Here is a 72,089-nt window from a genome sequence, read left to right on the forward strand (position 1 = left end):
AGTCATAATAAATTATACAAAGTAAATGCATGAAACCAGCTTATTAGATTGGCTTTGATTGGATAGTGTTAAGTTATATGAAATTGATTAGTATCAATTCTAGTCTAGTAGAATAAGAATAATACAAAAAAAAAAAGGCTATATAGCTAGTAGTGCTACATGTGTGGAAAATGACTTGTATAGAGAAGTTGAATTTGAAATGGAACCTGTGCTGGGTGCCAACTTGGTTGACTTGATAAATTTTGTTCTATAATTATGCTCCCTTTAGACAAAGACCTCCAATTACAGAATCCAACAATATAATAAGTAATTAATTTTTAGCCAAAAAACCAGTTGAGAAAAGGAATATTAACTTGGTTTTGCATATTAAACATAATAGTATTTGTATATAGTATGTGTGTCTTCCCGACCACCACCACACATTTCCAAGTTGTATTATTCCCTAATGTTTATGCTCTTAAAAATTGTACGTATCTAAACTTTAACTTTGGAATGAGAAAAGAGAAATAAATAAGAGATGGATGATATGCATTGTGTCAGTTTGTAAGGTCTCAATTGGCTCCGGCAGAGTTCAAAAGATATGTCTGGATTCTCCCACTCATCTCTCTTTTCAATGCTAAAACTCTCTCTCTCTCTTCTATTTTGTATTTTGTTTGACTGTCTCTATACTCAATATTCTCTATCAGAAATAATCAGAGAGAGAGAGAGAGAAGGGATTGGAATGATTTCTTCTGTATAGAGCCTCAAAATAAAATACAAGTTTGTCACATGATAATATGAGATATAGCATAATATATCATATCATGTCATGTCATCTCTAATACTATTCCTTCCTAATATGTCTAGAGAGACTCTAGTAAGTAAGAAATAGTGTGTCTGTCATATTCTCTTTCACTCACTAAATTGAAAATTTTGATAAATTTGATTATATGCAGAAAGCTTAACACTGTGTAGAGGAGACTTTGTTGTGTATAGTTGATGAAAAAATCTCATGACTCATTTGATGGACAGGACAACTTTTGTAGCATTATTTTCTCTCTCTCTCTCTCTGTACAGAAAAGAAGAATATGTGTGTTTTTAAAGAGGAGGTGGGGTCATGACTAAAATAGACGTAGAAATTAGTATCAAAAAGGGTATATTATTATAGGGACGTAATTGTTTATTGAAAAAAAAACATAAACAAAAACGCCAACTTTATTTAAATAGACTTTTGATAATTAATTACAGCGATTTGCCAAGAAAAAAGAGCAACCTTACATCCCCTTTTATGGGCTCTATAAATTCTCCCAAGTTTTGATTCCTTTCTCTCCTCAACACACTCTCTCTCTCTCTCAAATACCCTTACCAAACATTGACTCTTGACTCTTGAGGGCCTCAAAGTTGAAACCTTTTCAAACCCAACTTATTCCAAGCTCCGTTAATGGCGATCTTGGCTATACTTGCAGCTGTTCTAGCTCTTTCATCATGGCCTTTGGTACCAACAAATGCAAACGTAGAAGGTAACACCAACAACAAAAACTTCTAGTCTGGTCTGGTCTGGTTTGATTACTACTATATAAATTTTCAAACTTTGAATGAAATAATTACTTGTATATATTTGATGTGAAGGTACAGAAGCTTTTGTAACTTTATATATATATGTATATAACGTGTGTGTGTGTGTATTAATATTATGTGTGGTATTGTGATTGAATGAACAGGAGATGCTCTCTACGCGTTGAGAAGGGCTGTGAAAGACCCAAATAATGTCTTAGAGAGTTGGGATCCGACCTTGGTGGATCCCTGTACTTGGTTCCATGTCACTTGTGATAATGATGGCCGGGTTACACGACTGTAATTCATCTCATCTCATCTCATCTCATTTCTCTTTTCTTTTTTCTTTTGGTTCTTACTACACTACTTCTGTCATAATCTTTGTTTTAATTACTTTGCCTTTAGCTGTTTGTGTGGTGTATTTTAATGCAATAATGTCAGCATAAATATTATGTACCACTACAGAATTAAACTAAGTATTTAAATTGGGTACTTGAAATAGATCAAGAGAGAAGAAAAAATATATATCATTTATATGTAGTGACTCTTATATATGAACATTATTTTGCTGACCCTTTTTCTTTTGATGTGAGTTTAGTAATTAATTATTGATTATTAGTTGGGGGTGATGTTATTGATTATGTTTTACAATATATGTGCAGAGACCTTGGAAATGCAAATATATCTGGTAGTCTGGTGGGAGAGTTGGGTAAGCTCGAGCGTCTTCAGTATCTGTAAGTAAAATTACTATCAACAGAATCTTTGGCAGTGATATATAATTAATTCTGTCACTTGAAACTTGGATTTTACTAATTTATGCCTAAGACATCATTACAATATATAGCTAGTTAGCTTGGCAACTAGTGACACTTTTATTACTAGGTCCATAAAATAAATATATATATTTTACAAAAACACACATGCATATTATTATTATTATTATTATTAGAAGAAGAAGAAGAAGAAGAAGAAGATTTATGATGAAAGTCACCAACCCCACCAACCATAACCATAGAACAATCAATTGTTTTGGCTTGGAGTATTAAATAGATATAGTTGCTCTAGTAGTGCATTTAATAACCCCATAACGAATGGTTTGTTCTTTCTTGTTGTGTTAACAGGGAATTGTACATGAATGCCCTGATGGGTCCTATTCCAAAGGAACTTGGAGGATTGAAGAGCCTTGTTAGCTTGGATCTTTACCACAACAACCTTTCTGGCTCTATCCCATCCTCCCTTTCCAACCTCTCAAATCTCAAATTTTTGTAAGTATATATATATATATATGTCATCCAACTGGGACTAACATGTGTTCAATGTTATATGTGTTTTGTTTGTTCTTTTGGGTATAAATTATAAAATAACATTAAACCCATGTACGATATTCACTTTCACTCATTTTGAAAGAAAAAAAGAGTTAATTTAGTGGGAAGAACAGTAGTAAATATAATAGATATGGGCTTACGTGAAACTTGATGCAGGCGATTGAATGGGAACAGATTGAGTGGAAAGATTCCCAGACAACTTACTAAGCTTGGAAACCTTAAGATCCTGTATGTCAATCTATCATCTACATACCTATGCACTTCAATTCTTAAATAATAATTATATGTACTTAGCCTAATCAATCATTATATTTTATCTAACCGGCCTGTGCAGTGACGTGTCAAATAATGATTTGTGTGGTACATTTCCAACCCAGGGCTCGTTCGCCAAGTTCTCAGAGGAAAGGTACGTCAAATCAAAATCATTAATATTTTAAAGAGGAATATATATACAAAAATTTTGTTATTGGCTTACCTTACGTCTTACTTACGGGTAGGACTCTCAACTTACAACCATGATCAGTTTTTGGTGCAATTCTTGTTATGACTGTGTATATTTTTCAGAAAATTTCAAATAGTTTAAAATACCGAAAATTAGGTTCAAACATGTTGCACACATGATTAATTTTTTTTATGCGCGTGAAAAACAATATGTTTGAACCTAGTTTTCGGTACCGTAAACTATTCAAAATTTTCTGAAAATTTGCAGGATGCTCTAAATAGCTACAATATACACGGTCATAAAAAAAAATCGCGTCGAAAACTATTCACAGGTCCAGAAACACTGAAAGCCCTACCGGTAGGGCTTAAAGTGAAGCCCCTATAGAAAAATTATCCTATATATCTATATGTAATTATTAATGTGCAAAGTAAATATATATATATATAATTTACTAAATAATATTTTTTTAAAATACATATGATTTGTTTGATATTTTTCTAACCTGGCTCTTTGTTAAAATTGTTTGAATGTAGTTTCAAAAATAATCCAAGACTCGAAGGACCGGAGCTGATGGGTTTTGTGAGATATGACATTGGAGGAAGCTGTAATTGATGTGTAAATGTAACAAAAGCAGCAACAAATTGTTGCTATGCTAATTATTGCATCCTTCTAAAACTAAAAGTTACTTTTTGAAGCAAGGCTTTATGTTTTTACTCTCATATATAAAGTAAAAAAAAAAAAGTTACCAGGCAAATCAAGACAATTATCCTATCCCAAAAAGAAAAAAAAAATGAAAACAGCCAACTAGGTAATTAAGTAAGAAAAGTGATGATTGTGGAGGTCTCTCATTGTTTGAGTTGAGATTAAATGTCAATCACTTTTGATAGTGAAAGTGGGTGTGCTACTTTAATGATTGTTTCAAATTACTTACAGTAATCAAAGAACCTAATACTCAAAGAACTCAATTATTAATTGACCATGAAACACTTGTAATCTTTCAAGAAGATTTATTGTAGAACTGAAATTAATCAAACAGAGTTTACAAATACAACTTACAACCAGCAATACAGAATATAGATTGACTGTACAATCAAATCAATCTATGTACACCAATTAGTAACCAATTACGATCTATAGCAAAAACTTGACAGAGATCCTTCTTCGAACTCCCTTCAAAGAATTGACTGAACTCCCTTCAGTGAAAGTCTGTTCCAAGCTTTAGCTGCTCTTCTTCAAAAGCCCAAGTAGATCACTAGCTTCTTCTCCACACTTATCTCTGCACCACAAAGAAAAGTCCAAGAAACAAGATCTACAATCTAGGGTTTTTTTTCTCAAAGAGTTAGTTGTTCTGTTTAGCATAATGATCTATATATAGAAGGAACAGAAACAAGTGACAAGGGCTTGTCACGTGGACTGCCAGCTGGAAAAGACCATTATTATTTTAACTAATAACTAACCTGTCAAAACAGTGATAACCCCTTTATACAGTTGAGATAAAACAGATCGAAAGCTAGACAAGACAACATGCATAATTTTTGACAACAAACAGCAAGAGCTAAAACTTGACATTAACAATCTCCCCCTTTGGCAAAAATTATGATTAGTGCAGAATAGAGTCAGTAAAACAGCCACTAAACATAAACCAAAAACAAAACACATATTACACCACCAACTTCTCAAAAAAAAAACAGCCAAACCCTTCAAAGACAAATACCCAATAGCATTCAAAAGTCTGCACAGAAAAAAAACTAAACTACAACTGAAAACTATTAAAACACAATGTATTCAAAAGTCTGCACAGAAAAACTAAACAACAACTGAACACTATTAAAACATCTCCCCCTCAGTGATCAGAATTGTAGCCCATTTTACTGAGACTCAGGTCTATCTGGAGACTCCCCCTGGACAGATGCACCAGGAACACTGGACTCCCCCTGAGATGAAGCTCGAATTTGAGCCAACTGAGCCAAGACCCTCCTCTCAAATTGCAAAGTGCGCTGTCTATCCTTCTTGTAAGAAGTCACAAACTCATTGAAACTTGCCCGAAACTGATGCATATAGTCAAACAGCATAAACCTCCAGCCAGAAGTTGGAAAACCAGGCAGTACAGGGTCAGAGGCTGGATCAGTGGAAGGAAAAACCTGAGGAACTTTTAAACTTCGAAGAGTGCTGTCAATTGCAGGAACTGATAGAAAAACCTCTTGAGCAGTGAACTCTGGAGAAATGGAGAGAGCCAGTCGATGAAGTAGACATGGAAAAGGTAAAAAAGACCTTGTGCCACGAGCCACAGCCTCATTATAAATCCGATCAAATATGATGGTAGACAAGTCAATAGACACTCCAGTGCCAACAACAAACAAAAATCGAGCCAGAGAAGTACCCACAGTAGACTTGTGAGTATTAGGCAACCAGTTTGAGAGAGCAACCCGAAAAAGAAGCCTATAATATGATGAAAGGGCAGTAGCAGGAATGGCACCCTTATTATCAGGCCATTTAAACTCAGGAGAACCGGTTAACTCAGCAGCAACCAAGTGTAAATCAGGGGAATAGTCAGAGCAAAAAACAAGAGATTTAACCACAGGCAAATTCAGAACTTTAGCAATAGTAGATGGAGAAAAACGAAACCACTTGCCCCGACAAAACACTTTAAACTGATTGGGATTAGAAGATTCCAAAATATGTTTGTCAATATTAGAATAAATTTCCCGAACAAGATTCTGAGATGGCATGAGTAGATTAGAGACAGAATTAATCCAACCCCTAGAAAGCATGGACTCTTTAAAGCGAGGAAAATCATCTAAAACGACATTTGATTCCACATTTAACAGTCGAAACGACATACTATCTTTATACTTCTGAAACTTCCTAGTGTTGAAAAAGAACATTAATGGGGGAAGGTCAGAACTACCACTAGGTGGAGCAGACGCAGGAGGAGCAGGAGACTTGGGAAACGATGCTTTTTTCTTTTTAATCACAGGAGAAGATTGAGGTTGTTTAGAACCCAAAGAAGACCCAGATTTTTTAGGATGGACCGAAGGAGAAGGAGAATGAGATGTAGAGGGCTGGGAAAGCTTTTTCCGAGGAAGAAGCAACTCAGGACCTAAAGACCTCTTTTTGGTAGAACCTTTGGACGGCGAGGATTGAGAAGGGATAGATGGGGAAGGAGAGGAAGACACACCGACAGGGGTTGACGACTGGGAACGGGTGACACGCCTAGACGGAAGGGATTTAGATGAGGGTTTACGAGCAACAGACTTAATGTTTCGACGCACTGATTTAACAGACCCAATAGCAGATTTAACACGCACAGCCTCTGATGAAACAAGAGGAATATTAGGGAGAATAGAGTCGGATGATTTACCTGAAGAGGGATCAATCGCAACAGCCATATTTGAGCCGTCAGCAGGGACGAGCACAGACGGAGGAGACTGAGAGACAGGCGAAGAAGCTAACCGGGACCGAACTGGAATAGCAAGAACCTTTCTAGGAGAGCCCACAATTTTAGAAGCCATGGAATGAGCAACAGCAAAAGATGAAACTAAAAAAAAACGATGAATAAGATGCCTGGAAGAATAGTATGTATTTATAGTGCCACAAAACCCTAAATCAATAAAAATAAATCACTGAGCAACAAACTAATAAAAAGGCTCGGCCGAAAAACAAGAAAGAGAAGATGAGTAGACCCAAACCAATTGTGATATATCAAGATGATTATGAGATATGACAGACAGAACAAAAAAAATAATCAGACCAGAGGAGAAAAAAAACAGAGAACTCTTTAACCAAATGACTAGAACAAAACAACACTCATAACATAAAAATTTCAACAGGATGCTGAACCAGAATTTTTCATGAGTGTGTGAAAAAGTGTCCTCATGCGAGTCAAAACGACTCACTCCCTCAAAAACTCTCAAAATGTTTTTATTTTTTTTATGATTTTTTTTTTTGAATTTTTTTATTTTTTATTTTTTATTTTTAAAAAAAACAACCAGCTATGGCTTTCACTCTTGACCAGGGATGTAGCCGTCTTCTCTAAGGCAGAAAATACTCAAGAACAAGGAGCAAACTACTCAAGAGTAAATCTTAAGAGAAAGCTCTTCCCATTGCACCTGACAAGGTAGCCTTTTTAGCTGAGAAAAATAAATGGTTCAGATGAACAACCAATCCTGGAAACAGAAATGAAATAAGAGTGTTCTAGATAAAGAAACTCAAATAGAGCAAAATCTAATGCATTTACGTAAATGAACAAAGGTCTGAGAATTTAAAGCTTTGGTGAACAAGTCAGCATATTGAGCTTCAGAAGACACATGAGATATCACAACTGATTTTGATTCTACCAAATCTCGAATAAAATGATACCGAATGTCAATATGTTTAGTCCTAGAATGCTGCACAGGATTTTTTGAAATATTAATGGCACTAGTATTATCACAATACATGAGTAAAGTGTTTTGAGGGTAACCATAATCAGCAAGCATCTTATTCATCCAGAGTAATTGAGTGCAACAGCTGCCTGCTGCAATATATTCGGCTTCAGCAGTGGAAAGAGAAATAGAGTTTTGTTTCTTGCTGTGCCAAGATACTAGGTTGTTTCCCAGATAAAAACACCCTCCAGAAGTACTCTTTCGATCATCTAAGTTTCCAGCCCAATCTGAGTCACTATATCCTACTAATGACATATTGGAGTCTGTTGTGTACCATAGACCAAAGTCAACTGTACCAGCTACATATTTCATTATTCTCTTAACAGCTGTAAGATGAGACTCAGTGGGAGTGGACTGATATCTAGCACACAAACCAACACTAAAACAAATGTCAGGTCTACTAGCGGTCAAATAGAGTAGACTCCCTATCATACTGCGAAAAAGTGTTGGATCTACAGGTTTTCCTGACATGTCTTTAGTAAGCTTAGAGGTTGTGTCTATAGGAGTTCTAGCATGCTTAGAATGATCTAGACCAAATTTTTGTAACATGTTAAGAGTATATTTCGACTGGGAAATAAAGATTCCAGTGGATAACTGTTTGATTTGTAATCCTAGGAAAAATGAAAGATCACCTATCATGCTCATCTCAAATTCGGACTGCATTAACTCAACAAAATGATTGATAGCACCAGGGCAAGTAGATCCGAAAATGATATCATCTACATAAATTTGAGCTACGAATATACCTGGATGCAAATGTCTGATAAACAGAGTTTGATCTGCATTTCCCCTGACAAAACCATTGCTGAGAAGAAAAGAGGTTAACCTATCATACCAAGCTCTGGGTGCCTGTTTCAGCCCATATAATGCCTTTTTTAATTTGTAGACATGATCTGGTAAATGAGGATCAGTAAACCCCACTGGTTGTTCCACAAAAACTTCTTCTTGAAGAATCTTATTCAAAAAGGCACTTTTAACATCCATTTGATGGAGCTTCATTTTGAGGTGACATGCAATGGCCAGAAGCATACGAATAGATTCAAGACGAGCTACAGGAGCAAATGTTTCGTCAAAATCAAGACCCTCCACCTGATTATATCCTTGAGCTACTAGACGAGCCTTATTTCTAGTAATATTTCCAAACTCATCTGATTTGTTTTTAAAGATCCACTTGGTCCCCACAATATTGGACTCAGCAGGTCGAGGAACTAGCTCCCAGACATCATTTCTCTTGAATTGTTCAAGTTCTTCCTGCATAGCACTTATCCAATGTTCATCTAGCAAGGCTTCCTTGGCAGATTTTGGTTCTAACAAGGATAGATAACATGAGTGACTAATTTCACTTGCTGCTTTTCGCCTAGTCACCATGCGGTCAGATGGATTACCAATAATGACTGATGGAGGATGAGCTTTTGGAATCCATGAAGGAGGACCATTTTTATACAACTGAGCATGAGATGGGATCACTGTATCTGAATTAGTAGACTTTTGAGGATCAAAACTGGGAGGAGATTCATCTCCAATATTGCTAGATTGATCAGACGAAGATGTTCCAGCTGACTGGGAAGGGGAAGCAATTTCTTCAGTAATAGGTACAGTGGGAACAACTGGTGGAACAGATAGGACAGGTGGGTCATCATCTTCACTAGATGCAACTTTATCCTCAGATTCATCAAATACCACATTTACAGATTCCATGACGGTATGAGTGCGCTTGTTGAAAATGCGATAGGCTCTACTGTTTACTGCATACCCCAGAAATATTCCTTCATCACTCTTTGGTTCAAATTTGGCCAGATGATCTCTGTCATTCAGAATAAAGCACTTACATCCAAAGATATGAAGATGAGCTAGATTTGGAGTCTTACCCTTCCAAATTTCATAGGCAGTCTGAGTTGTCCCTGTTCTGAGATGAACTCGGTTGCTAATATAACAAGCGGTATTTACTGCCTCTGCCCAAAAACGAGTGGCAATCTTCTTCCCACAGAGCATTACCCGAGCCATCTCTTGAAGAGTTCTATTTTTTCTTTCAACCACACAGTTTTGTTGAGGAGTTTTAGGAGCGGAGAACTCATGAGCAATACCAAGATGATCACAAAATTCAGCAAAAAGACTATTCTCAAATTCCTTCCCATGGTCACTTCGTACCCTGTAAACTTTCATAACCTTTTGGAGTTTTTCATTTTGAAGTTTAAGGACAAGAGCAGAAAAAACTCTAAATGTATCAGACTTTTCTCGGATAAAATTTACCCATGAGTATCTGGAATAGTCATCTACACACACCATCACATATCTTTTCCCACTAATGCTCTCTGTTTGCATTGGTCTCATCAAGTCCACATGTAATAGTTCTAAAACTCTTGAAGTCTGCAGAAACTTCACTGTAGGATGAGAGACCCTTGTTTGTTTGCCCAATTGACAAGGTGCACAAACCTTTTCTCGACTGACTTTACACTCTGGAACTCCCCTAACTGCCTTGAGCTTGATCAATTTCCGCAGGTCTCGGTAGTTTAGATGACCCATTCTATGATGCCACAATTCTGATTTTTCGAGAATAGTTCTATTACACAGAACTTCACTGTCTAGCTTATAGCAGTTGTCAATTGATCTTTTGCCTGTTAAGACCATTCTTCCATCTGACGAAACAACAGGACAACAGCTGTTAGAAAAATTCACCAAATAACCTGAATCACACAGCTGACTTATACTGATCAAGTTTGCTTTCAGCCCCTCAACGTACAGAACATCCTTTAAAGATGGAAGATTCTTCAAAAGAAGTTCCCATTTTCCTTGAATAGCACCTTTTTTTCCATCACCAAATGTAACAGCTCCTTCTATCTTATCTTGATAGTTGATCAATAGGTGCCGGTTTCCAGTCATGTGTCGAGAACAACCACTATCAAAATACCACTGGTCATCCTTAAATGCAGACAGAGATATATGAGCCACACAAGCTTTTGTATCCTCAGAACTTGTGTTAGGACAGATGTCAAAGGGAACATGAACAATCTTCTCTGAGGACCTCAATCCCTCCTTTCTCTCAACTAACTTTTGGAGATAGTTCTGTAACTTGAAACACTTTGGGCGTATATGACCTCGTTTGTTGCAGAAGTGACAGACTGGAACAAATCTCCCACTAGTGAATTTTATTTGCAAACTTGGCCTGCTCCAGGATTCATCTTCTTGAGTCTGAAGATTTGTAGATAAACTTGCATTTGACTGACGGCTTTTGGAAGAAGAGGGATCATCAATCAGTATCTCCTTTCCGCATTTGTTTAAAAACCTTACCTTGGTTCGAAACCCCTCTGCTCCTAATTCATCACGAGGTTTTTTAACTTTCAAAGCTTCAAAACGTAAGGCCTGCAACTGCACATTCTTATCGTCAATCTCCCTTAGTAATCTTTTGACTTTTCCCTCAAGATTTTTATTACTCAGAATTAATTCTTGATTTCTTCCTTCAACCTGCTTTACCTTCATGATCATAGTCACCCATTGATCATACATTTGTTCATAAGCAGATTGTTGATCCAGACTTTCCACATCAGATTCTCCAGACTCATCATTCTCACTTTCATCCTTACAATTTGATGAGGCCATAAAAGCAACCACGCATTTATCTTGATCTGACTGTTCACTGCAAGATTCTTCTTTCTCTTCATCACTGTCACTCCACGTTACTGCCATAGCCTTTTTCTTCATTAGAGTATTGGCACATTCAGCTTGAATGTGACCAAACCCATCACATTCACGACAACGAATTTCTCTATTTTTCCTTTCCTGTGAAGTCACAGATCTTTGATTAAAGGGCATAATCTTTTTGGGACCATTTTCTTTTCCACCAAGATTTCCTCTCCTCATATTTCTTTTCAAGAACTTGGCGTAGTTTTTCGTAAGAAATGCCACTTTATCTTCAGTCAGGCCATCTAGCATATCACCTTTCTCTACCTCCTCTTTGTGTATGAAAGCAAGACTGTTGCTGCCCTTATCCTTCTCTTTTTCATGTTTCTCTTTTCCCCATCGTTTTAAAGTCATCTCATAGTTTTGTAAAGGACCTATCAGCTCATCCAGATCCAGTTCTTCAACTTCATGTACCTCTTCAATAGATGTAACTTTAACTTTAAAAGCTCTTGGTAAGACAGCTAGAACCTTTCTGACAAGTTTCGTGTTTGAGTAGGTCTTTCTAAGGGCATATGACTCATTTGAAATGTCACATAATTTGGCATGAAATTCTGCAACAGTCTCTCCCTCCTCCATATTTAAGTTTTCAAACTGAGTAGCTAGAGCCCTTAATCTTGCTTTCTTAACCGCTTGAGTCCCTTCATTCTTTGTCTTCAGTTTTTCCCAAGCCTCTTTAGCAATTTCACAGTTGGCTATGACTTTCATCTGATTTGTAGAGACTGCATTGAAGATAGCATGAAGAGCTTTGGAGTTGAAATTAGCCTTCTCAATCTCAGTTTCAGACCATTCACTCATCGGTTTAACAATTTCTACCCGATTTTCAGTAATACTCGGAGCTTTCCATCCATCCACCACTGCCATCCAGACTCTTTCGTCCACAGCTCGCAGAAAAGCCCTCATCTTGGTTTTCCAATAGGGATAATTTGACCCTTCCAACATCGGAGGTCTTGAAGTAGATCCCCCTTCTCTGAACATATCCATTTCGTCCTGCACACAAGATAAGCAGATACAACACGAAAAAGAACAGACAGAATAAGAATTTCCCAGAAAATAGATTCACAGAAAAATCACTAAAGCAAAGAAACCCAAAGTAAAAATATCAAACAGATAGAGATCGATCTTTAGTAACCTGGCTCTGATACCAATTTGAAAGTGGGTGTGCTACTTTAATGATTGTTTCAAATTACTTACAGTAATCAAAGAACCTAATACTCAAAGAACTCAATTATTAATTGACCATGAAACACTTGTAATCTTTCAAGAAGATTTATTATAGAACTGAAATTAATCAAACAGAGTTTACAAATACAACTTACAACCAGCAATACAGAATATAGATTGACTGTACAATCAAATCAATCTATGTACATCAATTAGTAACCAATTACGATCTATAGCAAAAACTTGACAGAGATCCTTCTTCGAACTCCCTTCAAAGAATCGACTGAACTCCCTTCAGTGAAAGTCTGTTCCAAGCTTTAGCTGCTCCTCTTCAAAAGCCCAAGTAGATCACTAGCTTCTTCTCCACACTTATCTCTGCACCACAAAGAAAAGTCCAAGAAACAAGATCTACAATCTAGGGTTTTTTTCTCAAAGAGTTAGTTGTTCTGTTTAGCATAATGATCTATATATAGAAGGAACAGAAACAAGTGACAAGGGCTTGTCACGTGGACTGCCAGCTGGAAAAGACCATTATTATTTTAACTAATAACTAACCTGTCAAAACAGTGATAACCCCTTTATACAGTTGAGATAAAACAGATCGAAAGCTAGACAAGACAACATGCATAATTTTTGACAACAAACAGCAAGAGCTAAAACTTGACATTAACATATAACATTTACATAACACTACTAGGATGGTTGTTTGAGCTTTGTGTAATGTTTTATTTAGAAAATAAAACCAATTTAGAGATCTTTTCACAAATTTCTAGTCTCTTTGCTCATATTTTCCTTCCATAAGTTTTCTACCCAAGAAACTTATATATTATCTGTTGTAGTAGACCATGTCTATTTCAAAGGACACTCAAATTGTTGCACCCCATTATAAGAAATATCAAAATATTTAAGAGTAATGATATATGCACTCAAACATTATACATAGAAACGTGACATTATTTTTTAAAATAGTGAGTCTTAGTTTTGATAAACGTGATTAGCTAGTCTAAATTTTCACATCACTGTATGTAACATTTTAAGTGTATATTTTGGGTGCACATATCATTGCTTAAAATTTAAATTATTACTAGAAAAAAAAATATTATTGAATATGAGTGTGTTTAGGGGAGTTCATCCAATCCGTTCCAACATTTTTGCCTCTAACCAACTCAATCAAATATTGGATTGGATTTATTTTATAGTAAGTTTTTCTATCTCCTAAATTTTAATATTAAAACGATTAACAAATAAAAAAGTATACAAAAAAAAAACTAACGATAATTAGTAATAATACTATATTAAGACCTTAAAATTACCACATTAAATTCTTAATATGATAAATTTACAATTGAAATATTAAGTCTACAACACAACCATTATAATTTAATACTAATAAGTCTCAAATCAATAATTAAAATACTAATATAGCATGAAAACAACAATAATATATGCAAAGTGCTAACATAGCATCAAAACAACAACAATAATAACATCTACTAAATGAGAACCAATATAAACTAATATAATTAAATATATTTATATTTAATATAATATATAGATATTTTTTTTTTAATAAAGGCTGGATTTGATCGATTTCTAATTGGATTTTAAGATGATCAACTAACAACCGATTAAATCCAATTAACATCCAACTTTTCAAACCCAATTATTCTAATTGTAATTGGATATTCATTTTTTTGTAATTTGATTGATTTGGATTGGTTCGGAGTAATTAGATTGGTTTGAATCCTGAGCCCCTAGTGTTTACAGAGTTCACTTTCTTAATGAATCTTGAATGTGTTTACAAATTAAATCTGTCACATAATAGTTGATTGACATGAATATAAAGAATACAAAAAATTCATCTCAAAAAAAAAAAGTGACACATGATTCTTTTGATCAGTAGTGGGGGTCCTAAGATCTATCATCTTCTTCCGTTTTAGCAGGAACTGACCATTTTTGTACCCCGCTTGTTGGCTTTCTCTGCCTGCAAATTTAAATTGTGTTAATATTAATCTGTTTAGAATGAAAATATATATGCAATTAATACGTACTAATAGATATATAAAGTTTGCATATGAATCATATATGTATACATACTTCCTTTTCCCAATCAGTCCGCATAGTTATAATGGCCAAAATCAGTGTTTGGATAGCAGTCCCACCCAAGATCATTCCACCCCATATACCCTGCTTGTTAGAGTAAAAGAGTTCAAAGTAACATTATTTATTTTATGGTTGTGAATTAATGATTATCGATCGATCCCATAATTAGTAAAGTGATATTAACATAATTAAAGTATAAAAAGAATGGTACCATGACACCCATTTTTTAAGGGCCATCCCATTAAAATCCCAAGAGGAAGACCAATTCCATAGTAGCAACCAACGTTTATATATGCCACCCATGCCTGCCATCCGCACCCTACCGCTACCCCTGACGTGACAGTTTCTTTTAACTAATCACATTCATTTGGATCCACTCTTTTTTTTAAAAAAAGTTTTACACAAATTAGTATAATGTTTTTGTACATAATTTTGGTACACATCATTATTGATACACAAAACAATTTAATCACACACACCCAACAAATAAAATATGTAAAAAACGATTCACCCCGATATTGAATGTATTTGACATTGACTGTGGTAGAGCATTACCAATATCAATTACTGAATGAGGTATAATAGTTGTTAGTGTCATACATGGAAAGTGTGTGAGCACATTCAATAATATATAAGAGCATGAGTTACTCTACTCATCACCAATTGGCTTTGGTTTTGAGATGGAACCTCATGTTACTTAGACCTTTCACCCCTATGCTTCTACAATTACTATCCACATCTATTGTCTAAACTATATCCCATTATACATTGTTACAATAGCTACATATGTAAAGTAGAGTTCAAAGTCTTGTAAATGTCACTTCCATAAATAATGTATAATAGCTAAGGTATTGAATTAAGCTAAGCTAAACAAATATCTTTCTTCACATTGTTTATCCTTAAAACTTATTTAATTATTTCTTTTCATTCTTCTCTTTGCTTTCTCTCTTGTATTTTTTATTTAAATAAATAAATAATATATAAAAATATAATATTTAAATTTTGTAAAGAAAAAATATAGAAAAGCCGAATACAGTGTAACGTAAAAGTTTAAGGTAAAATTAAAAAAATATATTAGCAATAGATTTTCAAGAATATGGTAGATAAGCGTTGTGAGTGCCTTTAGAATAATTTGTATAAAATTATTATGTGTAATGATTATTACAAAATTATTTTGTCAAAATATCCAACAAAATGTGATAATAAAATACCAGATAAAAGTAAGTTAGATATTGATTTTTCGGTCTATAATATATTTCCAATCATCACGAAGTTTTATCAAACTGAAGGGATGTCACTCCCTTCGGTTTTCCTCAATGTGCACTTTCTAGTTATTTCTCCTTTCTTTGTCTCTAATTTTATATATTATATGAATTTTTAAATATTTATTTATATGTTCTTTTTTTTAGATAGGTTATTATTTTAAGCAGGATGTGTGGCTCTCATATTGGACTCTAAAGGTTGCAAAAAAATTGTGGTCTTGGCATAATTATAGGAATTCTCTTATGAAATACTATCCTCATCACATGTTTAAGCTGGATGTTCAATTTGCAAGAGTATCAATTGTTATGATTGGTTAAATACAAAAAGATAATTGTTAAAATACAAGCAAGATATAAACACGTAGTGAAGATGTAAAATTTGAATTTCAATTTCAATTGTAAGCACTTTAAATTGTGTGTTTTGGGTCCAAAGTGATGTATGAAGATATCTAAGGGCCCACAAAAAGTTTGATAGCATTTGGAGCTTTTTTTTTTTTGACCTTTGGAGAGGTACAAAACCAGAGAGGGTGGCAATACGTCGTCACCCAAGTGGCGTAGCATCGCCTAATGCTTAGGGTTTCAAAAAACCCTAACAGATGATGCATCACCTACATGCAAGCGACACGTCGTCTACTAGAGTCCGTACAAGTTACGTAAACTGCTCTAAATGACGTGTTTTACAAGTTTAATCCTATTGGTTTAATCTAATGACGGTGTTGTTAAGTTTTATGCCCTTATAAAACTATGGCGGACATGTAACGCGATTTTATATTGTCAATAAAAGAAGTAAAAATCATTTAGTTTGATAGTCGTGTTGATTGCTTGTTTTATTACATGGTTATTGGAATAATACAAATATTTATAAAATCTCGAACATATCAATAATTACAATTATAGTGACTAGGTCACATTGAATTATAATTGTAATTATATGTTCAAAAGAACGAGTCTTAAGATTAAGTCAGTGCACTACATTTTCACTGATTTGGTAATCTACGATATGATCTACTTACACATTTGGGGTGTGATGTCTTATCCAAGGCATTGATCAAGTAGATAAGATCGGATGTATTTTGTTACATTGGATTGGAACGATATTGATTATTGATAAGATAAGTAAGTATCGTTATTATCTAATCTAATCATATCACAATGTTGACCATAGGTTAATTTAATCTTAATTCTGAGTGATTAATATCCTGCTAATTGTACTATTCAAGTCTTTTGATTTGTTCGTTACCAGCTTACCCTACGGACTAGCTCATACTTATAAATTGGAGATTTGATAGTATAATTGAGTGGGAGTATTTGTCATAGACATGAAATCTATTACTTCTGTTTAAGAAGTGAAACGATGATTTCCTTATAGCTTAGTTCAAGTGTTAAATGATAGAGTACTCATTTCTGTAATTAAGTTTACGGAAATATCATTTATAAAAAACTTAGTGGGAGTTAAGAATAAAATACCAATGAAGGGTCACACGGTAATTTGCACCTATCTCATTAGTAGATCATCTATAGAGTATTGAATGACGGTTATGGTTATAACAATGGATAACGAATTTATATTTGGTGTAAAGTGTTCTATGAATTCAAGAGAGCAATTCCTAGTCTATAGTGGAGTCACGGAGAATTAATAAGATAATGAGATTATTTGTTATAAATAAACTCACGGTAAATTATTGGAGCTTGAGTTCATGGATCCATGGTGCCCATTTCATCTCTTATAAAAATGAACCTAGTAGTCACCCGTCTCATTCACTCCTAATATTTTATACCTAGCCGCCCACTCTCTCTTAGTTTTCTCTCTAGGAAGTCTCTTCTTATGTGTTGAGACTTGCCCACACAAATACTAGGTTGTTTTAGAGGAAGACGGTGGTATTGTTTCAAAGCGGTTTGGATTCCTTGCAATACCTAGCTTTCATCAAGGACAAAAGGTTACGGAATCCAAATGGTGTATTCATTGTTCCGCTACGCATCTTGTAAGTACACTAATGGTTTTATTATTGTATTTACGTGTCTCTGTAATATTCACTTGCTTGTATGATTTTATGCTTTCTACTATGTATATTGTTTTTAATATATATATATATATAAGAAGCATGCATATAGACTTATATAAATGAGATCCTACTAGTGCCTACTCTATATAAGGGTCAAAATAGAGTTTTGAAAGACTTGATCAATTTCTCCAATCTCTCTCTACCCTCTCTCTCTGTGTGTGTGTGTGTGTGTGTGTGTGTGTGTGTGTGTAGCTCCAAGAATCTCAAGTTTTCTCAAAGTACTCATAAAGAAAGTGCTTGACTTTGTGAGCCCTTGTTCAATCTCAATCCTCATTTCCTCCTAGAAAAGGCCTCAAATATCAATGGTAGCTAAGAAATAGAGTATTAGGACGAGTTTAAGAAACGTGTATAATCCTTGGATTTGTGGTTTTGCTTTGTTCTAAGGATTTGCTCAAAGTAGTGGTTCTACAAGGGTTTTGAAGGTTCATCAAAGTTGAAGAAGATCATTCACCAACTTGGGTTTGCATAATCTTTCTTGATCTTTATTTAGTCTCAGTTAATCCATTTGTTGTGTAGATTCTAAATTTTGAGGTGATGTTATTTCACTCTCCCCCAACATTCTAATACTCTATAATTTGAGATAACATATCTTGGAAGAATCTAACTCTTTTTCAGCATTGAAATTCATGACTCGAGATTTTGTAAGATTGGATAGGTTTAAAGGGACTAACTTTGTTTGTTGGCAAGACAAGATTAGATTCTTGTTCACTATTTTGAAGGTTTTCTACATCTTGGACAAAGACCTAAAAGTCTTGGGAAAGCCCAAGGAAGATGATACTCAAGAAGTTTTCAAAGAAAGGAAAAAGCGCGAAGAAGAAGAATTGATATGTAGGGGTCACATCATCAATGCTCTTTCACATAGGCTCTATGATCTCTACACCAACACCAAGACCGTCAAGGAGATTTGGGAGGCCTTGGAAAATAAATACAGAGCGGAAGAAGAACGTACAAAGAAATTTCTTATTACTCAATTTATGGAATTCATGTTTTATGATAATAAGCCTCTTCTTCCTCAAAATCATGAGTTTAAAATTGTTGTGAATAAATTGTCTACACTCAATATTGTATTGCTGGAAAAATTACTTGCTGGTGCTATTAAAGCCAAGTTACCTCCTTCTTGGAGAGGCTATAAGGAAGAAAATTCTCTATAGGAATGAGGAGATTTCGTTGGAGGAAATTCTCAAACACTTGATGATTGAGGAGGAATCTCGTTCTAGAGATAAGAATGAGGATGAGTCTAATGGAGAGACTTCCAAGGCCACTGCGGTGGCTAACCTTCCTAACAAGGGCAAAGGAATTGGTAAGAATAATGGAAAGGGTCAAAAACCCTTAGGACCCAAGAAGAATGAGAGACAATTCAAAAGTTCCAAGGGACCTTGCTTTGTTTGTGGCAAGAATGACCGCTTTGCTAGAGATTGTAGGTTCAAGAGGAACCAAAACAATGAGGCAAAAGTCAATTCAACCCAATATGAGCTAGTGGCAAAACTAAGTGAAGTCAATGCCATTCATGGAAGGGTGAGTGGATGGTGGTATGATACTCGTGCCATCATTCATGTTACCTATAAAAGAATTTTTTTTCAAGACCCTTGAATCTTCAAAAGAAGGACATGAGATACAAATGGGAAATGAGAAAAGGTTCAAGGTTGAATACAAAGGAACCATTGATTTGTCTTCACATCTGGCAAGAAGGTTCTACTCACCAATATTTTGTATGTACCGGAAATGAGTAGAAACCTTGCGAGTGGCAATTTTCTTTGCAAGCTAGGAATCAAGGTTGTGATAGATTTAGGCAAGCTTATTTTGTCTAAGGATAATATTTTCATGAGAAAGGGATGTGCTTGTGATGAAATGTTCAAACTTTATACTTCAATTGACAATGTGAATAATAAATTTTCTTCTTGTTGTGTTATATATGCTTAACTCAGATTTTATTAATTTATGGCATGTTAGACTTGCGCATATAGGATTTAGCACAATTAAAAGGGCTATCAAATGTGGATTAATTAATTGTAATAATGTTGTGCATGATAAATGTGAATTATGTGTTAAATATAACATGGTAAAGAAACATTTTCCAAGTGTTGAAAGAAATAAGTTGTTAGATTTGATACATAGTGACTTGTGTGAATTCAATAGAATGTTGACTAGAGGAGGTAGTAGATATTTCATTACTTTCATTGATGATTGCTCTAGGTTCACATATGTATAACTTGTTTTGTGAAGAGCGTGGAATAATTCATGAATGTACAACCTCTTATACTCCACAACAAAATGGTATAGCGGAAAGGAAAAATAGAACATTTATTGAGATGATTAATGATATGCTATTACATTCTAAATTTAATTTTAGTTTGTGGGGTGAATCCTTGCTATCTGCTTATCATATTTTGAATTGTATTTCCATGAAGAAAAACAATATCTCTCCATATGAGTTATGGAAATGAAAGAAATCAAACATTGGTTATCTTAAAGTGTGAGGGTGTCTTACTTATTGCAAGAGCACCGATCCTAAAATGACCAAGTTGGGTCCAAGGGCTATAAGATGTGCATTTGTAGGTTATGTATGAAATAGGAAAGCTTATAGATTATTAGACTTGGAGTCTAATGTAATAATTGAATCAAAAGAGGTTGAGTTCTTTGAGAACATTTCATGCGATGACAATAAGTTAGAACCAACTCAAACTAGACACTACTACAAAATCCATCTTTTGTGTCAGTCAAACGTGTCAGTCAACGTCGTTGACTGACGCGATTGACTCAGTTTGAGCAATTGTGTCAGTTGGCAAATGACACAAATAAAAGGGCATTTGCGTCATTAATAAGACTGACGCTGTTAAAAATAGCATTTGAGCCAGTTTGCAACTGACGCAAATAAGTTCATTAGTGTCAGTTTTGCACTGTCACAAATGAACTTGTTTGCGTCAGTTACAAACTGACACAAATGCTATTTTTATTTTTTATTTTAATATTTAATTAAATATGGGTCCATAACCTATCAGCCAAAACCTTAAGCCTAACATATTTTTCTCTCCATTTCTCTACCAGCAGCCCATATCTCCATTTCTCACACTCTCTCTTGATTTCTATCTCTCAACCCATCTCTCTCTTTCTCACCTCTCCTTTTCTCTCTCTCTATCTCTCTCGTTAGAGGCTCAAATCGGGACAGGGTTGGGTTTAGGGTTGTGAGGCTCAGGTCAAGGGGCTGGGTCATGGAGCTGGGTGCGCGCAGGGGGGGGGGGGGGGGTTGGGTGCCTGCGGGGGCTGGGTGCGCGCATGGGTTGGGTTGCGGGGCTGGGTGTGCGTGGGCGGGGGAGCTGGGTTCGCGGGGATGGATGCGTGCAGGGGCTGGGTGCGCACAGGGGGGGCTGGGTGCGCACAGGGTTTGGGTCACAAGGCTAGGTTAGGCTCGGCAGTTAGGTTCATGGGTCTCTCTCTCTCTCTCTCATTTTCTCATTTTCATTTTTTTTTCTTTCTAATCTCTTTTTTATTGCAGGTGGTGGTCATGGCTATGGCTCATGATTAGGGTGGTGGTGGGGGGTGTTCGGTGGAGGCAATCAGTGGAGATTTTGTTTTGTTTTGTTTGATTTTTGTTTGTGTAAACTCTTGATATCTGAAAAAAAAAATATGTAAAATTTATGAGGTATTAAGACTTGTAATATCTATGGGAATATCTTATTTTTGTATAAATTTTCATTTTCTTAGAGTATGTAAATTTGTTTTGTATTTTGTATTCAATCAATTTTAAGTTTGATATTGTATTTTTTATATTATAAGTTTGGTTTTGAAATAAATAAATTTAGTTTTGTTTGCTGGTGGTTTTTTTTTTAATTTTATTTTTTTTAATATAGCATTTGCGTCAGTGCCCAACTGACGCAAATGACACTCTGGTTTGCGTCATGGGAAATTGCGTCACATATCATACTGACGCAAAAACTCAATTGTGGCAGTTATAAACGGACGCATATGGAATTTTTTGTTGTAGTGAGAGAACCTCAAGAGAAGACTCCTAGAATAGTTGGTGAGCAATCTCAATTGCCTGGAAGGAGCCAAAGCCATAAAGATTTGGGGTCAAGTGAGAAATGTTCTCAAATAGAGATACTGTACCTTATTGAAGGTGATAATGAGGAAGTTACTTGGAAACATCCAATAGTACTTCAAATAGAAGATGATCTCAATACTTTCAATGAAGCAATGTCCTCAAGAGACTCCACTTTTTGGAAGGAGGCAATTAATGACGAAATGGATTCAATTATGTCTAACCACACTTGGGAATTGGTTGACCTTCCAAAAGGGTCCAAACCAATTGGGTGCAAATGGGTATCTAGAAAGAAATACCATACCGATGGCACCATACAAACCTTCAAGGCTAGGTTAGTAGCCAAAGGATTCAAACAAAGGGAGGGAATAGATTACTCTGACACATATGCACCGATAGAAAGAACTACTTCTATAAGATTGTTGTTATCATCTATATATAACCTTTATGTTCACCAAATGAATGTCGAAATGGCATTCCTAAATGGGGATCTCGAGGAGGTGGTCTATACGGAACAACCGGAGGGTTTTATTCTTCAAGGAAATTAACATAAAGTGTGTAGACTTGTCAAATCATTATATGGTTTGAAACAAGCTCCAAAATAATGGCATGAGAAGTTTGATAAAGTCATTGTTTCTAATGGAGTTAGACACAACAATGCGGACAGGTGCTTATACTATAATACTTGTGGTAACTATGTCATACTAGTGTGTCTATATGTAGATGATATGTTGATTTTGAGTAATGACATGAAAGGAATAATAGAAACGAAGAGGTTTCTATCTTCTAACTTTAAAATGAAAGACATTGGAGAGGTGGATACAATTCTAGGTATCAAAGTTAGAAGGAATAGTGGGGGTTTTGTGTTGAGTCAAACCCACTATGTTGAGAAAGTGCTCGAAAAATTTAGTCATCTCAAAATCAAAGAAGCACATACACCATTTGATTCAAACATAAAGTTTGAAAAGAATGAAGGAAGAGCAATAGCTTAATTGGAATATGCAAGTGCAATAGGAAGTCTAATGTACGCTGCTCATAGAACAAGAGAGGATAATGCATATGCAGTTAGTAAATTTAGTAGGTTTACTAGCAATCCAAGTATCAAGCATTGGAAACCTATTGAGAGAGTTCTAGGTTAACTTATGGGTACTAAAGAGTATAGTTGTAATGTCCCAAATTCCCTAATGTGGCTTAGTGCCTAGATTAGAGGGTCAGGAGGGCCATAATTGATTAAATATGCGATTATGTGATTATATGTTTGATTATGTGAGTTATATTAATATATGATGATAATTGTATATATGTGAACCCACTTCTTATAAGAAGGGTATTTTTGTAATTTTGGCCCGTTGAGGGCATATTTGTATATTTATGTGCATGTATGTGATATATGGGTGAGACCATATTGTTATGTGGATATGTTTGAGCTATTCGGCATGAGACTATCCTAGAATGCAAGTTAGCGATTTGGTCATAATGGGGTTAATTACCGGGCTCAGGGTGAGCCTAGGGGTAATTTGATACTTAGTACATTACCGGGAATGAGCGGGTAATGGGATATGATTTATTAATTATTTGAGGATATTTGGAGTAACAGGACTTGGAGGACGTTAATTATGATTAATAGGATAGGTGGGAAATGACAATTATACCCTTGGGTGGCTTTGAGGATTAGAATGGACCTAGGGGAATTTTGGTCATTTTGACCATTAGATATGCTTAAGTTTAGAAGAAGGCTATAGAAGGACTAAGGCAAAACAGAGTTATCTTCTCTCTCTCTTCCAATCATCTCTATCTCTTTCTCTTTTGGGTTGGAATTTTGAAGCTAAGCTAGGGAATTCAAGTTTGAGGAATTAAGGCTTGGAATTTAGGGTTGTATTACAGCAACTAAAAAGGGTTCAATTCTTATTTGAGGTAAGATTTTCAGCTGGAAATCTCTGGTTTTACTCTGTTTTAAGGTTATTCTTTTAGCTTGATAGTTTAATTTTGGAATTGTGCATTTGGTGATGTTTCAAGTGGTTTAAAGCTTGGGTTTTGATGTTAGAATGGTGATAATGTTGTATTAATGATTGGTTGTGATATTGGAGATTTACTTGATGAGATTTGGCTGAGTTAGAATTGAGGAAAATGCAGGGGAGCTGGGTTCGCGGGGTCAAGTCGCGACCAAGTTCTAGCAAGTCGCAACTTGAATGAACCCCAGAGCCTCCCCTAGGCTCTGTCTGGCAGGCGCGCTACGACCCTCAGGGTCAAGTCGCGGCTCGCCCCTGGCACCCAAACAGGGGGCTTCCTGTCTTGGGGGCACATCACGGCCCTTGGGGGGCAAGTTGCAGCCCGCCTATCCTCTTTGTGCCAGGTTGGGTTTTAACAAGTTTTAAGCGCGGGTTCTCGAATCTCTAGGCTCGGGATCGAATCTTCTAACCGTTTTAGTAGGATTCGAGGTCCCGGGAGCTGAGTTTTAGTCCATGAACCTTTTATTACTCATTTTATTAATGGGATTTCATATTTAGTTATGATTAGGTGATCGCTAAGGGGCTTAAGGACAGATCGTTCTCAAAGGTTGTTCTTTATTTATTTTACGCTCAAGTTTGTGGTAAGAAAACTGCACCCAGTATGTGATATACATGATTATTGATGAGGCATGTTGAGTGCTCTATATATGGACATTGGTTGCATTGTGAATGCATGACAAGGTTGCTTATTTTTTAATGGCACTGACTTATTAGTCAGAAACGACAATGGTAATTAGTACTGGTCGGGAAGTTCTGACTTATCAGTCATGATCGGCAATATTACTGAGCGCTGGTCGTATAGAATTGACTTATGAGTCAAGAGCGTCATTAGCGTTCTGACAGTAGGCTGAAATGATTAGATCTAATCAACATGAGCATTAAATGCTTGACTGACCTATTGGTCAAAGACAACTAAAGCGCTTGGCTAGTCTATGACTAGTTACTCAGAGCCAGGACCAAAACAAAAGTTCAGGTGACTTGATAGTCACATGGCTTAGGGCACAGGACTCCAGAGAGACTCATTAGTCATCTATTCAGGGGGCAGGACTCTAGAGAGACTCATTAAACATCTATTCAGGGCGCAGGACCCCAAAATGACTCATTAGTTATCTATTTAGGGCGCAGGACCCCATGATTGACTTGCTAGTCATCATCTTATTAGGACTGAAGCCCCAGAATGATTACATGATCATTTATTTATATTGAATACATGCAATAATAAGTTTTCTTGCTGAGCCTTGGCTCACGGGTGCTATGTGGTGCAGGTAAAGGAAAAGAAAATCTCACCCAGTCTTGGGTGGAGAGCTTAGGTGGCGACGTGTACATATGCGACCGCTTGACCACCACGGCCAAGGTGTTTCTCAGGGGAACTAGGTTTTAACCCTATTTTTTCCGCTTAGGTCAGCGAATTGTGACTTTTGAACTGTAATGAGCATTTTGGATTTTAAATAACTTTGTAACACTTTTATGGGATCCCGTGTACAATCTAATGTTTTAAATAAAATATATCCATTCCTTTTGAGTGAGATTTTCACCCTGGCCCATTAATAACACTTGGATGCGCGTTTATGACCTAATGACTCATTTAGCGAGTTAAGCACTATTTAAAGTACACAATGTGATGATCTTGGCTAACCAGGACGTTACAATAGTCTTCACTATACAAACTTTCAAAAGATACTTGAAGGATATTCCAATGCTAATTGGATATCGGGAGTTGGAGACAATCTGTAACGCCCTGGTTACTCCAAGACCGTTACTATGAACTTTGAACCGTGCTTAACTCGCTAATCGAGTTCTTTGGTTATAAATGTGCATCTAAATGTTATTCTTAGGTTAAGGTGAAAAACCAATCAAAATGAAAGGATATATTTTATTTAAACATAAAAATGTTCATGGGCCCATAAAAGCGTTTACAAGTTATTTACAATTCAAAACGATCATTACAGTTTGAAATTTACAACCCGCCGACCCAAGCGGCAAAAATAAGGTAAACCCCCTAGTTCCTCTGAGAAACTCCTTGGCCGTGGTGGTCAAGCAGCCGCATATGTACACAACATCACCTAAGCTCTCCACTCAAGGCTGGGTGAGATTTCTTTCCATTTACCTGCACCACATAGCACCCATGAGCCAAAGCCCAGCAAGAAAACTCAATACTGCATGTAAATAATATCAAACGATGATCATGATAATCATCCAGGACTTATAGTCCCAAACTGAGTCCTAAACTGATGAGTGACAGGTGTATAAGTCACTAACATGGGATTCCGCACCCTTTATAAATAAGTGATCAAGTCACTATCTTAAACAGGATAAGTGAATGATGAGCGAGTCACCAATGTAAACCAAGTAAGTGACCATGGAGTCACTACTGTGGGTTCCGTACCCTTAGCCATGTGACGATAGGGTCACCTGGGCCTTCTGGCCCTAGCTCTGAGTAACTAGTCATAGAACTAGGCAAGCGCTTTTAGTTTTCATCGAACTTGGGGTCGATCCGGCATTAATGCTCATGATGAGTCATTCAATGCAGATGTCGATTAGATCTAATCTTTCATCGGCTCTGCGTTCATGACGCTTATGCCGCTCCTGACTCTTAGGTCAGTAACATACGACCAATGCTCAAAACTACTGTCGAACTTGACTAGTAAGTCACAGCTTCGCAGCTAGTTCTGACACCATTGCTGATTCTGACTAGTAAGTCAGTGCCATTCACATGTAAGCAAGATTTGCTAAGCATTTAATATCCAATCAATGTTCACATTTAAACACTCAACATGCCTCAATAATAACCACGCATGTCACATATGGGGTGCAGTTTTCTTACCTCTGGTTCGAGCAAGATTTAGTAAAAGAACGACCCTTGAGAACGATCTACCTTTTAGTTCCTTAGCGGTCACCTAGTCATAACCAATATAAACTCCCATCAATAAAATGAGTAATAAAAGGTTCCTGGACCAAGACCTAGCCTCCGGGACATCGAATCCTACTAAATCGGGTAGTAAGAATGATCCCGAGGCCAAGGTTTGAGTTCCCATGATCAAAACACTACTTCGGCCACAAAAACCCTCAAGCGCCACGACCCCACCTCACTGAGCCGCGGCCCCCAGCCAAGACAGAGGCGCCAGCCTCAGGCACCTACAGCAAGCGTCGCGGCCCTCCTTCCCCAGCGCCGCGACCCCCAGGCTTTTCAGCTCCACCGCCCACCTGCACCAAGCTCAAGCCACAGTACCCCAAGAACAAGGTCGTGGCCCCACCTGGAAACTCAGCATAACCCCGATTTTCCACTTCTAAATCCTTCCAAAAACCTACCCAAACATCTCCAAATCCAAAAATCAAAGTTCCCAATCATCCCAATGATCCAAAATCATCAAATCTCGAGGCTCAAACAAATCAGTAACTCATCAACACACAAAATCCAAATCCGAGCTTAGAAACTCTAAAACTCAAAACTTAAAGCTTAGATTACCTTTGATTAAGTTGTTTCTCGGTAAATCCTTTGGTCAAGAAGCTTCTAATCTTTCCTAGGATGGCTATGCCTCGATCCTCGCTTGATTCTGACTCCTAAAACCCAACTTTCCTTCAAAATTGCGACAAACAGTCAAAAAGGATAACGGGTGCCAGAGAAAAGGTGGTTGAACGTAGTTTCCCCTTCTGACAGGTTACTTCAAGCTTAAGTAATCTCAAGTAAATCCTAATGCTCGGGGTCCCAAAAACGTCCCTGGGGGAAAAATAGTCAAAACTCCCAGAATTTCCTCCTGATCTCACTAACTCCCACTGTATCATCAAATAATCATTCTCATTATCCAATATCCCAATAATTGACCCCGTTATGACAAAACCGCTAACTTGAATCCTAAGATCGTCTCATGCCGAATAGCTTGAACATATCCACATAATAATGGGATCTCATCCATAATCACAAACATACACCAAAATATACAAATATACAATTACGCCCTCAATGGCCAAATTACCAAAATACCCCTATGATGAAATGTGGACCCACATGCATGCATTTAACATCATATTATAATATAATTCACATAAACATGCATATAATAACTTAATGGCATAATAAATCAATTATGGTCCTCCCGGCCTACTAATCCAGCCATTAAACCACATTAGGGATTTCAGGGCATTACACAATCTCTTCACCGTCGGTTGGGTGTTTACTCTTGGATGAGGTGAAATCTCATGGGGCTCGAAGAAGCAAACTTGTATATCACACTCAACGATGGAAGCAGAGTTTATAATTTTAGCGGCAACCGACAAAGAGGCCAAGTAGCATATGAATCTCATGATGGATATTCCTTTATCCGCAGATATGGTATCAACAATTTCAATACATTGTGATAGCCAATCTGCACTTGCTAGAGCATATAATAGTGTGTATAATGGAAAGTCTAGAAATATTAGTATAAGACATGAATATGTGAGACAATTGATTCAAGGTGGAATCATATCAATCTCATATGTTAAGATAAGTGAGAACTTAGCAAATCAATTTACAAAACCTCTTGTGATAATGTTAGTAAGTTCCACTTCAAACGGGATGGGATTGAAACTCCTAGAATAATAGATTCACCAATGATGGCAACCCAACTCCTAACTTGTACAAATCAAGGAAAAAATTTCAATGGGTAAGAACAAGTCATTGATAAGTGAATAGTTTCAACACTAAATCTTATGGTGAGTTCCATCTGAGATGGTTAGTGTTGGTTTCTACCGAGTTAGGGAGAAGCCTAGGGCTTTTAATGAAGTTAAGTTGAGTGTAACAAGCATCTATAAAGGTAGCAAAGATGGTGTAAGAACTTCACCTATGTGGACTTAGAGGTGGTGCCACCTCTCATGGGAGTTGGAGTTTCTCCCCGAAAAGTTCATGAAGAGATGAGCACATGGCCATGATAGTGCTAAGTAAGAAAGTGGGAAAACAAAAGATGTGGTGGAGGTGTGCGAGTTATCACCGGTCTTATCATATGGAATAATTGGTTCAAGCTTTTAAGCAACTAATGATTTCAATAAGACGTTGTGATATTTTCACTAAGGTAAAGTTCAAACTGAAAGGTCCTTTATTTTATGCACCAAAACGGTTTTAAGCTAGAGAATGGTGCTTGTATTTAACCAAGTAATGGATTGTTATGATTGGTTAAATACAAAAAGATAAGTGTTAAAATACAAGCAATGTATAAACACTTAGTGAATTACACATAGTGAAGTTATGAAATTTGAATTTCAATTGTAGGCCCTTTAAATTGTGTTTTTTGGGTCCAAAGTGATACGTGGAGGTATCTAAGGGTCCCAAAAAAGTTTGGTAGCATTTGGATCATTTTTTGGACCTTTGGATGGGTCCAAAACCAAAGAGGGTGGCGACCACCCAAGTGGCGTAGCATCGCCTGATGCTTAGGGTTTCAAAAAACCCTAGCAGGCGATGCTAAGCGATGCGTCACCTACCAGAGTGCGTATAAGTTACGTAAATTTCTCTAAATAACGTATTTTACTAGTCTAATCCTATTGGTTAGACCTAATGACGGTGCCTACTCTATATAAGGGTCAAAATAGAGTTTTGGAAGACTTAATCACTCTCTCCAATCTCTGTCTTGCTCCAAGAATCTCGAGTTTTCTCCATGAACTCATAAAGAAAGTGCTTGACTTTGTGAGTTTAAAGCTTGTTCAATCTCAATCCTCATTTTCTCCTAGAAAATGCCTCAAGCATCAATGTGGCTAGGAAATAGAGTATTACAACAGCGTTAAGAAACCTGTATAAGCCTTGAATTTGTGATTTTGCTTTGTTCTAAAAATTTGCTCAAAGTAATGGTTCTACAAGGGTTTTAAAATGTTCATCAAAGTTGAAGAAGATTATTCACCAATTTGGATTTGCATAATCTTTCTCAATCTTTATTTTGTCTCTGTCAATCCATTTTTTTGTGTAGATTCTAATTTTTGAGGTGGTGTTATCTCACTCTTTCCCAACATCAATAATTCATATATACTTGTAGTTTAATTATGTGTACTCTTTGCATGAACAAAGAACTCTGGACTTCTTTTGATTACTGGAAGTTCTTCGTAGTTTTGTAATTTTTTCAATAAATTTGTTCATTGCCACAAAAAATAAAAAGTACCTGATAAAAGTGGCTGAACAGTGTTTAGTAAAATTGTTATGGCCAAGAGGAAAGTCATGTGATCAATCGCTTTGAGAACGGTAGCACTTGAGGTGAATAGGTAGGCCAACTTATCATTGAACATCAAGATTAGTGCGAAGAAGATAAGACCAATCACTGTCGATTGAACCACTGAAACCTTTGTAGCAAACTTTGCTGCCTTGCCATCTCCACCCCCAAGCTCATTGGATACTCTCACTCTAATCATCCACAAAAGAAAAAACTTTTTAATATATATATCATATTGTATTTCTAGGGGAGTATAATTATATATACTAGTTTGCTAATGTAAGTAGGCCAGGTGTATGTGAAGAAATGACTTCTTTAAGAGCAAAACAAATGTATTAGCTTTGGCTACAACAAGAGATTTTTGGGTAGAGATTTCTCTAAAGGAAAACTTTTATAAAGGTCAAATGGGCACTACTAGAAATATAGGTTTTTACTTCGGTTTTTATAGTGAGCATACAAAAAAAAGCGAAGTAAAAACCTTTTCAAACTCTTTTACTTCGCTTTTCAAATTGGCGCTCTGAAAAAAATTACTTACTACTTCGCTTTTTAAAAAAAACGAAGTGAAAAATTCATAGTGGAGAGGGCCATGTTTGTTTGCACAAGCCCTTATATTATGTTTAGAGATGGTAAAAATGCAAAAAACTGGCCAAACCAAACGCGGCCCTTGTGCACTTTTAACTTCGGTTTTTAGGTAAAAACCGAAGTAGAAAGTGCACCTTCCACTTCGGTTTTTACCTAAAAACCAAAGTTAAAAGTGCACAAGGCATATGACTTATGGACCTTTAACTTCGGTTTTTTGGTAAAAACCGAAGTGGAAAGTCCACTTTCTACTTCGGTTTTTACCAAAAACCGAAGTTAAAAGTGCTTTATAATCCCTTCCCTAGACCCGAACGGTCATCTTCTCAAACCCTCTCTACCCTCTGTGCAAAAAAAAACCCCCAAAACCTCCATTAACCACCGTGAGCCAACACCCATTTTGATTCTCCAAACCTTTTTTTTTTTATTTTTTCTTTATTTCTTGCAACATTTCTACCCTATAAACCGAAATATAGTCCAAATTTTTTTTTTTTTTTTTTTTTAGAGAAAAAAATGCATTTGGCCGTGGGTATTTTCTCCATTTGAAAGTGGTGTTTCTTGCCGGATTTTTGTCATTGCAAGGGGATTTTGAGCTTCAAAACAGGTATAGATTACTAAAATGTGGTTTTGATGATAATTTTTTAATTTTCTATGTTTTTTTTTGTTTTTTTTATTATTCTGAATTTAAAATTAATATAATTAATATTTTATTAATTTTTATAATTATTTGTTTATTTTGTTAGTTTAAATAATGTGATAAAAATTAGGTTTATTATAAATATATATATATGCATATTAGTTAATTTTAGAAATTTTGACAATAGATAAATTTGTTTTTTAAATATTTGAAAAAAAATAAATAACTTGAAGATGATCAAAGTGTTGTTCATTAGTTTCATTAACTAGTTTGATTTTTTTTATTTATTGGTTTGATAATTAATTATGTAGTTTACTAATTATGTAATTGTTATCCCAAAAATTTGAAAAGAATGACGTGGCAGTAAAATTGACACATGGCATGAGTTAGTGGGATGATCTGGCTTAATAATGGCCCAATACATCAGTTAAGGAATTGGACAGATAGTCAAGCCAAATACGCCCGATTGAAGAGAATATTTGGACTGGGGGTTGCTTGGCTCAGACCTCAGTTTAAAGACCCTTATAATTAAATTGGTGCCAAGTCCAAGAAATTGAAGGGGAGGTATGAATTTTGGTTCAAGATATAAAAGTAGTAGGTCCGATCGGACCTAAGCTTAGGGGACCTCTTGTTAAGCTTGGCTCGAATGAGTTCAAAGAGAATGACCAAGGCTCAAGTTTTACTCAAGGGAAAGCCACATAGTGGCCGATCGGGTATGATGTGGAAGAGTTGCACTTGGGCTTGAATGAGGTGAGGAGGAAAAGTATACCTCGGACCACTTTGGTCCGAGGAGAAGGAAGTGGTGTCCGATCGGACATGATGCGTATGAGGTACCTCGGACCACTTTGGTCCAAGGAGAGGACTATGTCCGATCGAGCATACTCGTAAGAGGTACCTTGGACCATTTCGGTCCAAGGAGAAGTAGATGGTGGCTCGGACCACCTTGGTCCGAGGAGAAAAGTCCAATGCCCGATCGAGTATTGGTTAAACGAAGAAGGCTCGGACCATTTAGGTCCGAGGAGAGGGGCATTGTGCCCGATCGCACAAGACGCCTGAAAGAGTGCTTTGGACCATTTTGGTCCGAGGAGATGCTAGGAAAAAGATGGCTCGGACCACCTTGATCCGAGGAGCAAAGTGCAAGGTCCGATCGGACCTTGATTGAAGGAGTCAAATAGGGTGGTTTGAACCACCTTAAGCCAAAGAAGACAACCATTGTGTCCGATCGGACACAATGAAGGAGTATACCTCGAATGTGCCCGAGGTAAGAAGCAAAGTAAGTACCCTCGGACGACCTTTTGTCCGAGGAGAGCCATGCACGTACCACCTTTGACCTACGTAAAGCTTGAAGAGTAGTCAACATGCATGAGAAACTACGTCAAACTGCCCGAAAATACTTCAGTGAGAATTGGTCCATGCATCCGGGAATCACTCAATCCTCACTTGAATTTAGGGATCAGTTATATTTTGAATGTTTATTTTGTAATATAAATATTAGGTAAATAATGGAATATCCCTATCGAAAGGGGATATCAGTTGAGAATCCCAGTCTATAAATAGAGACTTGGGAGGATCGTAAAAGGACTTTTGGCAAAAATCAAGAGTGAACTTGTGTTCTAGAGAGAGAAAGTGTTTTCCCTGAGAGAACCCCTTTTTGTATTCTGAAATATTTCACACTGAAGAAACTCAGTTGACACGGTTCATCTGATCTTGAGTGTGAATACATAATAAAATCTCTAAGTGGATTAGGCTATTACCGATCATCAGGGCTGAACCACTATAAAAATTTCGTGTTATTTACTTTCGTTGATAAAAACTGTCTGTTGTCGTTTATAATTCTCTTGAAGGTTTGCCGTAGTTGACGTTCTTACGTCGTTGGCTAAATTTACAGTCAACATTTTGGTGCTTTCATTGAGAGCCTGAAGAGAAGACAGACAGTCCCTGAAGCATTATGGCGCCTAAGAACACCACCGCGACCTCCAAGAAGGTAAGCACCTCCAGGGAGCATGCTAGATCGGAGAATCCCAGCGTTCAAGATCGTGAGAATGAGCCTAGAGTTGTGCTCGAGGATGCAGTTCCAGAAGTAGAGGAGCTCCAGGAGACTATGAGCGCATTCCAGGAAGAGCTAGCTCAGTTCAGTGCTAGGCAGGAGGCCTTTGCTGAAGAAATGGTCAAACAGAGGCGAGAGATGGACGCTAGGAGCGAGGAGATCCGTCGACAGCAGGAGGAGGCCGACAGGCGACATCACGAAGCTGCGCTTGCTCTGGAGGCAGCTACGCAATTGACCCGAGCCAATGCTCAAGCTGCGCCTGGGGTAATACCCACCCCAGAAGCAAGGACCACGGAGGCTGGTCATAAGAAAGCTGATAGACCAGGCAGGGGTAGTGGTAACCCACCTGGTCATGAGGAGGAGGGAGTACGATCGCGCACTACCTCTACCCAAAGGGGGAATTCTAAGACCCCCTCAAGGAGCCACAGATCAGAGACTTCCAGGTCAGGGAGTCGTAAGTCTGGCAGTAAGAAAACACCTTCTGAGCAGGGGCACAACAAAGCTCCTCATGGCAAGGAAACTTCACACTTCAAAGATGGACATGGGCGTGATGAAGGTGACAGTTACCCCACCAACCAGTCGAAGGAGAAGAATAATAACCGACGAGGAGGAGATGATCAACCAGCTCAAACGGGGAAGCCACCACGGCATCCCAACCAGCGTAATGGCAAGGAGCACGCTCCACCTAGTAGGCCCTCCGAAAATACTCGGAGTACGGTGTTCGACCGGTTGGGAAAGAACACTGCTCAGAAGGACCTAAGGGACGTCATTGATGACAGAAGGAGGACCGCTCCGGTCGAAGGGCAGGAGCCAATCCGTCCTACCAGTCAAGTAGAAATACTCGACGTGGATACGCCGGATAAGAGTGCCCGACCAAGCGGTCCCGAAGGTGCATCCCAAGCAGTGGCCCCAGCCATCCAAGCCCAGCTTGATGCTTTGACGGCGGCAGTACAAAGTTTGTCAAAACAACCAGTTATTGATCCGGTAGACCACAGAAGTGGTAGCCCTTTATGTGCTAGAATAAGAGCAGCCCAACCACCAAGGAAATACAAAGCACCGGTATTGCCAGTTTATACAGAAAAGGCAGACCCGGTGAGACACGTTGGAAAGTTCGAAGATCAGATGGAGCTGCTTGGGGTGAGTGATGACTACCGCTGCAGAGTCTTCCCCACCACCTTGTCAGACACTGCCCAGGAGTGGTATTGGAAGTTCAAACCCGACTCCATCACCTCTTGGGAGAGCTTTAGGAAGGAGTTCTGCAGGCAGTTCAGTACTGCCCGAACCCCTCCTGTCTATGTCAACCACTTGGTGGATATTAGGCAGGGTAAGGATGAGTCTCTCAAGAACTACATTCAAAGGTTTATGAGAGAGGCCAATCGGGCTACCGCGGTTGGAGATGAAGGGAAGATGGTTGCAATCTCCTCGGGTATTATTTATCGAAGTCCTTTGTGGGACAGCATTCACCGCCATCCGATTTCAACTTTACAACAGTTTTTGGACCGTGCAGATAAGTACATGAAGTTGGATGATGCCATTGAGAAAGGAGAGAACGGGTTGAACAAGCCAAGTGGATCTGAGGAAACTCCAAAGGATAGCGGAAATGATCAAGGCGGTAGTAAGAAACGTGGGAATAACGGGTCTGACCGCCGCAGTGAGAAAAAAGCCAAGTCTGGGTCGAATGACAAACCTGCGAAGTATGAACCTCGATTCACCAACTACACTACTCTTTCGGCAACCCGAGCGGAGATCTTTCTAGCCAGCCATCAGGAGGTCCCTTACCGAAGACCCCCTCCAATCAAGAAGGAAATGAGTAAGAGGGATAAGAACAAGTTCTGTCATTTCCATGGAGACTATGGTCACGACACGAACGAGTGTAATCACCTTAAAGATGAGATAGAGTTTCTCCTCCGTTCGGGGAAACTAAAAAAGTATAGGGCAGAGAAGACCCAGGGAGAGGGGAGCAACAATAATCCTGGGTTCAAGCGGCAACAGTCCCCACCTTTGCAACCTGAACCTGTGGACTTCACACTAGATACAATATGTGGAGGACCACATCTTGCTGGGGATAGCAACAAGGCGAGGGAGAGGTATGCTCGCACCCTTCGTCATGAGTTGGGAGCGACATCCACTTCCGAGGTTATGACGGTGGAGGAGAGACCATCAAAGAACCCAAGGTATGAAAGTGAGTCCCTCACTTTCACAGAAGAAGATGCTAAACACGTGAGGTATCCTCACAATGACCCTCTTGTCGTGACAGTTCAAATAGCTAATATGAAGGTGAAAAGATGTCTGGTTGATACGGGAAGCTCCGTAAACATCATTTATAAGTCCTCCTTCGAAAAAATGAAGCTATCCATCAATGACTTGAAGCCATGTTCTCACGTCATTTATGGATTTACTGGAGAGGGACTGTCACCAGCTGGGACAATAAAGTTACCCGTCACCACGGGGGAAGCCCCCAAGCATGAAACCGTGATGACTGAGTTTTTGATTGTTGACTGCCCGTCTGCCTACAATGTGGTTATTGGTCGACCGCTACTCACCAACTTGCATGCGGTGGTTTCAATTTGGCACCTCTCTATGAAGTTCCCGACCAGCGCTGACATAGGCTGCGTCCAAGGAGACCAAAGGGAAGCTAGGGAGTGTTATAATGCCTCCATAGCTAAGGCAAAGAAAGGTGCCAAGGAGAACAACATGATTTTATGCGTTGAAAGAGAGGAGGTGGATGAGATGGATGTAGACCATAATCTTGTAATAATGAACGATGAAGAAGTGTTGGAGGAGTGTGGCCAGGAGAGCACTCCTAGTTTAAAAGAGCAGAAGACCCCATCAGGTGATGAAGTCACCAAATAGGGCGTTGCCCAAAGCGAGGGAAGAGATATTGATCCTCGCTTTGGGGATTATGAGAGTGATGTGGGACCGTCCGAGGAGTTAGAGGAAGTCCCTATAGATGAGAATGACCCGACGAGAGGGGTCAAGATTGGGAAGAAGTTGAAAGCTGAGGTGAGAGTACAGCTGATAGAGTTCCTGCGAAGGAATCAAGATGTCTTCGCCTGGTCTCACAAGGATATGGTGGGTATCTCACCAACTGTGATCAGCCACGTGCTCAACGTGGATGAAAGGTATCCAGCGGTACAGCAGAAGAGGAGGTTGCTTGACAAGGATCGAGCAAAGGCTCTTAAGGAGGAGGTAGAGCGGTTGAAGGAGAATGGGTTTATTAGAGAGGCATACTACCCAGCTTGGGTTTCAAACCCAGTCTTGGTGCCTAAACCCAATGGAAAGTGGAGGACTTGTGTAGATTTTACAGATCTAAACAAGGCATGCCCGAAGGATTGTTTTCCTTTACCGAGAATAAACCAGTTGGTGGATGCAACCTCTGGTCACGAGACCTTGTCCTTCATGGACGCATATTCGGGATACAACCAAATCAACATGCATCCTCCTGATGAAGAGCATACCAGCTTCCGAACGGATATAGGGTTGTATTGCTATAGAGTGATGCCCTTCGGATTAAAGAATGCAGGAGCTACCTACCAGCGCTTGGTGAATGGTATGTTTCGTGACTTAATCGGCAAGAACATGGAGGTATATGTAGATGATATGCTGGTGAAGTCGAAGGAAGCTGGGGGGCACGTGGGAGACTTAGAGGAATGCTTTGCAATCTTGAGGAAGTATAACATGAAGTTAAACCCCCTCAAGTGTTCATTTGGAGTGGGTTCTGGGAAATTCCTTGGGTTTATTGTCAACTCCCGAGGAATAGAGGCAAACCCAGAGAAGATCAAGGCTCTCATAGAGATGAAGTCTCCGACAAAAATTAAGGAGGTGCAAAGCTTGACTGGGCGGATTGCGGCTCTAAGCAGGTTCGTTTCAAAATCAACGGACAAGTGCATCCCGTTTTTTAACCTGCTTAAAGGAGGCAAGAAGTTCGAGTGGACCGCAGAGTGTGAAAAAGCTTTCCAGGCGATAAAGGAACATTTGGCTCAACCTCCTGTTCTTTCTAAGCCAGTTGATGGAGAGGACCTATTTATATATCTAGCAGTCACGGAACACGCTGTTAGTGCTGCCTTAGTACGTGAGGAGGATAAGGTGCAGCACCCAGTGTATTACGTTAGCAAACGTTTGATAGGAGCGGAGTCCCAATATCCCATGATTGAGAAGTTGGCTTACTGCTTGGTACTTGCATCACGAAAGTTGAGGCCGTATTTTTAAGCACACCCCATCAAGGTCCTCACTGACCAGCCTCTTCGCCAAGTTTTGCAAAAGCCGGAGTCGTCTGGTCGGCTACTTAAATGGGCGGTTGAGCTAGGCCAGTTTGAAATCAAGTACCAACCAAGGACTGCTATTAAAGGTCAAGCCTTGGCAGATTTCATAGCTGAGTGTACCGGAATCGTTGAGGTCCCTGACCAGCAGGAGAATGTTACTGGGTTAAAAAAAGAACTCCCTGCTTGGCAACTTTTTGTTGATGGATCGTCGAACGAGCACCATTCAGGAGCTGGGATTATACTAGTCACACCAGAGAAGCACCGAATTCATTGTGCACTGAGATTCGGCTTCAATGCTTCTAACAACGAAGCGGAGTATGAGGCCCTCTTAGCAGGCTTGCGACTGGCTAGAGATGTACGTGCCCGGTCGGTGGAGATAAACAGTGATTCCCAATTGGTGGTTTATCAAGTATTAGGGGAGTACCAGGCAAGGGGCCTGCGCATGGCGGCATACTTAAACAAAACCAAAGATTTGCTAGCCCAGTTCGAGGAGTATACCATCAAATTAGTACCAAGGGAGCAGAATTCCAATGTCGATGCTCTAGCAAAGCTTGCAAGTGCGAAAGATGCCGAAACACTGAATATAGTTCCAGTAGAGTACTTGGCGGAGCCAAGCATTGATAGAAAAGTGGCCATGCCGATTACGATAGTCGACACCTGGATGACTCCCATCATTGCTTACCTTGAGCAAGGGACACTCCCAGATGGTCGTAATGAAGCAAGGAAAGTTATGAGGCAAGCTGCTAGATACACCATGGTGGATGGAGTGTTATATAGGAGAGGATACTCCTTACCTCTACTCAGGTGCATAACTCCCGATCAGTCAAAGAACTTATTAGCTGAGGTGCATGAGGGGTTTTGTGGAGATCATGCTGGGGGGCAGAGTCTATCTAAACAGATCTTAAGGCAAGGATTTTTCTGGCCTACCATGAACGAGGACTCTATGGAATATGTGAAAAGGTGTGACAAATGCCAAAGATTTTCTAAAGTACCCAGAGCACCCCCAAATCTTTTGTAGCAAATGCAAAGTCCGTGGCCTTTTGCAGTGTGAGGCATTGATCTAATCGGGAGGTGACCCAGAGGAAAGGGAGGAGTGCAGTTCGCAGTGGTCGCGGTAGATTATTTTACTAAATGGACTGAGGCCGAGCCATTAGCCACGATCACATTGAAGAAAGTGTTGGATTTTGTTGTTAAAAACATAATATGTCGTTATGGTCTACCTAAGAAAATAGTGTCTGACAATGGCACCCAGTTTGATAGCGACATATTTACCAATTTTTGCACTCGGCATGGCATCACCAAAAGTTTCTCCTCGGTTGCCCATCCTCAAGCCAATGGGCAGGTTGAAGCGGTGAACAAAACATTGAAGGACACTTTAAAGAAGCGCCTAGAGCAAGCTAAGGGTGCTTGGGAAGATGAGTTACCAGAGGTCCTTTGGTCATATAGGACTACCGCTCGGACGGCAACTGGCCATACCCCATTCTCTTTAGCATATGGGTATGAAGCCATGTTACCTGTGGAGATAGACCCACCCTCTCATAGAAGTACCATTTACAACCAAGAGGAGAACCATCGGTTGTTGGCAGAATCATTGGACTTCCTCGAAGAAAGGAGAGAGGAAGCAAGCCTCAGAGTAGCAGCTCATCAGCAAAAAGTGGCACGCTACTTCAATTCCAGAGTACGGGACCGAAAGTTCCAGGTTGGAGATTTGGTCCTAAGGAAGGTATTTGTTAGAGACCCAGCAGCTGGTGTGCTAGGACCAAACTGGGAAGGACCGTATCAAGTTGAACAAGTCTTACCGCCCGGCACTTACAAGCTTGCTCGGTTGAATGGGGAGTTGATCAGAAACTACTGGAATGGCGAGCACTTGAGAAAATATTATCAATAAATACTACTTGCAGAGTAGTAGCTTTGTATCAAGTGCTTAACTTGTTATTTAAGTTTTTTGTTTGTGAACTGGTTATTTGCTACCCAGTCACATTATTTTGAACAATGTTATTTTGTTTGGAACTCGTTGTTAGACACGTTATGTCATTTATTATTACGAGTAATAAAAGAGACCACGCGCAGTGTGGTCGCACCTTGCTACAACTTTGCATATGTGTTGATTATTCTTGCTTGGCAGTGTTCAACTGTCATAACGATTTAAACAAAACAGGTCTTCTAAAAACTGAGTGTAAATATATACTGGACGATATTCAACTGGTCAGTATCATAACATGAAGGACCAACGTTTAAATAATATTTTTGTAGTGGTCAACCACTGATATATGCTCGTATATTTTATGTGTTTCACGAGTAGTAACTACTCGAACAAATTCGATCAAGTAGCAAGTGATCAAGGATTTGTCAACCCTCAATCACTTGGGGGGCACATAGGGTATACTGGTATGTATTTCAACACAGGAAATAAGAGCACGAGCAAATATGTTTGTTTTTGGGCTGACTTGTAAGTTTGGAAGTCTAAAATAGCCGTTAAGCTAACTTGTTTTACAAAGCTTAAGTAACTTAGAATTTTTCAAATTTTAAGTTAGAAACTGATATTCGTGTGATAAGAAATTTATGCTCATAAAAAGTTAGAGCAATAAGAGCATGAGGAAGTATATTTAGTGTGAACTTATGGAATGGTAAAAATTTCTAAGTTAAAAAACTAAATTCTCATGTGAAACTAAAGGCATCTAAAAACTTTGCTATGCACAATAAAAACTTAAAAGTTTGAAGTTGTCAACGAGGAAAGAGTAAAGTGCTAAATGTCAAAATAGCTCACTAGTTCGAGCAACAAAATACAAAGTAAAGTAGACTGTGATGAACTACGAGAGGGAGTCACAGGCGAGCTCCTCTAGAGGGTTGATCGACTCCCTCCTCTGCATCAGCTGCTCCTCTCGCTCGAAATGATAAAGCAGAGCAGGCGGGGGTGAGTGCAGGAGGATTGGCCGCTTCTTCAGCGGCCCTTGCTTCACATCTGGAAAGATCCTCTGCCTGAGCCTCCTTGGAGAAACAATCAAGATTAAGAGGCTTGTTCAGCTTCCAGACCTTATAAAAGCAGTCAAAACTGGCCTCCTCAAAGCGAATCAAGTCAAGCTCTTTTTCTTGCTTCAGCTCTTCGTTCTCGCTGATCAACCTCTCATTGTCTCGAACTAACTCTTTAATATCGAGGGATTGCTTCTCCAATTGAGTTGTCAAGGAAGCATTGTTTTGAGCTTGCTTTTTGAGAGACTCGTCCCGTTCAGCTACAGTTCTCTCTGCTTGCTCCAGCTTGGACTTGGGCTCCACCAGTTGATCGTTCTGCACCTTGATCAACTCCTTGTAGTCTACGGCTCGGAGCTGAGCATGAACAATGGTGACAAGTGACTGCAGGGAAGACAAAAGGTTAGTACAAGTAAAAATACTAATAACAAAGTGTCTCAAGAAAAAATGCTTACCTTCATCAATTGAGCGAGTCCTCTCTTCAAGACAACTTCGACACTAAGCCGAGGGTAGGAGTCTAGGCTTTGAAGTGTCGATGCATCACGGCCAATATCCTCAAGAATCCCCTTGCCCAGGTCGCTAACAGCATGAAAAAGCTCGCTCGAACTACCCTGGTGAGTAGGAGTTAGGCTCGCAGAAGAAGGAAGGGAAGAGGGGGTCAACGGCAGAAGTGTAGTCGGTCCCTCAGGTTGCCTCCCTTGACTTGGCGGTGCTACCTTCTGAATCTTCTGTGGAGGCATAGAGCCACTTCCATCACCAGTTTTCCTCTTTGAAGCAACGCAATCTCTGAACATGTCTGAATCTGCAAAGGATAAAAAAAAACAAGATTGTTAGAGAAATAAACATAATGAAACGTGTACAAGTGTATGCTACAATTGTGTTACTCTCTAATTACCGATTATCGAAAATATTCCTATTTACACTAGACATGTGTTACCTGCGTTGAGGATTTGATCAAGAAACTCATCCTCGTCGTCCGAGGATGAGCTAAGTTCCCCATCAACCTGGATAGCTTTTCCTTTCCCAGGATGAGCGAGAACAGTAGATCTGCGCTGAGGATCAGACTCTCTAATGACTAGGTCGCCAGGTCTACGGGAAAGCGGAGAAGGCCCAGGAGAGGGCCGATCAGTCATTTGCTCCATGCCCTCATTAGACTGACCAGGCGTGTCGTTCTCCCCGGTGGTACTTTCCACCACCAGATCCAGATCCTGCTCACATGGCACCAGACCCACCATCTGGAGAAGGTCCAGCGTGACCAACCTTTTCACATCCTTCTCTTTAAGACTCATGTTAGCCAACTTTTTGGCCCGCCTAAACATCTCTTCAGTAGGAAATGGTCGCTCAAATGGACCCGAGCGCGTAAAAGCCAAGTTGTTGGCCTCAATATCCAATGTGAGGAAGTATTCCTTATGATACTTCCCGGCGTTTGATTTGTGGGAAATGCCGTTGAGATATGTAATCCCCCTGTGCCTGTGATAGAAGTGGAAGAAGCCCGAGTTGTTGTGGGAAGGATTGGTCCGAAGATCAAACAGGTAATGCACCTCATGAGGGGTGGGCTCGTCCCAGCCATTCAGGAAGTAAAGGATGTACAGCGCAGAGAGTGCCTGAATCCCGTTCGGTGTGATCTGAAATGGGGAGACGTTGAAGTAGTCTGCTACAGACCGGAAATAGATGTGCAGCGGGAGTGTTGCTCCAGCATGCACATGGTGCCTGGACCAAGCGCAGTACCTTCCCCCGGGCCTATTGGCTCTTTGGTGCGAGCCCGGACACATCACGTTTGCCCCGCTCAAGCCTAAAGCTTCAATATGTTTCTGGAATAGCGCGGGATTAAGTTTTGAAGCTTCGGCAACAAACCAGGAGGGTTTTTCTTCTCCCTCATCACGTGGCTTCTGGACAGCCAAATCCTGGATCGCAGTAGCAAATTTCAGAGAAGACTTTCTTGGAGCTGTGGTAGTGCGGGTTTGATTGCGCTTTACCATCTTCTGTACTGCTCTGCGGGCAACCTGCGGGTCGTGTTCCTGAGGAAGCCTGTTAGATTGCTTCACCCTCATTGTTGACTGAGAAGCCTGTCGAAGGAACTGTTCCTCGTGGAGAAGATATAAGGCTGAGCGAGGGAGGATCTGCTTGAAGCGGCGAAGATGATCGTCTGGAGTATAACCAGTAGACGAGCCTGGTGAGGAATCGCTATTCAAGGGATTCTCGATTGTTTGCGGGGCGGATGATTCGGAGTCCGTATGATTGTCACCTCCCCTATAGTCAGAGCGATTCATCTACAAAAATGAATAAAAAATGGGGAGGTGAGTAACCATACAGAAAAAATTCATCAAAAATAAGAGTTATTTTTATACTTGGAAAATTTTGTCTAAGTTATAAAAATATAACGCATATGGAAAAAATAATTTTAATGCTCAAAAGTGCCTAAAAAGTAGTTAAAGTATTGAACTCATTAAACTTTGTAGAAGGAGGCATTTTTGGGATTTTCCTATAAGGCTAGGTTCCTTAGGCGTGTAAGTAACACAAGAGGTTGGTTATGCATTTGGAAGGAAAGAGGCCAAGGTCTAAGGAATTAGATGTGGTCCGATCGGACCACATTTTAGGCTCAAAGGAATGGTTCTATACCTCTGATCGGATGCTTAGATCCACTAACTGGGCATGACCACAAGGGTATACAGGCCAAGGGAGTTTGAAGACAGTCCGATCGGACCGTATGCTTATTATAGGGGATAACTTAGCATTCGATCGAATGCCATGAAGGGTTGGATACTCATGACCAAAAGAGGCGTTCAGAGCCCATGGGTCAAAGAGTCGTGCATCCACGCGAGCCCAGAACAAAATGCAATTGGTCCGATCGGACACATTTCAGCCAAGAGACGTTCTGCCTCACCATCGCACGAACCTCAAACGAAGTCCCCAGGACGTCCGATCGGGCGTTGCGTGCCCGAGGAGAAGGTGTGCACCCAGGTTCCGAGAGTTCGCCTGGTGTGCCTCGTGCATCCAAAGCTTCTAGCCAGCAGCAACAAGTCAGGTTTGATCGGGCATAGGTGTCTAGGGAGGTTCGAAATTAGCTATTAAAAATTTGGGCACTTAAAAGCAAAGGGAGGAGCGTGTGGTCCGATCGGACCACACACTTATCTGAAGCTTTTCAAGGTCCGATCGGAGGTGGTTATCTCACCTCGTTCAGAAGAGACGCACGCATCAAGCTCGACCATACTTCATCATCCCCGATCGAGCATGGGCTCACGATGAAGACAAAGTGTGGTCTGATCGGACCACATGCTTATGCCCAGAATTTCTGGGCAAAACTATGTAAAAAATGGTCCCTAAATGGCATACTTTGCCTACCCTGAATCCGAACCAAATAGACAGCCCTAAAAATCCCTAGCCTCAAACACATTCCATCTTATACACAAACAAAAAACAAGATCAAAGCATAAAAATGAAAGGTTTTCTTCATGTTCTTAAAAACCCATTACACTATCAAAACCCTCAAAACCCATATTCATGTTTATGTCAAAATATCAAAAATGTCTTGAAATTCCTATGAAATTAGGGGAAAGTTCGGGTTACCCATGCCATAAACCTCATCAAGACAACAAGCAAACACATTGAACAAAACATATTCAAGAACTCCAAGAACATTCAAGGCACAAGCATATTCGGCCATGGCATTTTTTTTAGAATTTCTGAAAAAAAAAAATGTGGCAATCTAAGAGGCATGGAGAAGGAGACTTACCCAAAGTTGGAGAACTTTGAGTTTGCTTGAATGATGCTTGAAGATGAAAGGCTCCCCTTGAAGCTTTTGAAATCGGCAAGATGATGGGTTCCTTGGGAGTTTCGGCCAAGAGAGAAGATGAAGGGTTTTTTAGAGTGATTTTTGTATATGTGAAGAAGAGTGTAGAATGGGGATATTTAAAGGGAAAAAAGTGGGTTTTTCATTTACTTTTGAACCTTTGGTATTCTGGGATTATTTTTCTCTCCACGATCAGGGTGGATTTTTGCAGTGATCGTGGGTCTGCTGCATGAAGATGAACAATTATTATTTTTATAATGACGTCAGTTGGAGAAAAAGTTTATTACGTGAATGAATCATATAATAAACTTGGGGGGAAAATGTTATCCCAAAAATTTGAAAAGAATGACGTGGCAGTAAAATTGACACATGGCATGAGTTAGTGGGATGATCTGGCTTAATAATGGCCCAATACATCAGTTAAGGAATTGGACAGATAGTCAAGCCAAATACGCCCGATTGAAGAGAATATTTGGATTGGGGGTTGCTTGGCTCAGACCTCAGTTTAAAGACCCTTATAATTAAATTGGTGCCAAGTCCAAGAAATTGAAGGGGAGGTATGAATTTTGGTTCAAGATATAAAAGCAGTAGGTCCGATCGGACCTAAGCTTAGGGGACCTCTTGTTAAGCTTGGCTCAAATGAGTTCAAAGAGAATGACCAAGGCTCAAGTTTTACTCAAGGGAAAGCCACATAGTGGCCGATCGGGTATGATGTGGAAGAGTTGCACTTGGGCTTGAATGAGGTGAGGAGGAAAAGTATACCTCAGACCACTTTGGTCCGAGGAGAAGGAAGTGGTGTCCGATCGGACATGATGCGTATGAGGTACCTCGGACCACTTTGGTCCAAGGAGAGGACTATGTCCGATCGAGCATACTCGTAAGAGGTACCTTGGACCATTTCGGTCCAAGGAGAAGTAGATGGTGGCTCGGACCACCTTGGTCCGAGGAGAAAAGTCCAATGCCCGATCGAGTATTGGTTAAACGAAGAAGGCTCGGACCATTTAGGTCCGAGGAGAGGGGCATTGTGCCCGATCGCACAAGACGCCTGAAAGAGTGCTTTGGACCATTTTGGTCCGAGGAGATGCTAGGAAAAAGATGGCTCGGACCACCTTGATCCGAGGAGCAAAGTGCAAGGTCCGATCGGACCTTGATTGAAGGAGTCAAATAGGGTGGTTTGAACCACCTTAAGCCAAAGAAGACAACCATTGTGTCCGATCGGACACAATGAAGGAGTATACCTCGAATGTGCCCGAGGTAAGAAGCAAAGTAAGTACCCTCGGACGACCTTTTGTCCGAGGAGAGCCATGCACGTACCACCTTTGACCTACGTAAAGCTTGAAGAGTAGTCAACATGCATGAGAAACTACGTCAAACTGCCCGAAACTACTTCAGAGAGAATTGGTCCAAGCATCCGGGAATCACTCAATCCTCACTTGAATTTAGGGATCAGTTATATTTTGAATGTTTATTTTGTAATATAAATATTAGGTAAATAATGGAATATCCCTATCGAAGGGGGATATCAGTTGAGAATCTCAGTCTATAAATAGAGACTTGGGAGGATCGTAAAAGGACTTTTGGCAAAAATCAAGAGTGAACTTGTGTTCTAGAGAGAGAAAGTGTTTTCCCTGAGAGAACCCCTTTTTGTATTCTGAAATATTTCACACTAAAGAAACTCAGTTGACACGGTTCATCTGATCTTGAGTGTGAATACATAATAAAATCTCTAAGTGGATTAGGCTATTACCGATCATCGGGGCTGAACCACTATAAAAATTTCGTGTTATTTACTTTCGTTGATAAAAACTGTCTGTTGTCGTTTATAATTCTCTTGAAGGTTTGTCGTAGTTGACGTTCTTACGTCGTTGGCTAAATTTACAGTCAACAGTAATGTTTTAGTAGGGTCGTTGATTGAGTGGTGAACTTTGTTGTTCATTTCGGGTGCATTGAAGATTAATATTGAAGGTTATTTATTTTTTTTATTTATATTACTATAAGATTTATGTATAAAGATAAGACTAATGTAATCATGCATATTAGATTTAGTGAAAGTTATGTTTGAAAATTAATGAGTAGGCTCTGGGAAATTTGCGTGCTATGGTGATATAAGGATGGATTGATTTATGCTTGATTATTTTGTTTGTTTGTGTTGTTGTTATAGGAAATTTTGAAATTGCGGTATGCTATAGAAACAGAGGATACTCTGCCGAATTTTTAAAAAAAATTATAAGACTAGAACCTAATAATGATAGATTCATCTATGCTTGATTATTGTGTTTGTTTTAAATGGTTTTATAAGTAATTTTTAAATTACGGTATGCTATAGAAACAGAGGATACTCTGCCGAATTTTTAAAAAAATTTATAAGACTAGAACCTAATAATGATGGATTCATATATGCTTGATTATTGTGTTTGTTTGTATTGATTTTATAGGTAATTATGAAATTACGGTATGCTATAGAAATAGAGGATACTTTGTCGATTTTTTTAAAAAATTTATAAGACTAGAACCTAATATAAGTTTTTTTCTAACTTATTAGGAATTGAATATTGTTATTAGTATGGATAAATCATGGATTCTTGAGAGGAGAGAAACATCACAATTTCAAGATGGATTCAACAAATTTTTAGAGTTTTGCCTAAAGAATTGTAGTGATCCACAAAAAATTCGTTGACCTTGTATCGATTGTGGTAATGGAGCAAAGGGGAATATTACCATGATAAAGGATCATGTATTTTGTCGGGGATTTGATATGAGTTATAGTAAATGGTATTGGCATGGAGAATTATTAAATGATGACCCATATCCATTAGGTAGGCGAGGTGTAGATGATTTTGAGAGTAATGATTTTGATGATCATCCTATAGAATTGCTTGATGAAGCACAAGAAGAGTTTTTTCATAATCCAGAAAAATTTGATAGTATGGTTAGAGATGCAGACAGACAATTGTTCAGTGGTTGCAATAAACTAAGATTGCCCACAATGGTTAAATTTTATAACATAAAAGCAGAAAATGGAGTTAGTGATAAGTGTTTCAGTCAATTTTTAGCTGCTTTCAAGGAGATTTTGCCGCTAGAAAATTGTTTTCCGAAGTCTACATATGAAGTAAAGAAAACATTAAGTTTGATAGGGTTGAAGTATGAGAAGATTCATGCATGTCCGAATGATTGTATTTTATATCGTAAGGAGTATGCAGACATGGACGCTTGCCCAGAATGTGGTTTATCACGGTACAAACCTAACAAAAGTAAAGAGATTAGGAAACTTATTCCTCAGAAAGTGCTATGGTACTTACCTTTGATTTCGCGGCTGAAGCGATTATATCGAAGTGCAGAACACTCTAAGAACTTAATATGGCACGAGACTGGACGAGTGAAAGATGGTAAACTCCGGCATCCTGCAGATTCACAGGCCTAGAAGAAGGTAGATTATATCAATCCAGAATTCAAAAATGAACCAAGACATCTTCGTCTTGGTTTAGCTGCTGATGGAGTAAACCCGCATAGATCTCTTAGTAGTAGGCATAGTTCATGGCCTGTCTTCCTGGTTATGTATAATCTTCCTCCTTGGTTGGTGATGAAAAGGAAGTTCATGATGCTTTCATTAATGATTTCAGGCCCAAAACAACCAGGACATGATATCGATGTTTACTTGGCACCATTAATTGATGATTTGAAAGAGTTGTATGAAAATGGTGTTGAGGCATATGATGGTTTTAAAAAAGAAGTGTTTAATTTGAAAGCGGTGTTGTTATGGACTGTTAATGATTTTCCAGCATATGGTAACCTATCAGGTTTAAGCACAAAAGGTTACCAAGCTTGTCCAATTTGTTGCACCAACACAAGGGCCCGTCGCTTGTCAAATGGACGCAAAATGTGTTATATAGGTCATAGACGATATTTGCATTTAAGTCATCCTGACAGAAATAAAAAAAAAACATTTGACGGTACTGTGGAACGAGACATTGCTCCTTTGCCATTGTCAGGTGAGAAAATTCTTAAGGAAGTAGAAAAAGTTGACAATTTATGTTAAATATGTATTTATTTATGTCATAATTGTAACGTTAATTCTTGTTTATGTGCAGATGACAATTTCTGAAGGGGAGAACACACCAAATAGGCGAGGCCCAACAAAGAAGAACAATATCAATAATCAAAAAGCTAAGGGAATAAAGAGAAATATTCAGTTTAATGATAAAGGTCAACCTATAGGGAAAGCATATAGTGAGATGCAATCGTACCTTGGAGTTAAAACTAGGAGAACGGTCTCTCTCAATTATAAGGATTGGAGACAAGTCCCACAAGAATTGAAGAATAGAATATGGGAGGATGTATATGTAAGAAAATATTTTAATTACTTTAATATATTGATCATTTTCATGAATTACTTTGCATTTCATTAATCATTTTCTTTCTATTTCAGGGTGCCTTTAACATTCCAGAAAATTGGAAACCAGAATTAATGAAAAGTGCGGGAAGAATGATGAGAGATTTTAAGACCAACATCACTAGTGACTACATCTACCCTTTGGCAGAAGACGGTCTGATGGATGAACTCCAAATCCTTCCTAAGAAATATCCAGAACTTGACCTAGAAGATTGGAGGACATTTGTTAGCCACCGTTTATCTCCTGAGTTTATGGTACTATTATGTATATCTATTATGTATATGATTTATTAGTTTTGAAATACTAATAATTGCTTAAAAACTTATTGTTACCTATTTAATGTAGGCTTTGGGGGAAGCACAACGTGAAAGAGCTCTCAAATATACTTCGAGGCATCGTACATCTCGTAGAGGGCTTGCCAATGTTAGAGAGGACCTGGTAAGTAATTCGCATCACTATTTTATAACTGTCAACTTGTTATGAAGAATATTGCACTCACCAACTTTAATTAATTGTTGTATGTTGTAGAAAACTGAACTAGGTGTGGCAGATGTAGAACGGTACCAAGTATGGATAAGAGCACGAGAAAAGAGGAAGGTTCTTGTCACAGATTTGGACAAACAAATTGAAGCAAGAATTGTAAGTGGTTTCAAGCAAGTATTTTAAAGTAATTTAGGAATGATAAAGTTCTTATAAGTCACTAATATAAGTGACCACTGGTTTGTTCCACAAAATGAGCTGAAAGAAAAAGTTAGTAGTGGAGAAATCATTGCAAAGGGTCGGAATGACATATTAACGCAAGCTTTAGGGACACCTGAGCACCCAGGGCGTGTTAGAGCACTTGGGTATGATATTATTTTTTATTTGTTGCATTTAACTTAATTCTATAATATTTTAGTTTTAAAATAAATTTGGTTGATTATTGTAGGTCGTTTGCGAAGATTTCGTCCGTCTTTGGAAGAAAACCAAAAATAGCAACAGAAATGGCTGATGTTGCTAGTAAGAAAGATGCAGAAATTGTGAGGCTCAGAGCAGAACTTAAAGCTTTAGAGGAGGAAAAAGCTAAACAAGCAGGTGGGATAGATGATATGGATGAACACGACAATGATGACGAGTAGAGCGACGAAGAATACCACACACCGTACATGCAGGATGACACACCGTACATGCAGGATGTGTTACTTTGTTCGGATAATATTCATAATGCGGTGGCAGAGGGTGTTATCATTGATGGGGTGGGTCCACTGACTATTCATGGTGTTCAACTGACAGACGAATACGCGAGGGTGCGAGTCACCAAAATGTTACAAGAGGATGCTGAAATCCCATGTTATGTTGGGGAGATACACTATGTTCGAGATACTTATGACACATTCCTTCCTTGGCCAAAAGATTTAATTATGACTGACCAGGTATAAACGAATTCTTTAATTTGTTACCTATTAAAATATTTGTTGGTCCAGTATTTTAATATTATTTTTACTTGATGTTGCGTAGGGTCCTCTAAGAAAGAAACCTCCTATGTCAAAAAGTTCATCCAAGGATATGTCAAAACCTCCTATGACTAGCCCGCATCTGTCATCAGTTGGGTCTCACGTCAATCCAGAAAACACTCTGACCAAAGGCCAACCATTTGCCGATCACATCATGAATCGCATCCATGTTAGCCTTCAGTTTATGGTGAGAGAATTTTGCAGAGTTAAGGGAATAAACTTAGTCGCCTCCATTCCAGTGGACCCAACATTCATGAATCGCGAGTCAATATTCCTAACTTCAGAGGATGTGGAACAAGTTGCTACCTTGCATATGATTGGAGGCTAAGCAATGATATTCGGATTAAGGTATCCCTTAAACTAATTCTTTGGAATGATAGGAATTTAGAATCAGTTATGAGTACTGCTCTGTGATCTGTTGAAAATTTTCATAGACATTGAATGTTTACAGGTTTGGGAAGTCCTATTTATAGGGGAAACTCTGCCGAAATTTTTCAAAATATTTAACACTAAAGAAAATTTTGCAGATGCATTTGGGAGTCCCTATTTCCAAATCAGCGTGTCTATTACAAGTTTTATGACATTGAACGTCTTAGCATTAATAATGTTAACGATGTAGAGCGATCAACCATTGACTTGGCGAATTGGTTGATGACCATGGATAGAGTTGGTCAACTTTACTTTATACCTTGGAACATACGGTAAGAAATAGTGTAAAATTTTCTTATTTGATTAGTCATATATTAAAAATTTAATTATTTTACTTAACATACGCTTCTTATTTTAGGGAACATTGGATGTTGGTGATTGCTATGCCAAAAGGAAAAATCGTGTTCTTAGATCCATTGAAATCACACAAACGTCCAGAAGAAATTGATTCAATGATAATGAGGTAAGTTTTAAATTTTTTAAAATATTTCTTAATATGCAACAAATATTACATGTTACTACATTTTAATAACTTTTGTTAATTTTCTTTTTAAATAGTGCATATTATAGAGGTTCTTCCAATGCATTACTCGACAATCCCACAAAGATATTCAATGTTACATGTCCAAGACAACCACAAAGTCATGAATGTGGTTTTTATGTCTTGAAGGACATTAGAGATCTTGTACGGGCATCAAATGCAATGACTACCCTAAAAGAAAAAGTAAGTTCATTTTTTATAATTTATTTGCTATCGATAATCTATGAAATTAATTTATATTTATTAATTTTACAGTTTGGTGGGAAGACGCAATATTGTGAAATTGCAGACCTCTTGCCAATCCAACACGAATGGTTAGGCAAATTGATGACATACATTTATCAGTAAGCCTATTTTTGTTTAGTTGTAAGTTTAGTCTTTTGTAAATGTATTAATGTTAAGGCTAGTTATCTTACTTAAGTACTTGTATTTTATATGCTTATGTACAACATTTTTAATTAATAAAAGTTATCATATTTTCATTCAAAAAAAATTCTTAACCAATTTCAATTGTAAAAATATATATAATTGTAATATCATATAATTAAATTGTTGAAAAATAATTAGGCCAAAAAAAAATATATTAATTAGATCAATTAAATAAAATTAGGCCAATATATATATATATATATAAAAATAGAAACCATCCATTTAAAAATAATTAGAAACATATATTAAATAAAAAAGGCGGGCACTTTCTACTTCGGTTATTATGTAAAAACCGAAGTAGAAAGTGAGGATTCTACTTCGGTTTTTAGCTAGTTTTTACTTCGCTCCGAACTACTGCGGTTGTGAATTTTAGCGAAAACCGAAGTAAAAGCCTATTTTCCTTGTTGTGGGGTGCATTATGTGTCCCACATTTGAGAGTTTAATTGTTAATGTTTAAGATATATGACTTGTTTATATTAAAACATATTATATAAATTAACTAGCATAAACAAGTAAATGTTTATGGAAAATCAAAATTTAGATACTCATTAATTAAATAGCATCAACTAACTGTATTTATCAATTACTATATCTCTAGATATTTAATTAACCAATTAAAAATGCAAATAAATTAGAGACTTATTATAGTAGTATAATATGTAGTTACCCCGTTGCAGCAAAAAAGGCCAAAGGAATCATCAGCTGCCATCCATATATAGTCATGCTGAATAATATGATTGTTAAATTAACAACTTACAATAATAAGATATTTTATTATGCAATATATATTTTGGGAAAGTATACCGTAGGTAGTACTTTCTTCCTTATTGGTACAACACACTCTTTAAATGGGTATATAAGGGTGTTTTTATTCTAATTTTTTTTTTTATGAAGTTTATTATAGTTATAATATACCTCTTATAAATTTTTAAGAAATTTCAAATAATTTATAGTACCAAAAATAAAAGTTCAAACAATTACTTTTACATGTGTGTAAAAAAATAAGTATGCGTACAACAAATTATTTAAACTTTATTTTCGACTTGTAAATTTTTCAGAATTTCTTAAAAATTCGAAGTTTATTATAATTACAATGAAAACTATGGTGAAAAAAAATTTGAATAAAAACACACCTATATACCCATTTAAGGATTTAAGGGGTGTGTTGTACCGGATGAGAAAAAGTACTACTCTCCCGCAGTCTTTCCCTAAATATTTTATCAATAATAGAAAGCAGTGGAGACATACCAAATTGACAAGGCATCTACAGTAATAGTAACATTGACATCCTTCAAGTATCCAGTCATTACTATCATTATCCTATAGTACCAGTTCTCCAAACTACACATTTAATAAAATATAATTAGTAAACAGTGATTGATTTAGGATAACGTTAAAATAACATTTAGTTGGAGGGAATAAAAATGAATAAATAAAAATAGAAATTGAATGGAATAAAAATTAATAAAAAAATATTAAATTTTTTTTTTCAATCTTACATTAAAATTGTCTTTAATTTTATTTTCAAATAAAATAGTAATTCCATCAAAATAATAAAAAAATAATTCTATTGAGGTGACATTCCAATACTTTAAAAGACAAACAAACAAATTAAGAAAATAAAAAAATTGATTCAATTACCCAACCAAACATCACTCAAATATATTTGACCCTGCGTACTTGTCTTTGGTACAGCAGCATGATTTAGAAAATATATATCGATACACTTATTGTGTCGGAATATCACAAAATTTGTAATGTTTAGACCATAAACATTGAGTATATATTTATTAATTTTAAATTATTTATCAAAATATATATTAATTTGTTAGCCTAGCTCGATCCTTATAGTTACGACTAGTTTCATAATCAGGTAGTTGTCCTTTGTTTATACATAGTTCAGATAGGTTAATTATAATAAAATTGCTAGACTAAATCGAGGTCTATGGTCTAATTTTTGTGTTTCAATTTAATTATATTTAATAAATTATCTATGTAATATTAATTAAAATAAACAAAAATAATAAAGTTTAAACACTAACTTAATTAAATTAAGTGACATGTATTGATTAGTTAGACATACATTGAAAAACTTAATTGAAGATACGTACGATGGATTTTAAATAAATCAAGACTAGCTAGCTAGGTACGTAGGTAACAGGTAATTCCTTTGTTTATTTTAAACATAATTTGTTAAGTAATTCCTCTCATCAAAATGTGTTATCTCAATTAATTTATGTCTAAGCAATATATATATCATATAAATTAATAGTGTATTTAAGTAAAAATTATAAAACTAAACACCAAGAAAGTATCTTGATTATATTAATATTAGATAGATAACTAACTAAGCTTACCCAAGCATAACACCAGAAGCAATGGAGAGCTTGAGAAAGTCCCAGAGACCATGATAGGCTTGCATAGAGAAACCAATACTACTCCAAGAAAGGGGACACCCACCAAACACAGAGTAAACAAACATCCCCAAAACGCAGGACCACCACGAGACATTCAATGCCACGGCGGCTCCGACCAGTCCAAAATCCAATACATAAATAAGAAGCCAACTGCTCAGAATATTGATCCCCAGCGCCGCCGCCGCCACCTAGGCGGTGATGTCGTTCTTCAGCTGGCACTGCAGGAACCTCTGTAACGGAAACTGAAATGCAAAGGGATGAGCCACATCGCCAACACTCCCGTCTGCTCTGCCACCGCATCAAATTGCCCTAGCAGCTTTAGAATCGGAGCTGCGTAGATGTACAATGGCAGCAATAGAAAGCAGCTGAGGAACAAGATTACCCACGCTCGTTGTAGATATATCCCCAACATGTGGTACCTTTTGGCCCCAAAAGCTTGCCCGCATAGCGTCTCGAGCGCACTAGCCATACCCAACTGATCATTGATCACAGTCGTCATTAATTAATATTTGATCATATATAGCTAACCATTAAAAATTAATCATTTCAAGTGATATGTATATTTTATAGCTTTACCAAGAGGCCGTAGTTGAAACCAACAATGACGGTGTTAGCGATGGAAATGGAAGCGAGTTGGATTTCGCCGAGGTGGCCGGCGAAAGCTTGAGTGACGACGTTCATGGCGTAGGTTGCGACGCGGTAGAAGATTGAAGGACCCACGACCTGCCATAGCTTCTTGGTTTCGGTCCATAAACGTGGCCATATAAGGGTTTGATTAAGCTCATCATTATCTTCGTCTTTGATTACTGATCTAGTAGTAGTAGTGATGATCAGGGTCTCGCTAAAGGCCGCATGCTCATCTCCGTTGTGGCTTCTCATCTTTTCTTTATCTTTCCAAATTAATTAACCTGTTTCATATATTTATATTTAGATATTTATATTTATAGTGTTGCTAATATTGTACTACTAATATTACTTCGCATCGGGATTGCATCTGTGATGCACCAAAGTAATTCTCTCATGTGTACTACTAGAGGGTTTGGATTTAGTACAATCACATTCAATGGTTACATTTAACTATTTTTTACTATTTCAAATGTAGGTATGGTCCTGGTTTTTTTCGTTTGGTAATTAATTTAGGATGTGATTGGAATTGGAAATTTGGTCCTCGATCAATGGGAGAGAGAGAGAGAGAGAGAGAGGAGACTGGCAGATGGAAATTATATGTAGTTGAAACTCTTTAAATTTCCACATGCATGTATAGGACGAAATGAACTGGCTAGTCACTATCCCTATATGATATTTTCTTTATTTATTTTTGTTTTAAATTAATGACCTTAACTACCAGTATTATATATCTATAATGGTACAATGTGTCTAATTTTCTGTTCAACATATCGCACAGTGCCACAAATTAATTGTCTTCTCCATTTCATCTATAAATATTTATTTCTTTTTTAAAAAATTTATTTTTAAATTACAACCACAATAAAAATGAAGAAATGAAATAAACACAACCACTAAATAGAGATTTTTTGTCCAAAAGTTGTCTATGAAAATTACCACGTATATAGAAAATGAAACAATCCTTAAGATCACTCTTGTTAAATGATATTTTAGATTTTCTATTTTACAAAACACATCATAATAGTATCATGAATCTGATTTTGGTCAAATATTTTTAATATGACCAAAATCCCCTTTTTTTTATTAATGAATTAAATTATATAAACTAAATAATTATTAAATTAAAAGTTAATAAAAATATAATATAAATTTAAGTAATAATTTAAAAAATTATATTTTAATCACCCCCTTAAACAATGTTTCTCTCTCTCTCTCTCTCTCTCTTTTATTCTCCCTCATTCCAGCCGGCCCTAATTTCTTCTTCTTGCTTGCTTGCTTATTTGGAACCTACAACCTTCTTCTTCCACAACCTACAACCTGCTACTTGAGCTTCGTCAATCGCAGGAACTCCAACTTGCCATTTTGGTCAGCCATGATCTACCAGGGAAACGACTCGCGACGGGGCTTGTGATGGGCTAGGAGCAAGGCTAGCGAGGTTCGAACAGGGCTAGGCAAACAATGGACAAGATGGGCGATGTCGATATGGGTTTCGAACAGTGGCAGAGAATGCAATCGACCTGAGTTTTTTATGCTTGAAAGTGGGTTTGAGATGTTCAAATTTGACTGAGTTTTTTTTTCTTCTTTTTGCCCTGGAAAAAGATATGGCTATGTGTTTGTGTTTTTGAAAACACGCCGGCAAAAGCCCTCTGGGCTTTCCCGACGTGCTTTTGCGTCGGCAAAAAGTGACGACGTACATTCGTTGATAATGGGACTTTTGCCGACGCAAAACGTACTGTCCCGGCAAATGTATCTTTTAGCGACGCAAAAATGCGTTGGAAAAAATAAGGATGCACCGACGAAAAAAATTTGCCACAGCATTGTAGAAGACACTTTTAGCAGTGCAAATTTGCACCGACAAAAGATGTTGCTTTTAGTGGCACAATATTGCGCCAGCAAAGGTGGATATCTGTAGTAGCGTGTTTTTGCGCTGGCAGAGGTGGATATTTGTAGTGGCGCATTTTTGCGCTGATAAAAGCTGAGACTTTTACCGACATAATTTTGTGTCGCTAAAAATATTTTTTAAATAATTTTTTTTGATAATCTTACTAATTTTATTTTCAATATATTAATATTAATTAATAAATTTCTATTTTAATATATTAATAATTATTTAATTTTTTTAGTAATATTATTTAATTATAAATAAAATAAAAATTAAGATTTTATAAATAAATAAAAAATATTTTATAACTATTAATGTTTATTGTCTCTACCAAACATGAAAATATAAAAGTAGTTTAGTAAAATAAATCTCTAATCAATTAAACTTTAAATAAATAAAAAAGTTCTACAAATGTGTATTGCCTTCCTCATCATCCCCGCCCCCGTGAGCATCATTGTCCTCGTCCGGATCCTCTTCTAATAAGTCAACAATAAAACGAGGAGTCAATACACCAACCTGCTTCAACAAAGCACTGAGCAATACACCTTGACGTCGTTGACGACTCTCAAGTTTAGTCGTATACTTCTTTAGGTTCTGATTTTCCTGCATAATGTCCTAAGTTTGCTGCAAAATGGTGTCCAGTTCAGGTGGCAATTGTCCGCACATTTGAGAAGTTGATGAAGATGTTGCCCTCTTTGCGCCAATTTCCCTCAACCTAGGCAACCCCCCAAACCTTTTCTTATAATGCGAGCGGGGCCCAAGGACATCCGTGACAATATCCATATCAGGCGGGAACTGACCGTCGACATTATCACCGATACAAGAAGCATCAAATGATACAGGAGCCGTATTTTGCGATGCTCGACGATCAGTCATCTCAGTCTGCACAATAAAAAGCACATATCTCGAATTCTAATATAACATTATTTGAAAACCTAACTTAGAAGTTTTTAATATAACTACATATAAAATATAACTTTATTATCTATCTGCCAACATCCTATCATTAATGACTGCAGACTAGTGATTGAAAAAGAATGTAATTAATTTTGTTCCTGTATAAGGGAGCAAGTGGGCTAAAGTTAATTTGGTCATGAAAATCCATATCTAAATAAAAAAACATGAAGATATTGTTGATATATACAGTATGAGCAGTTAATTCCATTAATGGGGAATTTACGTCTCTAAACATATACATCAACAATATTTGCATGTGTTGTGATTTAGATATGGATTTTCATGAACAACTACCTTAGCCCACAAGCTCCCTGATACGGGGACAACATTAGTTACGTTCTTTTTTTTATCTTAGTCAACAATCATTAATCATAAAAATATTGGCACATAAATTATAAAGATTTAATTGTTATAAATTTAATAAATAATTACTAATTGACACCAACCAACTCATAATTAATATTTATTAATTATTTACTAAACTTTTTCAAAGTTAAATGATCATGAATTAGTTAAGGTTGGGCAACTTACATGTTTTGTCGCCGCTTCATCGCTAATCAACTTATCCTTCTTCTTGTGGAGGTGCTCGAATGTGTCGATCATGCTCGGAAGCTGGCCAGTAGACAGGACCATCTAAAAAAAAATTATTTAAACATAGTCACCTTTATAATATTTTTGTAATTGTAAAGATATAGGTTATTATAATTTACGTGATCATAAACATGGGCAACGATGGATTTGGAACTGTGTCCTCTTGGTATGATCATTTTTGCTCGAGCTTCTTTATTTCTCTTCGATATACGTTTCAAACAGAAAATAATACTCATTAATATAGATTGTAATTTTATAATTAAACATTAATGTAAAAACTAAGGCATACCTACTGAGAATCAGAAGCCCAAAAATCGCATAGAATTGCCCAATCAGAAGAACTAATCGACCCAAAAGGTTTCGACTTCGCTCTCTCGTTGTCCACCTCTCCTCCAACCTTTACCCAGTGTTTCTTCATCGTGTGGCGCCAATCACTCAGATGTTTTTGTATTTTTCTTATCATGGCATCGTTGATTACTAGATTGTCTTGTGGATAAATGAATTTGTCCTAAAATCACAATTAAATTTAAAATTTGTTAAAACATTACGAAGATAGACAAAATCTTTAATAGTGAGTTATTAAAGATTTAAAAAATGCTTACAGATAACCTATGCCGAATAACTTGGATATCAGCTAGCGTTACTTGTTCCCAAGCTAGTGTAGTTGTGGGTACAGTCACGCATATAACGAGCCATGGAATTGTTGAACCACTTGCCATACGTTTGAATAACTTTTTCAGTTTGTGCATCAAACTCTACTTTCAGATAGCTAACTTTTTTGGTGGCCAGCTCCTTCTCGATATTGGCACCGTAATAAGCTCCCCTACGCCTCTTGGAGCCACCACCGGTGTCATTACTTGGTTCGGTCATTCTACATTAAAATATGCATTAATTAACTTATTCAAATTATGTATGTCTATTGTTTTTTGTTATAAAATTAACATTTTATTACTTATGGTTTTTCTCAACCTACCCTAGTCCGACCTAGTGGATCCCTTGGAGATAGTAAGCAATCATGTACTTCTCCCCATTTTTTCAAGATGTTTCTCAAACATCTTGAAAAAATGAGGAGCAGTACATGAATACATTGGATATCCCCAAGGCATCCACTAGGTGCATATTTATTACTTTTTTATATATAAAATTAACATTTTATTACTTATTGTCTTTCCCAACCTACCATATTCTGACTTAGTGGATCCCTTTGAGATAGTAAGTAGACATGCTCTAATACTCATTTTTTATATATAAAATTAACATTTTATTACCACATCTGGTGGCGGCGGCAGCGCCTCTCCATGATAATGCCACACTTTGTAGGACTGTATGATGTCATTGTTGAATAAATGCATCGAAATTGCATTTATAGGCTGGAACTTAACATTCCCACATTTCTTACACGGACAACGAGTCAAACCTTGATCGTTCACCATATTTTTAGCGACCTCGAATAACTCCTTAACACTATTTCTATAATCTAGAGACCAACGATTCCTCGCACTCATCCAGCTTTTGTCGCTCGTCATCTTCAAACGAAATAATGAAGAAAATATTAATAATTGTCTTAAAATGAGGGAAATGATAGTCAAAATATTCCATGACTATCATATCTCTGGCAAAAATAATTATTTATATTTACCAAAGAAAATGTAGCTAATTATTAATTATCACATTTTTTTAAATCATTTACTTATTTATTACTTTTATTTTAAAATTAATTTAATTATACATTAATTTTATTTTGTAATTTTTTATTAAATTCTTCAATTTGTATTTGATTATTTACTTAATTAATAACACTTTTATTATATTTATATTTTACTTAATTATATTTTATGAAATCATTTATATTTTTAACTTTTTTCAATTACAAAACATCTAATATTAATGTTAAAATTAATTGTTAATTATTATGATTGGTAATTTTATTTTATTTAAATTATAGTTAAAAATTAATTTTTAGATGTATTTTTTAATTATACTTAAACTTTTATTTAATTAATTATTAAACTTTTATTAATTTTACTAAGTCGAACAGAATTTGGGCAGCATAAGAAATATATTTCAAACTATCCCAAAAAATTTAAAACCTACAAATTAAACACATATATAACAAGAATATTCCCAAATCATACAAAACATATATATACATTAACAAATACATCAATTTACATATATACAAATATTTAACCACAAAAAAATATATACCAAAACTGACTTTTTTATTAATACAAAAAAATTATTAAATACATATTTACAAACATATCACATTTAATATAAAGCAAGTTAAAAATATAAACATACATTATTAATCTAATTTTTTTTAAGTTCATACTTTAACTAAAATACATATATCACAAAATACAATATAATAAATATTAACAAGCAAAAATAAACAAATACAAATAAAGCATTAAAATAAAATAAAAAATACATATTCAAATCTTTTTTTTATTTTTACAAAAAAAATTAATAAATACTAAAAACATATATTATAAAAATAACTTAAAAATAGTAAATAAAAAATAAAAATATTATAGTGGGTGAAGTGGCTTCGCTCCGGCAGTGGCTCGGGGACTCCATAGAAACAAAAAAAAATTAAATTCAATACATAAATAAAATAAAATAAAATACAAAACTATATTATAAAACTTACCTTAGGGGGGAAGCTTGGAGGAGGAGGGGGCGGCAGGGTTGGGCTCGCGGTGGCGTCAGGTTGGGGTGGGCTCGGGGTCACCGTCGGGGTGGGGTGCCGTCGGGGTGGGGTGGGCTCCGACTTCTATCAGGGTGGGGTGGGCTCGGGGTGCGGCATTCCAGTGGGGTGGTGGTCGGGGAGGCGTCAAGGTTCAGAGAGAGAGAGAGAGGTTGTGGAAGAGAAATGGGGAAGAAGGAAGGGGCGACTGGTGAAATATCCTTAAACTTTTGTCGGCGCGTTTCGTTGTGCCGACAAAAGTCAAATATTGCATTGGCAAAAATCATCTTTGTTTACCTAATACAAAACGGTATCGTTTAATTTAAGTGGACTTTTGCCGACGCAATATGTGACTTTTGCCGGCTCAACGAAACACACCGGCAAAACGGAAAAGTTTTCACCTACCACGTGCGTTTTAAATTGCGAATGCGGAAATTTTCCCGCTATACTTTTGCCAGCGCACTTCATCAAACGTGCCGGCAAAAATATATTTTTTTTTCTTTTTCTCGTTTAATTAATAAAATTATTTCAATTATTCGTACACAATAATTGAAACAGTTTATTGTCTAAACAACAAAATAATAGTTCAAATGCTTAACGTAATACTAATTTTGGGTGTTATATCGAAGGACATCGAAACATTCATGCACTATTAATAAGCTAGGTTAATTATCAGTACTGCTTAACATTTACAATATTTTAATACTTACAGTTTAAACGAACTATTTATAATGTCCATAATTAATAATATATACTAAATATATCTAAAAATTAATATGCTTAACTTATTTTTCGGGTGTTATATTGAACGAGATCGAAATAGGCACTACCAACAAAATATGTTAACTAGCAGTACTGCTTAACATTTAGAATATTTTAACAGTTACGATTTAATAGAACTATTTATAATGTTCATAATTAATAAAAAAATACTAAATGTATCTGAAAATTGATGAAATTTGATTACATACAACCTACCCTATATAAATATCACAAGAGTTTATCTATTTACACATTAAATAAAATTACTATTAATGATAATAAAAGATCAGTGGTATGATCGACTATTTATTTGTTCCTCAAAAAATGAATAATTATTTAACGTTTCAAGAAATTATCAATAATGAAACGTACATATATATATTAACAAACGAACAATATTCGATCATATGATCGGTAACACTAATTAGTAATGTTGAGTAAGACCAAGATTGTATGTATTCATAAACTTATGTGTAATACAACAGTTTATTAGACCTATGATAAAATATATATATATATAAATGATAATCGTATGGTTAGATAAGCATAATCGATAATGATCACAACAATCTTAGTTCATAACTACAAAGTTAATTAGTATTATTGTTGATCTTAGATCAATCTAACAACTTTATACCCTTAATTAGATGTTAAATAATTATTAATTAATGAATCATAATATATAAAACTATAATCACTTATAAAAATTAAAAATAATTGTGTATTTCAATTCCTTAATACTTTTACCGGTGCAATTTTATCTTTTACCGACACATTTATGATTTTTACCGACGTGTTTAGAAGACTTTTGCTGGCGCAACATCGTAATACACCGACAAAAATACCACTGTCAATTGAAGGGTCGTATAAAAATTACTTTTGTCAGCGCAATAATGCCTAGTGCGCCGACAAAAAGTAGGTCGTAAAAAGTGTGCAAACTTTTGCCAACGTAATTTTTCGCCAGTAATAGTAAGGTTTTTAGCCGGCGCAATTCGTGAAACGCACCGACAAAAGTCCCTTTTCTTGTAGTGTTTGTTCTGTTTTTGGATTTTGTTTTATTTTTTTTATTTTTTTTTTTTTTGTAAATCTTGAATGAATTTGAGTTAGATTTTGGATGTAAATCTAGAATAGATTTTTTTCATGAAGAAAGCAGTATAGCTTCTAAAAATTTGGTTTACAACTACTGTGGGAGAATGAATGATACATTGGGTACAAGTGTTGGTATAATTTTGGCTCTAAGTTTGGATTTATAAATCTGTTGACGCAAATTTATGGGATTTGATATTTACTGTGGAGAGATTGTTAATGTGCGTATATTACTGATTTGAGAAGAAGAAGAAATAATAAATTTATTTTTAATTTTAAAATTTGATGATAAATTTTGAGTTTATATTTTTTGTTTTTATTTTGATATGATAAAATCTGGAGAGGCACAGAGTATGGCTTGAGTTTGATTGTGTTTGAGGAAGATTTTTGCTTATAAATATGGGTTCAACATGAATTCTGAGTAATTTCTTATTTGTAGAAGAAGAAGGAGATGGTAGAAAAAGGGTTAGAGTTCACATTAGCTTTATTGTAATTTTGGTTTTTGAATTTGTTTCATATTTTGCTTTTTACTTTGTTTAATTTTTGTTTTAGATTTTTAAATAATTAGGTTTTATTTCAGTAAAAATATTTTTTTAAATATTTTTTATTTTAAAATCAATTTATGTTATTTTTTATTTAATATTTATTTTTAAATATTTAATTAATTTATTAATAAATAAAATTTAGGAGTATTTTAGTCATATTAAAAAATATTTTGACCAAAATTGGGTCCAGAGTACTATTATGATCTGTTTTGTAAAACAGATGGTCTGAAATATCATTTAACAAAATATAGGAGTCGATCGAGTATTCAGAAAAAAAAAACACAGGGGTCAAACTGGTATTTTCGCATAAACTTAACGTATATCCTATTACCATACCATATTAAAAAAAATCAACATAACCATAGTGGAATAAAAATACTGTAAATATATGGATATGTAGTACTAGAGTATAGATATAAAAATAAAATAGAGAAAGTATAGGTTATGTATTGTAATATATATTTATATTTTAAAAATATTGTAATTAAATATTAGTGTATGTAGTTTCATGTTATATTGTAATAAAGTTGATGTTGTACTTTTTAGTTATATATATATATATTCAATTCATTTACACTCATAAAATAAATTATTATTTTTTTAATAATATATCTTTTGAAATATTTTTTAAAAGGGAAATATGGGTATATATGCATTATATGGTGTACTAACTGAATAATATCCTACCCAATATTCACATGTCAATTTGGTCCTATTTGTTTCTATTTGTTCTCAAAATACCCTTGCCATTTGTTTCCCACTCTCTCTCTCTCTATCTCTCTCCCTCACTCTCTCGATCACAAAACCAAATCCAAAAAAACCCTCAAATCTACGGGCTAATCTCTCGGTTTCTAAGTAAACCCCCTTGGGCATTGTCTTCCACGACCGTGCATTGGCTTAGATCTCGTCTTTCACGTTGGTGTGTCGAAGGGGACGACCAAAGAAGGCGGAAACTTTGAGGGGACAACTCATCCATCGAAGAAGCAACCCCAAAGAAGGAAAAAGTGAGGGCTCAATCCATTTCTTGGTATATATTGCAATTTTTGTCTGGGGCCTGGGCCTCTTTTTGTTGTTAATTTTTGTCCATAGGTTAGATCAGGGTTGGGAATAAGCAAATCTGGGGTTTTTTCAATTTTTTCATCCACCTCGATAGAAACCGATGGACCTCGAGATGCCTCAATAACCGTCACCTCGACACGATTCAACAATACTCGATAAAAATCGATAGGATTTGTAGTACCTCAATAGACCTCGATTGGGCTCGATTAACCTCGACAATGTCACCTCGACATGCGTCGATGGAATTCGATAGGTTAGAAAGTAGGAGAATTTAATTGTGCCTTGATAGGCCTCGACATGTTACAATACACCTCGATGGCACATGTCTATTAATATTTTGCTAGTCCTCGAGCAAAAGAAAAATTAAAAACACACGTATTTTTTTTTAATTGATGATGTCAAATGTTTTCGTCAAAAATTATATAATGGAAATAGTTCAAAGAAAATAACAAATAAAAGTAAAGCTTATGTAATTAATTAAAAAGTAAAAATTGTTTTCAAAATAAATATTTAACATGCAAACACAAAAACATCAAATCATCATATGAACATTTAGACAAATTTATGCAAACAAAAATAAATTAAATCTCAAGAGATAATCAAGCAAATTCTAGGATTTTTCAAATTTTTTTTAGAGATTTAAAGAATTTAATGTTTAAATAAACTATATCCAAATATCACAAATTTGAATAGAATAGAAAAGCGACATATTATGAAAAATATATATTTAAACAAAACTAACTTTAAAAATTAAAAGTAAAGCTTAATAATCATTTGTATTTTTCTAAGAACTAAGAACAATTTCAATCATAATTCTTATCATTAGAAAATGAAAATCACTAATATTTTTTTTTTCAAATAAAACAAAGAAAATATATATATTTTTTTAACATTATATAACAAATGAAAATCACATAAAAACAAAAAGAAAAAACAAATAATTTTTTTTTAATTTTACAACAAATGAAAAACATGCATAAACGCAAAGAAAAATACATGCACACTACCCCCAAACTTAAATGAAACATTGTCCTCAATGTTTAATAAAATGGAAAAAATTAAGAAATACTCTATTTGATGAATGCTTCCTTGATTTGGCTCTTTTGTTTTCTTCTCTTCTTTTCTTTTTTTCTTTTTTGGGTAAGAAGTTTCCTTCAAGCTTTTGAAAAACATGAAATAAAAACACACAAAAAAAGTGAAATATAAAATGAAACATGAAAAGTATGAGTTTCCTCCCACAAAGTGCTTTAGTTTATAGTCTTTAGCTCGACTCTAAATTTTTTTTTCATTCAACCTACACCCAATCGATGGTGTAAAATTTCATTAATAGGGTGAGTTATGACTTTGATGCAAATGCCATAAATAATAATTGATAACATCACACCTACAAGAAAATTAGAAATATGCAATTTTAATGGAATAACAATAAAATAAGAAAATTGCATATCTATATTAGACTCATTTTCATTTTGAGTAAATATACAAATTTGTTCATTTATGGGCTCTTGAGATAAAATTATATATTTTTCATTTTTCTCATGAGCTTCGAGAATTATTTCATCCAACTCTTTTGTTTCATTAGGGGGTTGGATGCATATTACAAGTTCTTCAACAACTTCATTCTCCTTTTCATTTTCAATTTGACTATTTGGATTAGGAATGGGTTGGTTGGGATAAACTTGTTTTTCCGACTCTATAACAGTTGCAAGTTGTCCTACTATTGTCATAATTTTTGAGATCGACTGAAACTGGGCTAGTAAGATTTGGTAGGTTGATTGCATGAACTGGTGTAGGGTATCCTCTAAAGATGGGCTCGTTTCTTGTTGAATGGGATATGATAGGTTAGATTGGGCATGATTTTGATTAGGTATGTTGAATTCATGCTCTTGATTCATTGGAGATTGGGTATGGCTCCATGAAAAATTTGGATTATAGGTGGGAGCAAATGGGATATCAAAGGATTCACCATAATCATGCATATCATTAGTTTCTCCATAATTTAAATTTGATTGCACATAATAGTTGTACTCAGAATTCCAACTATAATTAAAATGATTCATATGGTAAACTAAATGACAAACTAATTTTTTTTAATGACAATTAAGGTAAAAATAACAAGAAAATAAAATTAAGAGAACAATAACAAAGTTAAGATATTAAACAAAATTTAGAAGGCACAAATGTCATCAACTATCACAAAATAACAATAATAAGAACATAAAAGCTAGGAGGCACAAGTGTCATCAACTAACAAAGTTATAAATGAAATAAAATTACAACAAAATTAGGAGGCACAAGTGTCGTCAACTATAAAAATTAAAAGGATAGATAGGAGGCACAAGTGTCGTCAACTATAAAAATTAAAAGGATAGATAGGAGGCACAAGTGTCGTCAACTATAAAAATTAAAAAGATAGATAGGAGGCACAGGTGCTGTCAACTATAAAAATTAAAATGATAGATAGGAGGCACAAGTGCCGTCAACTAAAAAAAACAACAAATAAAAAAATATAAGTAATTTTTTTTATGAGTGGTAGAACTGTCCCAAATTTTCTTTTTATCTTTTTTTTGTTTTTTTATAGATATATATTTTTTATATTTTTGTATATATAGTTTTTTTTCTTTTTTTTAAGTGCAAAAATTAAAATAACTAGTAGAAGAATTTACTAACCTTGAGATAAATTTCGTTTCTTTTTTCTTGCAACTCCCCGGCAACGACGCCAAAAACTTGATGGACCCAAAACGGGTATGTTTTAAATATTTATAAATCGCAAGCGCACGAATCGATCATATAGAATATTGATCGTGTAAGCAAGGATGTCGAACCCAAAGGAGTTGTCTAAAATCGAAAAGAAAACTATTTTAAATCAAAATGATAAATTATAACCTAGCCCCAAAGATTGATGAGAACTTGTGACAATAAAATAAAATAAAATAAAAGATAATAATAAAGATATTAAAAACAATATATATATATATACTTAAATTAATAATAGAAATCAAGATGGTAAAGGAAATATTATTAAGATAATATAAACCACAAAATATAAGTTCAATAATATTTATAAGTACATTGATTTCCAAGTTTTAGTAATAGTAGAAATTAATCAAACCAACACGTATTCAAATTAGATATTCTATTTAAGCACAAGTTTTTTTATAAAAATATAGGATTTATCTTCACTTTTAAAATTATAATTTCAAAGCATTTAATGTAAATCAATCTAATGAAATAACAAATAAATCAATGAACGTTATTTATAAGGCAAAACATAATATTTTTGTTCTAAGCATGGATGTGTACAATTTAATGACACATCTTACACAAAGAATATTATGTTGTTGCACTAATGAAGAACAAAGTGTAAATATGTGCTAACAATCCAAAATATATGATATTTAAGATGAAAGAAGATATTTGAAAAAGAAAAATCCATAAACTTTGTTGCACAAAATGGAAAATCAACATACAAAATAAATACTATCTAGTTACATGTTATTTCATCATCACCTTAATAGTCTTAAAAAGATTAGAAACTCATAACTAGAATAGAAATTACAAACATAAATAGGAAAATTTGGAGGAGAAACCCCCAAATTTTTCCTCTAAAAACTCATAGGAAAAATAACCAAAATGAAGAAAAAGATGAAGAGAATTGAGAGGTCGTGAAAGTGTAGAACTTGTGTAGTGTAACCTCTCCCAAAATTAAGCACACCAGATGGTCTTGAAAATTCTTTATTTATAGCCAAAATGAGAGTATTAAAATAATTAATTTAAATTGATTAAATTAATTATAATATGGCAAATAGAGGTTAAATTATAGGGTGTAATGATGATTTTGGGGTAAAATGTGTAGAAAAGGTTGGGTAAAAAGTTGGTATTTTTGGCAAAGGGGACAAGTAGACAAAATGTATTTGTTGGGCTCAAAAAATGGGGAAAAGGCAGTTGTTGGGTGGCTGGGCCAGGTGTTCAGGCAGCTGGGAGGGACCTTCGGCTGGGCTTGCTGGGCAAGAAACGGGCTTGAAGGCTGAGTGGGAGGCCCGAATGAGCTGGGCTGAATGGCTGGAAGAGAGGCTGGTGCACTTGGAGGCTTGGGCCACTGGTAGGCGTCTGGGGAGACGGCCCAAAGGAGCAGCGGGAAGCTGCTGGGGTGCGGCAGGCCTGGAGGAACGGGCCTGGCATGTTGGGCTTCGCTGGCAGCAGGTCCGAATGGCTGGGCTGGATCCTCTGGTGGGCCGACTAGTGGAGACGGGCCCAGGTGGGGCAGAGGTGCAGCAATGGCAGGCAGGCTGGGCCTCGGTGAGCTTTTGCTTGCTTATGGCATTTTAAAAATGTCATTTTTCATTTCTTTTCCTTACTTTTCAAAGCCCAAAAAATGCAATAAATTCCCTACAAAATAAATATAAAATAAATCATAATAAAATATTTTCAACCATAAAATAAATCAATTTAATTCTTTGAAAATATTAATTATAACTTAATTTATATTTAAAATTTAAGTTCAATAATACAACCTTTTTTTTTACCTCAAACTAAACAACAATAATTCAAATAATTAATTACAACATTTTACAACAAAATAACTATAAAAATACACAAAAATCTATAAAATTAAAATAAAAATAATAAATTCAAAATTACTTTAAAACTTAATAAATCAATTAAAAACTCAAGAATTAAGCAACAATTAGCACATAAAAAGTGGTAAAATAACTCTATTTTGTAGAGTTATCATCTGTTAATGTCACCTCGACATGGCGCGACAGGACTCGATGAAAATTGATAGCCTTTGAAATTGTGTATCTCGACATGCCTCGATAGGCCTCAATGAGAACTAGAATATTTAAAAAAAATTATTATTAACTGTTTTTTTATTTTTGCAGATGCCTAACCTTATTATACATTTGGAGAAGCACTTTCCAACACGTGTTACTTATAGGGGGAGTGCTCACATGGTAACCCTTATAAAGCAGTTTCAGAGGCTTGACTTGATTGGACGGGCAAAGGCATGTCCATTGGGACAATTCTTCAAGGCGAAGGATTTTAATTTTTCTGGGGTTCTATTGCACCAATTAATGTTGCGTAAGGTTACCAGTGATCAGATCATCAATGAATATCTTAATGGTGAGGAGAAGGTTAGTTTCAGTCAATTGGAAGATGCTCTGAAGGATTGTACAAACCCTGAAGATGCATTTAAGATGGGTTTATGCTACTTGATCGAGGGGGTACTGCATGCCCCTGAGAAAAAAACTAGCATATGGGGAGATTCACTAAAGTTGGTTGAAGATCTTGATTACTTCTTCAAGTAACTGTGGGGGAATCTTTCCTTCAAAAAGTTGATTAGAGAAGTTCAAAGAGACATGAAGAAACAATTGAAATTGTACGAGGATAAAAAGAAGGGCAGTTCAGGGAAACAACAAAAGGAGTTCAAGTACAGTTTCTATGGTTATGCCCCCGCACTTCAGTATTGGGCTTTTGAGGCCATACTAGATATTGGGAGGAAATATGGTGAGAAAGGTGGGAACCAGATTCCCAGGATGCTTAGTTGGTCCACCAAGATCGATATCTTCCCTTCTACAACTCAGTTGGTTCCATTGTTTTCCCAGACTCTTGTAAGTTCCACTTTATCTTCTTAAATAATAAAATTAATTTATTAAGGGAGCATTTGTAACAAATGTTATTTGTTAATGCAGTTGGTTGTATTTTCCATGCTGAAGCCACGTCTCGGTGAGGTAGAATACTACAATAGCCTCTCAGACGTTGATGGTCATCTATTCCCTGATGTGGGAACGATTATAGGCGAGGATAAGACTAAAGTGGAAGAAGAAATAGATCCAGAGAAAGTTGTAGAGAAGCTGGCTGAGGTTGCAAAATTGACTTCTTTTTTTTATGAGGATGTCCCAAAGGAGATTGAGCCTACTCCACTAGCAGCTACATCATCATCAGGGCATGTGTCCCATCCTAAATGGGACTAGCTGGTACAGAGGCTTGGGAGGGTAGAGCAGGGCCAGGCAAAGCTACTAGAGGATTAGTCAGTGATCATGGCTCAGTTGGCCAAGTTATTGTCATTGGTTGAGAAGCAGTCCCTGACATCAGATACAGAGTCTGACATTCTCCCTGCAGATTATCAAGTTGATGGTCCTCCTTCTACTCCTGTGAAGGAGACTATGACAGCCACTGATGATGGTACGCCTGGTGTAGTCATTGTCGACCCTAGTGAGGTTAAAGGCTTTGAGGTTAAGAGGAATAAACACAAGCCAGAACGCTTAAAGGACTACACCTACCTGACGAGGAGGACACGCATGCGCACAGACAAAGCTGAAGTTGTTATAGATTCTTTGAAGTCGTGTGACAAGAAGCAATTGCGTACTTTTGAGAAGTGGGTCTTAGGGAAGATTAACAACAAGCGGGATCGGGATGTGAAGACTGGTAACCATAATGTGGCGTGGTTCGTACAGTTGAACACAATCAGGACTTGGCTTTGAGATTCTGTAAGTACTTTAGTTAAAAAGCAATTCCAATTTGAAATTAGTTTTTTTTCTAATGAATTTCCCTTTATTGCAGCATATTGATGTGGCCATCCACTTGTTGCGTAAGCGACACCACTTCTTAAAGGCAACGTGTCACCAAGAAGTTGTTGTTTTAAATACAACATTCCCCCAGGTGTGCATGGGTCGTTGGCAGAATGTTAAGAAGACCGAGGAGAAATTTATGTGGGATCACCACATAATGAAATTCACCAGTGGTATTCCTGATCAGTTCCTGGAATTATGGAATGATGCAATTTTTTTATACTTTGTCTTACACATTCCACATGCACAACATTGGTTCGCCGTCGAAGTTTCAATTGATAATTGGACCTTGGTCGTTTATGATTCCAATATCTCGGTCCTGAGTGATGCTGCTTTAGGGGAAATCATGACGCATTGGTGCAAACTCCTCCCTGATTTTCTATATCAGTTGTCGCTATATGATGACCGTGAGATACTACAGTTGGAACCAGCACGACCTGCCTTCGCCCTTTCAATGTTGACGGCTACTACCAGACTAAGTCCGTTAATCGAAATCAAGGTAAAAATGCTAACACTAGTGTAATATGAAATCAGTTTATTATGTTCAAATTACTTTATTAACGATGTTTAACTTTCCTTGAAAGCAGTGGCGGTTGTGGCATGTATGTCATAAAACATATAGAGCACCGTATGGCGAATGTCCCACTTGACACCATTGTGGACGAAAACATGCAGTTGTTCAGGACCCAATGGTACGTGGACCTATTTTACCAGACATTAGTTCCTTGAGTTGATTACCACTGTTTTCGTCTTTGTATTTATGTTTATAAGTTTGGGTCTTTTGGGATACGTGTTTAGTTGGTTTTATTTTGTATGGAAAAAACTATGACAATTTTTTCAATTGATCCTCGATAAAAAAATCAATAAGCCTCGATAGGGCACGATATGCCTATTTCAAAAATTTGCAAAATACTAAAATTTTACTCTGCCTCGGTAAAACGCAACGAGGCTCGACAAACCTCGACACAATAATGCTAGTCTGCCTCAATAGGGCTCGATAAGGCTCGACGAAACACCCCACGCGCAATACATGTTTGCCTTGATAGGGCTCGATGTGGCTCGACGAACCTTGATACCCTAATGCTAGCCTGCCTCAATACCCAAATACATGTCTGCATCGATAGGTCTCAA

The 72,089-nt window shown here is 36.6% G+C and overlaps 1 protein-coding gene and 1 pseudogene across 1 annotated transcript; one reads left to right on the forward strand and one right to left on the reverse strand.

Annotated features, from left to right (window-relative positions):
• Positions 1-1,234: 1,234 nt before the first annotated feature.
• LOC133822418 (leucine-rich repeat protein 1-like) lies at positions 1,235-4,210 on the forward strand. The gene is made up of 7 exons (XM_062254750.1): positions 1,235-1,499; positions 1,701-1,833; positions 2,196-2,267; positions 2,655-2,798; positions 3,015-3,086; positions 3,193-3,264; positions 3,834-4,210. The coding sequence occupies exons 1-7, from the start codon at positions 1,421-1,423 to the stop codon at positions 3,910-3,912; spliced, it is 651 nt and encodes a 216-aa protein (XP_062110734.1). The 5' UTR covers positions 1,235-1,420; the 3' UTR covers positions 3,913-4,210.
• Positions 4,211-14,374: 10,164 nt separating this feature from the next.
• Positions 14,375-55,302, reverse strand: LOC133822419 (protein DETOXIFICATION 27-like; annotated as a pseudogene).
• Between the last annotated feature and the right edge of the window lie 16,787 nt (positions 55,303-72,089).

This window comes from Humulus lupulus, chromosome 3, assembly GCF_963169125.1.
Source record: "Humulus lupulus chromosome 3, drHumLupu1.1, whole genome shotgun sequence".
NCBI lineage: Eukaryota > Viridiplantae > Streptophyta > Magnoliopsida > Rosales > Cannabaceae > Humulus > Humulus lupulus.

Bases quoted from the DNA above. Each gene is read 5' to 3' on its own strand.
- LOC133822418 (XM_062254750.1), top strand. From the start codon at position 1,421: ATGGCGATCTTGGCTATACTTGCAGCTGTTCTAGCTCTTTCATCATGG. The intron at 1,500-1,700 runs GTAACACCAACA...TTGAATGAACAG, and splicing joins AACAAATGCAAACGTAGAAG to GAGATGCTCTCTACGCGTTG. The intron at 2,799-3,014 runs GTAAGTATATAT...AACTTGATGCAG, and splicing joins CTCTCAAATCTCAAATTTTT to GCGATTGAATGGGAACAGAT.